Here is a 60,757-nt window from a genome sequence, read left to right on the forward strand (position 1 = left end):
CTAACCCAAGAACAAACAAGGTACAAATTACAAGTGCAAGCATAATCTCATGAACAGCAAGAAAATAAGGTGAAGATTTTACTGAAATAAACAAATCACTAATACATCATTGGAAAAGAAAAACATACAACACAAAACAATCCATTTTAACTTCTGAGTGGGGTCCAATTAAAAAACAATTTGACAAGAGTGTCTAAAGTAATACAGCGTTCCTAGATTTTACTACTTTCATTGAATCTAAATAAAAAGACAGTTCTTTCAAAAAAAAACTGTGAAATGTTACATTTGTGTAAAAATATTTTTGCAAGAACTATCAAGTCGGTGTATAAAAATTCCAACTTTCTGGCCTCAATTAGAAAACCTAATCTAACATTAACACCATACCGGCCTTGTGCTCAAAATATTATGCCATATCCAATTGACCCTTAGCTAAGCCACACCCCGAATACGCAGCTGGCCAATCCCAACACAGTATAGGACTCGCTCTAACTGAGGTCCGAGACTTTCATGGCTGCTCTCCATTGACTCTAATGCAAAATGCGTAATTTTCTAGCTTTTTTGGCTGTATTTTTCCAAGATATGGTCAAACACTGTTCCTGGGGCACTTAATAATAATTATAATAATTACAATCGCAACCCAGAGAGGTTGAAAACATAAGTATGATTTATTCCCTTTCCAAAACCTGAAACAAATCCAGAAAAATGTAGGCTGTGGATTATTCCTGATGTAATGTTAGTTAGATAATGTTACCTAACTTAAAATCAGACTTTACTAAATTTCATAGAGCACTACCCCAATAATTTGTCTTTCTAACAAGAAATATATTAGCATATCATCCAATACAACCACAATTGGGCCCACTATCAAAGAACAAGGAATCTTAGTTCTGGATTTTAAATAAAATGCACTAATCACTTTATTAGAAATTGTTTCACTGAATACCTTTACCCTGAAAGGCAAAATAAAAATGGCATCCTACATTGATAAAGACTCAATTAGTAAACTAAGAACAATGTATCTAACACTTCCTACCTTAAGCAAAAGATGTCTTCATTCCCAACCTGTGTCTCATAACATTTGGTTTGATATTGCAAAGTAAGGATAATGAACTCTGTGGTAACACAATTGTATGTCTAGCTAAATTTTTCATTCACAAATTGAATTGTGAAATCATCTACCAAATTTGCTGTTTTTTAAAATGAATGAATAAATCATTCAAAAATCTAAAAGGTCCTAAAGAAAAAAAAAATCTGAATAGCTGAACAACACCTGAATTCTTACCTTTTGGCTGTTTATTTATTTTATTTATTTATTTATTTGAATGTTTCTTTTTTTTTAATTCATCCTTATTGTTGTTACTGACACTACATACATTTCCTATTTTTATATTAAGAGCTGCTCCTTCTGGCTATATTTTCTCCGTATCTTTATTTTGAAGAAACTGATTATATGCAGCCATGTCTGTCTGTAAATTTTGCATTTTCAATAAAAAAAACAACAACATCTGGAACCTCCACGGCAGGCAGTACTTGGGTACCTACAGGTGTTACCAGGGGAAACCCGGAAGTGAGAGAAAAATCAGGCAAATCCGCCTTATAAGAGAAAAAGAATAGTAAATAAACAAGCATGGAAACCAACACTGATGTTAAAATTGTAAGACCAAAATATATTTTAGATCATAGATTTTAGATGTTACATAGAACACATGGAGTCAGAGGAATGCTATCACCTTACTCCACACTTTGCCTAATAGGCCTGCTGCTGTTTTGACATACAAGAGTGCATTGACATTGACAAATTTAGATTGACAATTAGGCTACCTCTCATCCACTCTGTAGGGCGAGATTCTGAAAGATGTATAAACCAGGCAGTTGGAAAGTAATAAAACGAAAAATAAAAAGTGCACCATGTGTCAGAATTGTAAGCTAACATATAATATCACAAAGTGCTGTCCCGTTCCTGTTCACAGCATTTTGAGCTTCGCCGAAGCCGCATAGTCAATGCTTGTGAGTCCACCATACGCGGCCGCAGCGCGTCCCAGAAGCGGCTTTCCGCTCCGCTCCGCAGAGAATAGGTAGCAGGTCTATATTTGCCGCTAGCCGCGTCATGGGCCTTTCAGACAGACTGCGACGATAGCACTTCTGCGCTGTGAAACCCATTAATTTCAGAGGCTTGTTCGTCGAGCAAAGCGCAAGCGCAGCACAGCGCACTGCTCGGCGACCTCGCGCGCACGCCGCAGTCAAAGTTCAAAATAGTCTCACTTTTACGGTTTTGCGCTGAGCCCCAGTAAGCGCAGCGCAAATCGCTTCGTATCTGAAAGGGCCATCAAGCAGCACAGAACAGATCGAACCAGGCAGGAAGTCATTCACAGAAAGGCATAGAGAATCCGGTCAATTTTCAAAATAAACCACCCTGTGGAGACTCCCGATCATAAAACAATAATGAACACGGTTAAAAGGGACACAAAAAGAAATTATTTAACTATGTACATCTACACAAATGCAAACACTGATTACCAAGTCAACAAAATCTAAACATGTCAGCAAAATCAGACAAAACGCTCTGATTCTGAAATTGTCTGTGGGAAATGGAGCCTGAATAATAACAAGTAAATGACGTGGGGCAGGCTGCACGCTCCGCTTCTGAAATGCTTCTGAGATGCTTCCAATGGACTTTGATGCGGGGCTGTGGATGAAGTAACGAAGTCTTCTTCAGAGTTGTTGCCCAAATATGTGTTTGAGATTTCTGTTGCACATATGTTTCGCAGGATAAGCGGCTGACGATGGATGGATGGATATTTTGTGTGCCTGTTTTAGTATCATATCTAAGTAGAGATCCTCTCTTGGGTACACAACTTTTTCGCCCCTGTAATATTATTTCTTATGATGACAAAACGGCCTAACATCTAAAATACAGGCGACAATGGTCTTATTTTGAAACGCATGAACAGGAAGAAGGTGTCAATTCCAGCAAACTTGACACTTCCTTTTTTTTTTTACACAGTATCATTAGCTAGCTAGCTGTGCGATAATCTCTTATTGAATTACTGCTGTTTTATCATTCCTGTAGTTGTAGCCGTTATTTAAATATGAATACGGTTCTGTCGAGAGCCAACTCTTTGTTCGCCTTCTCTCTGAGCGTCATGGCGGCCTTAACTTTCGGCTGTTTCATCACGACAGCGTTCAAAGACAGAAGAGTTCCTGTGGACATCCACGTCTCCAAAGTCATGCTGTAAGATTCATTGTCGAGCGTCATGTGTAACAGCTGTTAGCATGTGCAGCCTATATACTGTATTATTGCTATGTAATATTTATTAATGATGCTTGATGTTATGCTGCACACGGGAAATGAGTAAACGGAACACTAATGTTAAGGTAACTTACTCGTGTATAAAGACCCAGCCTGCAGGCCTGCTGGTGGGGTTTGGTCAAACTTAACAGTTTGATATATTTACCCGAAACACTGCGGTTGTAAGACTCGGAATTGCATATCTGGCACAGTTTTAACGCGGTGTACCGGCTTAGTACCCGGAAAAGCTCTACTGAACGTCTCCCAGCTGCTAATGAATGAATGAAACGGAAGTCATTTTTTAAAGCGTTACATTTAGGCCAAAACAGTAATTTGACCAAAAACTGGTTAAATCATGTTGGCACCTGTATATGTGTGTATATACCATATGTGTATATACCAGCCTGAACTAATGTCACAGACCTCAACAAACACGTCTTCACCTACAGCCACATGTGTTCCAAAGGAGCCACCTGCTGTGTTTTAACTTTCCTTCATCTTTTCTCCTCCTTCACCTCCCTTCTCTCTCGCTGTGTAACAGGAAGAACGTTGATGACTTCACAGGACCCAGAGAGCGCAGTGATCTGGGTTTCATCACCTTTGACCTCTCAGCTGATATCCTTTAAACATCATCATTTCTGATGTGCAAGCGGCCAGACATTCACTGAGATAGCAGACTAAAGGGGCTGCAGAACATCTCTGAGATGTGTTAGGTTTTCTTCACTATCACAGTAATCCAGTGATAGGGTCGGCTGTGGCTCAGCAGGTACAGCGGGTTGCCTGTTAATCGGAAGGTCAGTCCCCGACTCCTCCAGGCTGCATGTCAATTGTGAATGTAATTGTGAATTTGTGGTGAGAGGTGAGCTCAGCCAACTCTGCTTCCCTCTGTTCTTTTGTTGTTCCTGAACTTTTCCTACATTTGCAGCCGATTTTTGACTGGAATGTTAAACAGTTGTTTCTCTATCTATCAGCTGAATACTCCACAAAGAGCAATGTAAGTCATAGTCGCCACACACACACACACACACACACACACACACACACACACACACACACCAGGGTCTGACGTTAGGAAGTGGTCCGATTTGTTAACCTGTGTTTGGTTATATACAACGTGTTCTTCAGATCAGCATGTGTTCCGCTGACTGCAGTCATGCTCTGTCGCCATACTGCAGAAAATAAATCCAGCTCTGAAAACAGGTCCTGCTTCGTTTAGAGGGAGACAGAAAACCCCTTCAGCTTCACAGGGGACCTTTAATTGGTGTTTTTGGTGCTGTGTTGGATAGGTGGGTCTCCCACCAATAGAAAAAACGGCTGCGTTGCGGATTCTGGAGCTCTGCCGGTGCAGCTGTGAATTTGCCACACGCTTCGGACGCTGCACAAAGGTGTTAATCATCACTTTGTGTCTCCTTTGTGGCGCTGCAGAGCACTTGGCGCTACGAGTACAGGTGGATATTGGCGTGTATATGTGTTGTAAATCATCCAAAATTACCATAACTTTCAAAATGGCCAACTTCCTGTTGAGTTTAGAGCATCACTCCAAGAGGCTTTTTGGTACGTCTCAATATGACACACGTGTCACAGAAATTTCATATATGTAGGTGAAACGTGCCGTGGGGGCTGCTTCGTTAGAGGTCAATTCCTGTTGGCAGCAGGTGGCGCTATGACTTTAAGTGAATATTGGCATGTGGATGTCTTTAGGGTGGGACTCTTTTATGAATCCCAAATTTGGTGAGCATGTAGACTGATGTTACAACAACTTCCTGTTTTATGGAGTACCCAAGTTCCTGGCTCCAGGTGAGGGAGAGAAGCCATGGGTACAAAGGGCAGCTGTGAAGGCAATGTCGCTGGCGCACATGGGGAAAAATGTATTGCTTCACCAAAACATTTTTGTATGTTATGTAAGTTTTGTATGTATATGTATACAGCACCAGCACTCTGTGAGTTGTTGATGCCATCAAGGAAGAAAACAGGCTTGGCCCAGGGCTTTGGCCACCGCTCTGGCCTCCTGTGTATGAAAAACTCTAACCTATTTACTTAACATACCAACAATTACAAGACAGTATTTCATTTATTCACCTGTTAGTTCAATCCACTGTAAGATCACGCCTGGACGTGTGGGAAAGACCCACACACAGCATGAGATTTTGAGTTGGTCTGTAGTTGTTTTGCTCCACAATCTCTCTGAGATGGTTCTGGCTAGATAGTAAACCGGTCTCGCCGTTTCTGAATGAGTCTTAACCTTGGAGCTCACAGTGTCCAATGACACAGACAGTTTACCTTCCATTTCTGACCCTGAACAGCTGCTAATTCTTGCATCGAAGCAGTTTCAACCTCATACTTTAAGATTTTAGTGTAAACCCTTGTTAATCCTCCATCCGTACCGTAGGCAATTTCAAACAGTTAAAAGCATTAAAATTGTTATTGAAGAATGCTATTAGAATCTGTAAGTTGAGTAATTCAGCCTATATTCAGCCTCCCCCGTTTTGGTCCACGTGGTCTCTTGGGACACACATGGGCAACTTTCTGGACCATGTTTTGAAAGCACAACATCTGAAACAATAACATTCAACAACATGGAATGAGCTGGCATCATCAATTCTGGCTTCTCCTGTGAATCTGTTAGTGTGTGTGACATTTTATCATTGAAATGGCAGCAAATGGGTGCAGACAGACAACAATCCAGTTCAGTATAACATGAGCAACAGAAACAATGAACACAGGACAACAAAGCACCAGGCTGCTGGTTTCAAGATGTTGTGTCAGAACAGGTCAGGTAACTGTCTTCTGGTCAACCACCAAAGTAAGGGTCAAAGGTAGTCCCCAAGTATGGCGGACTGTGGACAGCCTTTTCAGTCAGTGAGGCTCTGTCATCTCAGTTTCAAGTCAGTCAAGTGCACTGTCACCATGAATCATGGGAGAGAGATTCATCTCTCTTTTAACCTTTGGTAATAATTAGGAACCTTTGTCTACAAAATCATCATCACCTCTTTATGGTGACAGGTTTTGGAATAGATGGAAAAGGGTTCTACACAGTGGGAGGGAGAGATGTACTCTCACTGTGATCACATGTCCCAGGTTTATCCTGTCTGTTCCAATTGCAATTGAGACAGACTAGCCTTGTGTGTGGCCATTGTCAGTTAACCACTTTAGCCAACAATGGTCATCCCAGCATGCTTCTTGTGATGGACAGCAAAACTAACCCGATCTGCCAAGTGGTTAATGTAAAATTTTAAACCAGGCCTTTGCCGATTCACCAACAGAGAAATGTGTGGCATTTGCTGTGATCAATAACGGGTTTGTTTGAAAATTTGAGACCTAGTGCTCGCGGATGCACTGCTGCATTTACTGCTAATTGGTCTATAATACTCTACCGCTCTGTGCTCTGTTGGTTTGCTTTCCCCACCGGTTTTCCTTTAATAGAAAGTCACACTGTCAGACAGCTGTTGTAATGCACTGCATTATACTGAGAGGTGTTCCTAATGTTCTCTCACATATTTGTAAAGGGTGGGTAACTGTTGTGCATTCTATTTTACTTCATTAAGTGGCCACTGACTTCACATCGGGACTGACTAAAACAATAAGTAACAGATATTCATTTAACAAATACATAAATGTGTGTGTGTTTTAGTCTCTGAACCAGGTGGTGCTGTGGGATAAGATCGTCCTTCGAGGTGAAAACACCAAACTGAACCTCAGAGACATGAAGTCCAAATACTTCTTCTTTGATGATGGGAACGGACTCAGGTTGGACACCCACACAATGCACAGCTTTCACTGAACATTTCATGACAACCTGCCCTTTTGGTTGGTTTTGGGATAAGCAGAAATTAAGTAGTTAAAAGTACCATTTTGAGGTACTTGTATGTTACTATATTTTAGAGAGAAATATTGTACTACTTACTTGACACTTTTTAATTTAATTTGCAGATGAACATTTGACACATTTTACACACTACATGTGTATAAAATAAATGGTCCTCAAATCGAGCAGTAATCTAGACGGATTCCATTCATGTACATATGTGGCTCCATCCCCAGCATGGATGGTGCTCTGGCTTTCAGCTGAACCAGGAGAGGTTACATCAAATTTTTAGAGCCAACCGCGCAGTCACACAAACTGGAAGGCACAAGGATGTTCGCACAGAGCCTACTATGGCAAGCCATTAGTGTGACAAAACATCACAATTGTAGCATGTTTTTATAAAAAAAAAGTGGTTTTATAACGCTAAGACCTGCTTTTTACACCACTCGGTGTCACCAAAGACGGCATCGTAAAAAGCGGCGTCTTAAATGATTATGATCTCCTTGAAGCAGGGATGTGCAGTTAATTGAAATTTAATCAAGGTTTCGATTTTGGCTTCCAACGATTATAAAAACAAGTTAATTAAAATATAACGATTATTGTGCCACATGCCATTTCGCAATGACACTAGTTTTGTCTTGTTATAAATCAAGTGCAGCCTTTCCTTTACAGCGGCGCCCCCGCCCCTTCCTAAAAGCCCAAATGCCATCTCAGCCAGGCTGTTTCATGTGTAGAGCCAACATGAGGGCGTTATAACAACTACAACTTTCTATTCACATGCAAGACACATGCCTCTGGTGTGACAGATCCGGGTTCTACTCCCCGCTGTGACATTGATGTTTCCCAAGTCAATCAGTAATTGTGTTAATAGCCAAAATAATCCTTAATATGATTTTTGCCATAATAGAGCAGCCCGACCTTGAAGTGATTTAGAAGGATATCGCAGTGGCAGTGTCATTCATACAGCAGATCCAGGGTTTGAGTTCTGATGGGGATGTTTTACAGGAGACACACCACTTTAAGAATCCTCAATACAACTCTATAGGGAAAGCCTGTAATGCCAAAGGTGGCCCCTCCAGCCAGAAAGCCAATCATCTGCTTCAACAGCCGTGGTGGGAAACATATTTCAGCCAGTCATGTGGTTCCACTGACCTAACCGTAGCAGTAGAAGTGGGGGAAAACGCTTTTTTATTTTGGGGCAAAGTCATCAAGTTTTTCAGCAATTTTTATTAGATTTTAGAGCGGATACTATTCATGTAGTTTTTATGTCCCGGTGACCAGTAAAATTGCAGGTCTGGCTTCAATCAGATAGGAGCCTGGTCTTGTTAGTCCAAAGTAGCTGCCCGGAGGCGTTGCCAAGATGGCTGCCGAGTGGCAGGACTTGCCTTAAAGGACTTTAGGAAGGGGACTCAGGTTTTTGCTGCAAATTTACCCATTCTGGTTGGTAGAGTAGCCAAAAACTGTAGTCAAGTAAAAGTACTGTTACTTTGCAAAAACAAGTACTCAAGTAGAAGTAAAAGTGGTCATCAAAATAAGTAGCTACTTGAGTAAGAGTACAAAAGTTAAATCACTTGAGTAGCGATTAATTTAAGAAATAAAACAATAGTTAATAATCTTTTTTGTCTTCTATAATAAATTACACTTACACTCTCGGATTACTTTTTTTTTTTTTGCAACGGGCTTCGAGGTATGTTTTCTCCTGTTTGGTGGGCGTGTCTCATGTGTTACCCAATCAGCTGCAACAAGTTTGTAAACACAACGGTGTTAAAAGGGCAGGAAAATTCAGTTCGCTTGTGTACATGGCAGGGTGTTCAGGGAACCACCGTTCGTTTTGCTACGTTTTGTCTGCGCTGAACTCAGCCCTGAAGTGTTCATCTTTTTTTGTTATGTAATGGGATTGGCTGTCTGTCTCATCTCCAGAGCCAATAAGAACATCACTCTGACGCTGTCGTGGAATGTTGTTCCCAATGCTGGAATCCTGCCGCTGGTGGTTGGAAGTGGACACATCAGCCTCCCTTTCCCAGACACATACGAGACCACCAGGAGCTATTAGACAGACGGGAACACACACATCCTGTACACTGGTGTTTCTTCATGGATGTAAAGTCATTTTGGTTTATAATAAAAGTTGAGATTGGAACATCTGTGTCTTTGTAAGGTTTTTTAAATGACAATAATTAGCAAACTGTTGATCCACATCCTGTACCCTGCACGCAGACGTTGTTGACAAAGCATGTCCCGTTGTGAAGTGCAGTGAACAGCTCCTGCACACTCACGTAAACACACAATTCATTTCCAGTGAACAGGACAAAGAAGCTCTAATTTCCAAGTTGAAATATCTGACTTCCAACCTCAAAGCGTTCCAGGAGCATGGTGGTGCATGATGCTGAAAGTGAACGAAAACCATGGCTGACTGTGACAAAGTGTACACACACTTGCACCCCTAGCAGTGCCCTTGGTATTAATTAAAAGGATGGCAATGCAACAACTGCCTCTACGTTACTCGTTAGCTGTGTACCCGTCTAGCTACATCAGTTGGTGATCCTCAAGTCAGTCAGTGTTGTAGGTTACACTTTCTAATGTTTTGGCATTTTTAACAATAACTTTTATGCAGATGTGGTGGGGAAAGATTCCCCAAGTGCAGGTTAAGGTGTGGTGGGGTTGAATACAGCCCGGACTTAACTCCTCCCCTGGCCAACCTCCTTATTAGGCTTAGGCTATATAAGCCACCTGTGCTCCCTTGCTCTCTCTGCTTACTGTTTTGTTTGCCCTGTTGCTGTTTTGCTTTAGTTTAGTAGTATGTGAGTAGTTGCACGGGGGCACTATATAGACTACACCATTTTTGCTTTGAATAATGTGTTGAGGTTTGTAGTACTGCACTTAAGGTGGGTAGCGGTAGCACTCCTCAGCGTAGTCTGCCTCTCATGTGATCTCTGCTTAGTTTTGATTAAAGTTATTTTGGGGCGCTGGAGTTATATTCTTTCTTTATTTGAACTTGTATTAAAGCTGTTTTTAACTCTTGATTGTAATAAAGAAGTTGTTTTATCTACCTTTTTTTATTGTAGTTTTACATTTATTTTCCTTTCAGCAGTCCTACTCCCCAATTGTTTGTTTGTTTTTGTTTTTTTATTTGGTGTATTGAATCACGTCTATCTCCTCAGTATCGTTCCTGTTTGCTTTCTCTTTATTCTCCTTTCAGTTAATAGAGGTTGGCGTAGTTGGTTTTCATTTAATTCCCCCTTCCTGGTCCACCGTGCCGCACAGAAGATGACTTTCTGTACTGTAACCAGCTATCAGTGTACATGCAGAACAGGTTTTACTATATGATCACATGTATTATTTTAAATAAGGGTGTCACTTTGTGTTGAAAAGTGGTAGGGACATTTCAGGGCTCAGATTAGGGGTGTGACCAAACACAGATTTTGAGCATTAAACTGATAATTTCCTGCATTCTAGAGACATTTGAAATGTCTGTCTATATGATGGGAAACAAGTCATTTGGCCGGTGACAATTCAGACTATAAAAATATTGAATATAATGCAGTAATCAGCAGCTTTTTTTTTTTTAAATCCCAAATTACTTTGGGAGATCTGTTTTGTGTATCTTTACATTGCATTTCATGTTTTCCTATTGTGGAAGGTAACCTTTCTCATAGAATTTTTAACATTTCTTGTTGCAAGCTAATTTTCTGAAAACCTTTAGCAAGTGCTTTCAAAAAGCGGTGGGGACATGTCCCCAGTGTAAATGACACCTATGATTTTAATTTAAATACATGCAAATATACTTTTGTTGTCTCTCTCTCTCTCTCCCCCTCCCACAAGTAGGAAATCCAATTTCAAGTGACGTGTAGTAGTGATTTGCGATACTACTTAATTCCTATATGATCCAATACCAAGGCTGGTATTGCCGATATAGTATTTCGCTGTCTTTGCACACACATCACACACAGCGTCATTATTACCTTCACAGCTAAAACACAGCCAGGCGTGACTGTTTTTACAGTCAGCCAGAGTCAGTATTTAATCATGGGAAAAGGGGCTACAGCGGCTCACTTCAAAGAAGCTCCATCACAGAGCCGTAGTGCAAGCATGACTTTGACAGGTGGAAGGAAAAGTAGTTCCTATCAACCGAGTAGTTAGACCATCCTGGTAACAGTGATACTAAAACACACACTCACTCCAAATGACTGAGTTTAGATATTGATCCTTTTGAGTATCGATCGTAACGTTGGTATCAGAAATATCGATACTTTAGGATCGATCCACATATCACTACCCTGTAGTAGTATTTTATTGGTTCAAAACTGGCGTCACTGCTCTCCATTCAAATCAGCGGGGTGGCTTGGTCCACTAATATACTGTACTGTCTATGGTTCCACAGGTCTTTTTCTATCTGAAGGTCGAAATTTAAAACCCTGCCATAACTCAGGGTGGGCAGCCATCTGCCTACACGGGTTGGAGGTGAGGGAGAGGAGCCTACACAATATACACACAGAGGTACAGACAGTAAAGGTGATGTTAATGTATGGACTGAATGAATAATGGTACAGGTATTTACAGTAGTGTTAATGATAATCATAATGATTATAATAATAACAATAGGACTAGTAACAATAGTTGTTGTAGCAGAGGGTGTCGAGCAGGAACACGGGGGCAGCAGGTGACCCGCAGCCACAGATCCAGACTCCACAGCTCTAGAGCCAGAAAACCTGCAGGAAGTGATAGGAGAGAGGAGAGAGACGAGAAAGCACAAGACTACCAGAAAGGGGAGAAGTTGTGTTAGTAACATGCAATAATGGGATGAGGTTGCATACAGAGGGAGAGAAAGTAGAGGAGAGAGGAGCTCAGTGCATCATGGGAAATCCCCTGGCAGTCTAGGCCTATAGCAGCATAACTAAGGGATGGTTCAGGACTCACCTGAGCCAGCCCTAACTATAAGCTTTATCAAAGAGGAAAGTCTTAAGCCTACTCTTAAATGTGGAGATGGTGTCTGCCTCCTGAACCCAAACTGGAACCTGGTTCCACAGGAGAGGAGCTTGATAGCTGAACGCTCTGGCTCCTAGTCTACTTTTGGAGACTCTAGGAACCACAAGTTACCCTGCATTCTGGGAGCGCAGTGCTCTGGTGGGGTAGTAAGGTACCTTAGGGAGGATTGGTCCGAGCACAGATCCTTATGGAACTCCATGACTAACTTTGGCGTGCATGGAGGACTCATCATTAACATGTACAAACTGAAATCGATCTGATAAATAGGACTTAATCCAGCTTAGAGCGGTTCCTTTAATGCCAATGAAGTGTTCCAGTCTCTCCAATAGGATCTGATGGTCAATGGTATCAAATGCACTAAGCACTAAGATCTAATAAAACCAGTACAGAGACAAGACCTTTGTCTGATAGAATTAGGAGGTCTTTAGTAATTTTCAATTTGGGGCGGCTGTGGCTGGCGGTTCAATTCCCAGCTCCTCCAGGCTGCATGTCGAAGTATCCTTGGGCAAGATACTGAATCCTGAATTGCCTCTGGTTTTGCTGTTCCACCAGTGTGTGAATGTTAGTTTCTGTTTGAGCACTTAGGCTCAGTGTATGAGTGTGTGTGAATGGTGAATGCAGATGTAGTGTAAAAGCGCTTTGAGTGGTCGAAAAGACTAGAAAGGCGCTATACAACTATGGAGCATTTACATTCACCAGTGCTGCCTCTGTGCAATGATGAACTGTAAATCCTGACTGAAAATCCTCAAATAAACTATTGCTCTGTAGAAAGCCACACAGCTGTTTAGCAACTGCTTTCTCCAGAACCTTAAAGAGAAATGGAAGGTTAGATATAGGTCTATAGTTGGCTAAAACATCCGGATCAAGTTTGGGCTTTTTCAGAAGAGGTTTAATTACAGCTACTTTAAAGTACTGTGGTACATAGCCTGTTGATAAAGATAGATTGATCATATCTAGTATAGAGGTGCTGACTAAGGGTAAAACATCTTTAAGCAACCTAGTCGGGATGGAGTCTAAGAGGCAGGTTGATGGTTTAGATGAAGAAATTATTGTTAGTTGGTAAAGATTGAGGGAAGCAAAACAGTCTAAACATGCATCTGGTTCTACAGCTGTTTCTAAGGTTCCTGAGTTAAGAGATAAGTTGGTGCCAGTTGAGGGCAGGTCTTGGTGAATTTTGTCTCTAATAGCTAGAATTTTATCATTAAAGAAGCTCATGAAGTTGTAACTACTGAGAGCTATGGGAATACTTGGCTCAATAGAGCTGTGACTCTCTGTCAGCCTGGCTACAGTGCTGAAAAGAAACCTGGGGTTGTTCCTATTTTCCTCTATTAATGACGAGTAGTACACTGCTCTGGCATTACGGAGGGCCTTCCTATAAGTTTTAAGACTATCTTGCCAAAGTAAACGAGAATTTTCCAGTTTGGTGGAACGCCAATTCCTCTCAAGTTTCCGCGACATTTGCTTTAATTTGCGAGTTTCAGTATTATACCATTTTATTGCTTATTTTATTACGTTTTTAGAGGGGCTACAGAGGTGAGTGTCATTCGCAGCGAGCCTGCAGCACTATCAACAAGATGATCGATTTGGGAGGGACTGAAACTAGCATAGGAGTCCTCCATTACTGTGTGACTTGATAATGAATTTAGAGCTGATGGAATCACATCCTTAAATTTAGCTACAGCACTATCAGACAGACATCAAATTTTTGCCCAATGGCGTGTAGTTCAGCAATACAAACTCAAAAGTTATCAAACAGTGGTCAGATAAAGAGGGATTCTGTGGGAACACTATTAAATGTTCAATTTCAAACAAAACACCAAAACAAGGTCGAGGGTGTGGTTAAAACAGCAAGCATGGAACCCTCCATGCAGGCTTCTGAGTTTCACCTGTGGCTTCCCCCTTGATCAGAGTCCGTGTTGAAGGTGAAGTCTGACGCTGTCTGACAGCTGTGCTTCACAGCAGTGCCCTCTGTTGAGCATCAAAGTAAAGTGAAAAGGCCACCATTAAGTTTCACATACACACTTTTTCGAGTAATCTTTTTAAACATTACAGTTGAATTACAGTTTGTGTCCTGCTATGAGGACAACAGCAGGCCACAAAGTTTATATTATAGCCTACTAGAGTATATTTTATTTTAACATGGAAAACAGACTGAGACCTGGATCTCTTTTTAGGCTGTGCCCTGTGTACACGTTATGATGCACAGTAGAGAATCTATAAAATGAATTAAAACATTCAAAACCAAGAAGTACAGTTCAATTGCATGACAACATATTGATTTTCAATAACATTTGTAAACTGGGTGAGTGACACCAGAGTGCATTACTTGAGTTTGGTGATAGCAGTCCTACAAGTCTGTGGAGACTTCTGTCGTCTCTAACGTAATCCATGTCTGTGATTAGGTATTTTGTTAGTCTTTGAATATAAACAAGACAGCATTTTGCTCACGCCTCATGTAGATATAGAATACAGTGATGCGTTCTGCAACTATCACAGTGATAAACGTAATTGGCTTTAATGTGGAAGCTGAAGCATGCATATAGATCAATTCACCAGTCTAAGATCGACAAAAAGCTAGTAAGTACATGTGTTTCTAATTGACAGTCAAAAAAACATAACCATAGTTTTCTTAGCATGTTAAGACATGTGGTTAAAAGAACACTATTAGTATTGCACAAACTTGATGCTGGTAGAAATGGTGGAGTCTCTGTACTCTTTGTATTATTAAGTGTAGACCTCGCCTGCATAACAAAATGCAATGAGATAACTTCTGTTAAGAGTCAGTGCTATGCAAATAAAATGTCATTGAATAGCGTATGAATTTGTAACTGCTGACTAAGAATTTTGCCAGGCAAGGGAGCCTAGAGTTAGGTTGATAATCCAGGTCACAATCATCACCTCCCTTATGCAATGACAGACTGTTAGCTGCAGTATTTAGCTGAAGATACCTCATACGTGGAACTGTCAGGCTTCCGCAACTGAACAAAAGCTACAAATACAAAGCTGTACAAATTGACATTTTATTAAGTTTTCACACTGTGTACAATGTCCGTTGTCTGAGTGGAGTGCATCTTAACCTGGAAGAAACAAAAAAACAAACACATATATACACACACACACACACATATATTGAATTCACTGTACATGTCAGAACACTCACGAGCGCCTACTTTGTTCAAGTTCAGTCAACAAATGTAGGTTCAGTTTTCCATTTCCCATATTTTTACTGTCCGCTCTGTGTCCGTCTGTATACAACACAAGGTGGTCTCATGTTCCACCAGACGTCTGGTTAAACATGTACCTTCCACACATCATGAGAAGACTAATCAGCCTAGCTTAACACATAGACAAGAGGCAAGGGCAAACAGCTAGCCTAGCTCCATCGACAGTGAAAAACAGACCTTCCCACGACTCCAAAGGATTCTTTTATTTACATGTATCAGAAAACAATGTGATTTTAGTTTCCTTTGGGTTCCGTTGTTGTGTTAGTCCATGCGCTGGATGAGCTTCTCCTCCATCATACAGTAGAGGGCGGTGTGGGACAGGTCAGAGATGAAGGTGTCACAGGCTCGTCTGCTGATGCCCTTACAGCCTCGGAGGTCCAACAGAGTCAGAGAGGAGAGACGCTTCAGGCAGGACAGACAGCCATCTGTCAGCTCACTACAACCTGGACAGACAAAGACAGTAACTGCTCTCATTCACTTCGTCAGGGTAACGTGCTCTGCAGTTTTTGGTTTACGAGCTAAGAGAAGAATCACTCTCTACAGTTACACTCTAACTGTACAATGGCAAAACATCACTTCACATCAATTTCAGGAGCTGCATTCTCCAATTCATCTTTCATTCCTATCAGACCGTCACATCCCATTTCATAGACTGCAACATTTCACTGGCATTAAAGGAACTGTGTTAACATGTTAACGATGAATCCTCCATGCATGCCAAAGTTAGTCATAGAGTTCCACAAGGATCTGTACTTCACTGACCTGTTCACTTTATATATGCTTCCTTTAGGCAATATTATCAGGAAATATTCCATAAGCTTTCATTGTTATGCAGATGATACTCAGTTATATCTATTGATCAAGCCAGATGAAACTCATCAGTTAGCTAAACTTCAAATGTGCCTTCAGGATGTTAAAACCTGGATGAACTGTAATTTTCTAATGTTAAACTCAGATAAAACTGAAGTTATTGTTCTGGGGCCCAGGCACCTCCGTGACGCATTATCTAAAGATATAGTTTCCCTTGATGGGATCGCCCTGGCCTCCAGCACCACTGTGAGGAATCTTGGAGTTATCTTTGATCAGGACATGTCGTTTAAGTCTCACATTAAGCAAATTTCAAGGACCGCCTGTGGAACCAGGAGAGGAGCCAGAGAGTTCCAGTTTGGGTTCAGGAGGCAGACACCGTCTCTACATTTAAGAGCAGGCAAGATGTAAGATGTAAATGCTCCGTACTACTTTCTTTTCGACCACTCAAAGCGCTTTTACACTACATCTGCATTGACCATTCACTCACATTCACACACTGAGCCTAAGTGCTCAAACAGAAACTAACATTCACACACCACATTCATTGCAATTCGGGGTTCAGTATCTTGCCCAAGGACACTTTGACATGCAGCCTGTTGGAGCTGGGATTGAACCGCCGCCCTTCCAATTAATGGGCAACCCGCTCTACCTCCTGAGCCACAGCCGCCCCATTAAGACTTTCCTCTTTGATAAAGCTTATAGTTATGGCTGGCTCATGTGAGTCCTGAACCATCCCTTAAGCTTGATTTAAACTCCTGTGTAGGGTCTACATGCATAGCGATGCATTTATACTTGTGCGTTGGTGTTTCCGTCATTCTACAAAGACACCTCCAAACGCTAGTCGGCGGTAGTGCTACAGCGTCCACTGTGTTGACTTTTGCTTTTTTCTGTGTTGAATTTCCGGTTTAGCGCTCTGCTAACGTAAATGGTGGGTAAAATTGTATCTGTGCGGCTGTTATAGCCTTTTCAAATGTTATCAACCAAATAGATCACATTCAGATAGTGAAACGAGTCATTTTGCTTGGGTTGTGACAGTCAAATATATTGATCCACCGTGTTACAGCCGCTGGTTTGGCCGCTAGTAAAAGTTACTTTAATGCACGGGGCACTTCCTGTCGGCTTGGCAGCATTGCAAGGCTACCTAGCAGACCAATCACAGTTCTTACGGTCCACGCTGACTCCACGTGTAGGTACGTTTTTGAGGAGGTGCATGTCAGGCTACGTTGTAGGCAACAGCGTAGGGTAGGGGGCTACACAGAGGCTACGCCATTGATTTGACGCAGAAGTATAAATTGCACTTTAGTTATACTGCTATAGGCCTAGACTGCTGGGGGACTTCCCATGATGCACTGAGTTTCTCTCTCCTCCTCTCTCCTCCTCTCTCTCTCCCTCTGTATGCATTCTTATCCCATCCCACCCTTTAAGGACTTTTTTTTTTTGTTTGTTTTTTTTAAATCGGGACCTTCAGTATGTGTATCAAGTAGCTCACGAAAAATATGGTGGTCCAAAGTCAGCAGGTTCTATTTCAAAGTGCTAGATCTCGTCTGCTGCTGTGTAAATACCAGTGAGGGAGCAGACTCGGGATGGAAGAAAGGCTGTGTGCTTAAACACCCACCTGCCAGCGTGAGTTCAGTGAGGTTGTTGCGGGTGGGAGTTCCGGCTGCTGCCAACAGGGCGATGGACGAGTCAGTTATGTCCTTACAGTGAGCCAGGTCCAGCCTCTCCAGCTGGGGCATGTGGCGCTGCAGCAACCTCAGAGTGGACTCACTAACGTCCAGACCAGACAGACGCAGCGTCACCATGTTCCTCAGTCTGCTGCGAGACAACTCTGCCACATAAACAGGATTATTAATACAGCACTTCTCTGGAAACATGACTATAGCAGTTCTTACACTTTTTTTTTTTCCCCCTCTCCATCAAGGACCACTAAAGTGACACAAATTAGACCCTTTACACCTTTTAACATGACTTTGTCCCAGGGTCACCCCTCATTTTTGCTTTTAGAGGTTTATTACAGAAAGTGTGACCAAAAGAGTCATACACTCTGACTATGTGTTACTTATGGACTGAATTAGAGTGAAAATAAATTAGCAGTAGTAGTGATTGTTTTATAAAAAGGCATGTGTTTCACCCACAGACTTCACTCAGTAAAAAACTTTCAGGGCTCCAGACTAACTTTTTAACCAGGAGCACTGTGGCCCCTAACTGACAATTTTAGGAACACAGGCAGAAAATTTAGGGCTGCACGCCTTAAATCGACCTGCAACGCAGTTGTTCACATTTTCCCCATTTGAACTGTATTACTGATAAATGCTTTCGTAATTAATAGAGAAACTACAATGTGCTGTTCCATTTTAGTTCGGTCACATTTTAATTGAATGGTGCTTAAACAAATGAAAATACTGGAAGTAGTGATGCTGTTTCATTTCTGTAGCGACAAATTTCATGTTTGAAGCTGCTGTTGTGCTTCATTAAGGTGTCATGTTGAAACTGTGGACACATACACACACACACGCTGAACACAGCCTACAATAGACCTACCAAAAAGCACTCCTATAGCCTACAAAAACAATGAATTATGTTCACTCACTGGTGTCCATAAAATAAACACATCTATCTTTCATCATTTTTAGAAGATATATTTTAATGTTTTCTAAAGCCTATAAAGTAAATACGGCAGCGGCAAAGATTCAGCAGCCGTTGCCAGGGTTACCACCCACAGAGCGGTCTGTTCACAAGCGCGGCGCAGAGAGACTCGGCGGATCTAAGCGAGTACACAGGTGGAGTGCTCCCCTTCTGTAAAAAAGTCTGTTGTTTAAAACAAAAACACGGGGTCAGGAGCATTTTTAAACTTCTCCGTTTTAGTCTGGACAGGAGGTGCAAACGTGGCAGAAGGTCTCTGTTTTAAAACAAAAACGCAGCAGTGTGGACAGGGCCTGAGAGACACACACACACACACACGGCCAGCTGTGTGGAAGTTCTTAACACCTACTTATTAACGGTTAATGATTAATTTGGTTGCAGTCTGAAGCCCTGACGTTACAAGTCGCAGACACGGTGGATACAAGCACAGACCAGGTAAAGCAGCCGTGAACACACTGGGTGCAGTTGCTGGTTTGGTTGTTTGACTACGTCATTAATAGGCCGACATGCGGCTCTCCTGCTGCAGTGATAACAGATCGCAGGTGGAAAACTCCACAAAAAAGATTCTGTGTCTTTTGGGCGAGTCTGTAAAACATACTGCTGATGGAGAAAGTAAGAGGAGCAGAGAGAGAGGCAGGCCAAGCTGCTGGGTTTGCAGTCAGTGACCAGATGCTGTTTGAGACAGACTGAACAGAAGCTTGGACGGTAAAAGAATGACATCGGTACAGCCCCACAAGACTGCAGTACTGGACAGGCGTCATCACACCCTTCATGAAGTCATCTGTGATGCTACTGACCAGGGGGGGGTGATGATCTCTTTAATCTGGGCGTCTTTAAGGCCTTCACACCAGCGCAGGTCCAGCAGCCGCAGGTAGGGCAGAACGGGAGAGACCAGCGCAGACAGACAGGACCAGGATAGACCAGCCACCCTCAACTCCCTCAGACCTGGACACATAGAGAAGGACACATAGAGAAGGACGGGGGTGGGGGGTGGGATGTAATGACACCTGCAGGACAGGGCTATCTGTGTGTGTTTTCTGATACATACAGTGAGACAAAAAATGCTGCTGTCAAAATCCAGCACACATTCCGATGTAAACGAGGTGACAATCAATGCAAACTTAAAAAAAATAAATACATAAATTAATAATAAAACCAAACATCAAGGGCAGGGGTGACTCTCTGCTCTGGTGACAGACAGGACTTGGCTTTGCCATTTCTAATGGAAGAATCCCCATGACACATCAACCTGCCACAATGACAGGGCAACAAAATCCTTGGTGCAGTTGTCTCCCCAGGTCCTTGAGCAAAATCTGTTTGAGAAATCGTGATGGGCGGTAGTGAAATATTCTCACTTTTGTCTCAGAGGCCAAGGTGACGCATTCAAATTGCTCATTATATCTCACCAACAGTCCAAAATATGCTTTTTAATTTACCATCAGATATGTAAATGCTCCGTATACAGTGAGGAAAATAAGTATTTGAACAGCCTGCTATTTCGCAAGTTCTCCCACTTAGAAATCATGGAGGGGTCTGAAATTGTCATCGTAGGTGCATGTCCACTGTGAGAGACATAATCTAAAAAAAAAGAAAAACCAGAAATCACAATGTATGATTTTTTAACTATTTATTTGTATGACACAGCTGCAAATAAGTATTTGAACACCTGTCTATCAGCTAGAATTCTGACTCTCAAAGACCTGTTAGTCTGCCTTCAAAATGTCCACCTCCACTCCATTTATTATCCTAAATTAGATGCACCTGTTTGAGGTCGTTAGCTGCATAAAGACACCTGTCCACCCCATACAATCAGTAAGAATCCAACTACTAACATGGCCAAGACCAAAGAGCTGTCCAAAGACACTAGAGACAAAATTGTACACCTCCACAAGGCTGGAAAGGGCTACGGGGAAATTGCCAAGCAGCTTGGTGAAAAAAGCTCCACTGTTGGAGCAATCATTAGAAAATGGAAGAAGCTAAACATGACTGTCAGTCTCCCTCGGACTGGGGCTCCATGCAAGATCTCACCTCGTGGGGTCTCAATGATCCTAAGAAAGGTGAGAAATCAGCCCAGAACTACACGGGAGGAGCTGGTCAATGACCTGAAAAGAGCTGGGACCACCGTTTCCAAGGTTACTGTTGGTAATACACTAAGACGTCATGGTTTGAAATCACGCATGGCACGGAAGGTTCCCCTGCTTAAACCAGCACATGTCAAGGCCCGTCTTAAGTTTGCCAATGACCATTTGGATGATCCAGAGGAGTCATGGGAGAAAGTCATGTGGTCAGATGAGACCAAAATGGAACTTTTTGGTCATAATTCCACTAACCGTGTTTGGAGGAAGAAGAATGATGAGTACCATCCCAAGAACACCATCCCTACTGTGAAGCATGGGGGTGGTAGCATCATGCTTTGGGGGTGTTTTTCTGCACATGGGACAGGGCGACTGCACTGTATTAAGGAGAGGATGACAGGGGCCATGTATTGCGAGATTTTGGGGAACAACCTCCTTCCCTCAGTTAGAGCATTGAAGATGGGTCGAGGCCGGGTCTTCCAACATGACAATGACCCGAAGCACACAGCCAGGATAACCAAAGAGTGGCTCTGTAAGAAGCATATCAAGGTTCTGGCGTGGCCTAGCCAGTCTCCAGACCTAAACCCAATAGAGAATCTTTGGAGGGAGCTCAAACACCGTGTTTCTAAGCAACAGCCCAGAAACCTGACTGATCTAGAGAAGATCTGTGTGGAGGAGTGGGCCAAAATCCCTCCTACAGTGTGTGCAAACCTGGTGAAAAACTACAGGAAACGTTTGACCTCTGTAATTGCAAACAAAGGCTACTGTACCAAATATTAACATTGATTTTCTCAGGTGTTCAAATACTTATTTGCAGCTGTATCCTACAAATAAATAAACAAATCATATTGTGATTTCTGGATTTTTTTTTTTTTTTTTTTTACATTATGTCTCTCACAGTGGACATGCACCTATGATGACAATTTCAGACCCCTCCATGATTTCTAAGTGGGAGAACTTGCAAAATAGCAGGGTGTTCAAATACTTATTTTCCTCACTGTATCAATTTGGTTTTAATACTCATTCTCCACAGTGTCCTGACAGCAAGCTGACACACACGCTGCTGCACATAGCCCCGCCTCCTGTCACTCAGTGTGCAACGACTTGTCTCGATCGCTCCGGTTGAATCGCATTCATTTTTTCCTGCCAGTTTTGACAAGTCGCACCCTACTGTGCTGTGATTAGCTAGTACTCAGCACTTGTGATTGGATGCTGGCAAATGCAATAAGCAAGCCCACATGCAAGATGGTACAGAATAGTGGAGCCAGACCTGATGCTGTTCTGCTTAAAACACAGTACTATTAACTTTACTGACTAAGATAGTTGAGAAGATAATTTAGAAAGTACCTTCAGTCCTTTAATCCATGTTGTGTCAGTTTTCCCCCTGGTATCAAAAACTGATATTTTCCAAGGTACTGAATCAAAGTACAGATTATACTAAAAAGGTGCAGCTCCCCGACACCCAGAGAGTCAGCACCGTTTTATTATTTCATTGTTTGTTAAGAAGGCACAAATGAGCTGCAGGCCCGGCTGGTTCGAACGGATGGCACCCTATACAGTCTGTCTGATGGCAACAGCTCATACTGGCCAAACAGGGGATGTGATACATCTCTAATACTCGCCTGCCCCTTGTGAGTGTGTTAGTACCTGGGAGCCTGGTGAGCAGACAGTTGAGCTGTCTCTTGGCCAGGGGGGTCCAGGACAGGTCCAGAGAGGTGGGCTGGCGTTTGATGATGCCTGCCAGGGCCTGGTTTGTGAGCGGGCTGCAGCGACTCACATCCACGTGGCTCCACAGACGCTTGTCACAGCTCCTGTACAGGACATAGAGGCACAGCTCTTTACTCACAAGCTGTGTGACTCTGCTTCTCTGTGTTGGTAGAAGAGCAGTGTGACGTACCACTTGTACCAGGCCTTACAGACGCTCATGCAGGCCAGAAGTTCGGCTCTGTTCAAGTATCTGAACACAGACACCCACACCTCCTTCTCCCCTCCTCTCTCGTTGCCCACGTCTTTAAAGGACGGCAGAGACAACAGAGACGGAGGGGACAGGGAGGAGGGTGCAGCAGCAGCTTCCTCTTCCTCTGAAGAAGATGCAGAGCGATCTCTAGTGCCTCTGTCGCCATGGTTACCCTGCAGACGTGGCCTACAAGATCAAAGATATAAAATGTTTGGGTTAACGGCGTCACATTCACAGAAGAACAGCGAGGGGATGAGGTTCCTCTGCAGCAGCAGTTACGGAACGTGGTCTTATAAAAGGCATGTGCGTAAACTTCACTCGTTCCAAGTCGTGGACACACGGTGCATTTTTTAATTCATTTTGTTAGAATACTCACATTCATATTCAATACACAATAGCTTTTTGGGGTGTTTGTACTCAAAAAAACAAAAATACTAAATAATTGTGCAGTATGAGTTGTTACAAGTAGTTACACCTCGGCTAGATAAGGTAATGTAATATAAGCCACTGTAAATGCCAATTGCTTCAGTGATTATTCATCCTGTTCTTTTTTTGCATCTAAAGGCTGCTTGATAGTATTAGCTTTAAAGCACGGATAGGGAGTTGGGCTCCAGTTTGTTGTTTCCTCGTCCTAGTGATCAGCGCATGTGGGTGATGTAGGTTTAATGTGGGTCAGCATTTCGGATGTTTCCATTCACATAACGTTGGCCTACGCTGACAAACCGCCACGGTCCTGGTCTGATACACACCTGTCTCTCTGTTGCTGTTGTACCATTCACTGAGCAGGAACCTGCAGGCGGGTCTTCCAGCTCCGCTGTTTCATTAGCGCTCGGCAGTGTGACTGACTCTCACACCAATCCACTAGTTGTGCTAACCTCAGCGCCACTGCCCTCAGACTCGTCCGCCAACTTGTTTGCATCTCTGGCCTTCTGAACTTCAGACACTTTGCCATTCTGAGGTTAGCTTGTTAGTAGCACGTCACAGACGTTTTGTTTCCTAACAACTGACTGATTCACGCTAGAGCTCGTGCACCGCGAACCCTCCACAGTCAAGAGCGTAAAGCTAAACACTGACGTAAACAGTAACGTTACCTGTACTGCCGTATAACATCCAAGTTGCACCAAACGGAGTACATTTTAAAGTCACACACACAAAAAGTGTTTATTTATGACGTTACAGCATTTATTTAATGCTATGAAAAAATTGAAGACCTTCGTAAATGAAATTTAACATTTTTAAGGCCTTCTTTTTAGAATATCAAATATACCCTGATTGCACTGACCTGCCAGGTCCTCTTGGGGCTGCACTGTCAGCCGTGGCCTCGGCGCTCCTGAGTCGTGAAGGTTTGGACAGAGCTGTCTTTCTGTGGATGAAGCCCTGCGGACCACCAGAACCCCCTGCAGTGGTCCTCGGAGCCATGGCTGCTTCCAGCTTTGGAACGATGGAACCTGAGCAGAGACAGTGGCGTTACGGAACATGAATACAGACTCAGAGGGAAGCTGACTGCACTGTAGAGCATCTACCTGGGTGCCTCTTGGTCTTGTGGGGGCGCTGTAGAGTGACGGTCAGGTAGGAGCCGCTCAGCAGGTCATCATTCAGATCAGACACCAGGAGGACCGGGGGTTCTGGGTCTGAATCCCAGCGCCCTTCATCTTCCTCTTCCTCCTCCTCCTCTTCCAGCGTGTCCATTTCCTCCTCTTCAGGGTCAAACTCCTGACCCTCACTGTCCTCATCTTCATCATCGTCGTCGTCGTCATCATCATCAGTCCTACGCCTCCTTCTACGTCGATGATGTCTTTCTTTGTCTCCGTCTTCACTGTCCTCCTCCTCCTCCTCCTCCTCCTCCTCTTCCTCCTCGTCGTCGTCGTCGTCGTCCGACTCCTCGGATTCGTCGCCTCTTCGCTGCATTCTGGAGCCCCCCCGCAGCCTCACCCCCCGTCCCCTCCGTGCGGCCTCCCTCATGCCCATCCCTCGCTTTAGCTTGAGGACGGAGGAAGAGCCGGGAGTCACAAGCCCTCCTCTGTTTCCTCTGTGGGCGGAACCTCCTCTCGGCAGGCCTCTCGCGTTGGCACCAAACCCCCTCCTGGAAGAGCGGCTCCCTCCTCGGGCATGGAGTGCCATCTTTCTCCTCTGAGAGGCTGCATGGACAGGCAGACGATCAGCTTAGAATAAAGTTTTTTCTTTATTGAGAAACATTCCTTGAATGTTTTTGTGATGAATCAGGAAGTGAAAAAGTGGATCTTTAACACGGACGAACCTTCATCATCGTCATCACTGGCGGAGTCGTCTCCATCGCGGCTGTGTCTCTGTCGTCGGTAGATCTTAGCCATACGAGCGTCGAGCAGAGAGGAAGATTTCCGCTTCTGGACAAGAAGGGAAAGAAGGAAAAGGAGGAAAGAATAATAATGAACATATGAGTGGAGGCACCGCATGAAAAATACAGAAATAAAAAGGTAGGGCTGGACGATATGAGCAAAAATGTTCTCACAATAAAAAGATTCATATCTTTCGATACTGATGAAAATCACGCTAAGTATCAAATCTTTCGAGTTTAAGGGCTGATTTTTGCTCCTGAGTGAAAGCCGAAGAAACCTGATGGTTGATTCTAGTTTAAACTCTTCTTTATGGTAAAAAAAAATCTAACATTTATTGAATGTTTATTAAACATTTGTTATATTGTTATTGAAAAAAAATTATCTCACGATAATTAGTTATTGTTTTATTGTCCAGCCCTAGATGAAGGTTAGAGAGAGCACTCACCACTGCAAGGCCTTCCCCTCGGTCTCCTTTACACTGCTGGAGGAAGAGCAGACTTGTCATTACAGCATTAATAAAACACCTGAAGGCTGACAACATTTTGTGGACAGAAGCTGCCATTATGTTGTGCTGATGTTCAATAGTAGCCAATTCTGATCATTTCCAAAGCTTCAATCAATCCGTGTTCTCTTTTCTCTGCTGCTGAATGGAGAGGCCTCTGTCAACTGGCCATGGCCAATGCCTGGGACCAGCTGGACTCACTATATCACCTTTACCTAGATGTTCCGTCAACATCACACTCATTCCGATTGGCCTCAGAATCATGGTTCCAAGCAGCCACATATTGAAGCACTTCTGAAGCTAACTGACATGGTAAACATAGAACAGAATGAGGTGAACATTCCTGTCATTTCTGTGATGACACAAGTCTGGCAGTGATGAGTGTGAAACAAGCGTTTGGTACAATATTACTGAGGTCACGGTTGTATTTTTGGGACTTTTTGCTTGTTTGTATTTCGGAAGGAAGCCTCTAATATCCCTATGTGAATATTTAGTAGGGACTGTTAAACCCAAGGAGCCCTTTCCTCCACTTTGCCTTAAGAACAGCAGGCCATCAGAATGATTAGCACAATGACAACACCAGCCACACAGAGTCACTTAGAAACCCACTGAACAAGCTGAATGCTATCAGCATATCTAACATCCTTTCTGAGACTGCTGTGTTCAGTAGTGCACTGACAACATGGCTGCACAATGCAAGGAAAATCTGCCATAACACTGGGCAGTACGGAGGTGATATGACTGGCAAAAAGTAAATATTGTTTTCATTTACTTGTTTGTAATAACTGACTATTAAGCTGAGCTAGCGCCGTGCTTGTGTGAAACACAGCAGCAGATTAAAATATTGCTTTCTAAATGTTGATGCTTATTTATCAAATGTATTGATGAAGTACTGGCTTTTTACGCGCAAAAGGAAGAGAGAAAAGAGCGAGGGGTGCAGAGAAGCAACAGAAAGCGTCTTTCTTATTCATCGTGTTTCAGGGAATCTTTAGCGATGTCTTTCAGGCATGTTCATATCAGAATGACAATGAAAATACAATTCATCAGTCTCCACAGATAGTACTGATAACATTTATCTTATATAAAGCCAACAAACTGACTGCAACAGTCTGCTCAAAGCATTACAGCATTAAGCGTGTCCACAGTCACATGACCTCTGTCAGTTTTTTCAGCAAATCTGAGTGCACCCCAAATCTGGAGAAAAGGCCGGTTTTGTCAAACAGTTAATGTCTCATCTTGTTTCAACCAGGCTACACACTAAGACGAGCCATGAGAAAAATCAGGAGAAAGCAGCACAGAAACCAAAGGTAGCCAGAGGCAGCACCAAACTGAAACCCAGCTGAGAGGAGAGGCACGACTCCTGTGTTCACTACAGCAGCAGTGTTTCCATAGTGACATCTACACCAAGAGCTGTGTCTGTCCTCTTGAAAAAGATGAAGGAGAAAAGGGGTGGGGTGCACGCGACAGACGGGTGATGTATGCAGAGTAGGCGGCACCTCTCACCAGTCTCGAGCTGATTGGCTGAGAAGGCAGAGGGGCCGCCACCAATAGAAGTGACGCTGAGGAGGAGGAAGAGCAGGAAGGAAGAAGAGGAGGAGGAGGGAAGAAACCACAGCGGACCACCTCCCCATCCTGCTGGGAGCCCACAGGACCCCCTATGGTAGCAGAGGGGCCGGGGCCCAGCCTGAGGACCAGGGGGCCGTGGGGACGGATGTGCTGCTGGTGGCCGGCAGCCAACGATTCATCGCTGCCTGATGACTGACGGAGGTAAATTAAAATAAAGCAACCAAAACAAAACAATAAGTAAACAAATTATGAAAAACAAAAACAGACAGGAGACACATACCCATTAGCTTTGACACACTGCAACCAAGTGTGTGTGAACGCCAAGTTAATAGAGTGCAGGAAACCCCCAACACACACTGTGTGTGTGTGTGTGTGTGTGTGTGTGTGTGTGTGTGTGTGTGTGTGTGTGTGTGTGTGTGTGTGTGCGCGCATAAGAAGTTATGTACCTCTGGGTCAGTGATCCCTTGGACACACTTTGGACATTCCCAACAGCTGGGCAGGTCTTTATTCACTACTCCTTCACCCTGAACCTGTTAGAAAATGGATGGATGAAATAGAGGAAAAAGGAAAGGACAAATAAACAAGGCTAAAACTTTGTTTGTACCTTACTTTATCCATGTAATGACATGTATGATCACTAAGCAATACACTTGTTTAGTACTGCACTGTAATAACAGCAGGACGGTCCAGTGTGGAGCAGTACAGAGAAATGTTACACTCAGAAATCGGCCTGAAATGATTCCTCGAGTTACTAGGGAACTAAAAATCTAAAAACTTTGTTTAATCCACAGTACTATATACACAGCACACTGTCTTTCGCACAGATAAGTTTAACAACGTGCTCACGCTCTGTGTGTCAAGTGGGAAGCTTCCGGTCAGCGGACTGATGCGAACGCGGAAGTCCCTGTTGGGACCAGGACAGTCTAGCAGAACAAAGGCTGGGCCTCCTGGCAGCCTAATGGCCTGTCCTCAGCCTGTTGAATCTCCAAAGCCAGAGTAAGAGTTAGTTTCGCTTGTAATCCTGCAGGTCGCCCTGGTAACGCCCCAGGGATTTTAAGAGATTTCAGCCGTCTGATAAAGGATATTTAGCGATCACTTTCACAGGCCGAGCCTGTGCTAGTGAACGCTCCGGGCACTAGCGGGTCTCGTCTCGACACTATTACACAGCCTGAATTTCTGCTTGTGATACTGCTGTGTTTTATTTTCACGTGTGTACACAATTGCTAGGCTCTGCCCAAAGCAAAGCTAGCATCCGCCCATTGAGGATAACTCACTATGTATGCTATGTGGCAGGATGTAGATACGTTTTAATTCACCATGATAATTAAACCCACAGACGTTATCTGGTAGGATCTCACTGTTTTCCCTGCTTTCCTAGAACTAATCATTGCATACACTCACTCGCCAAGTGTCCGGCATGCCGCCATTTTTGTAGTTTTGCATAGAGAACGGCTGCCATTTTGGGCCTGGTGTTGGGCACCCCGTGGGCATCCTTAGCAGAAGCCCGAACCTCCTCAACTGGCTACGTTCAACGCAAAGGAGCAGCGGCTCACAGATGACTTGGCTTCTCACCCCATCTCTAAGGGAGACGCCAGCCACCCTCTTGAGAAAAGCCATTTCAGCTGCTTGTACCCATAATCTCTTTCTTTCGGTCATGACCCAGCCTTCATGGCCATAGGTGAGGGTAGGAACAAAAAGTCACCATCAGATGGAGAGCTTTGCCTTTAGGCCCTTTTCAACACAACAGTGGGGTACAGTGAATGCAATACCGCCCCCGCTGCTCCGATTCTCCGGCCAACCTCCCGCTCCATTGTCCCCTCACTCATGAACAAGACCCCAAGGTACAAGATCCCCAGCCCACCGAACCACAACGCCCATGCACCCCAACTACGCTTCAATATTCTGGCCATGAATATCACAAACAGGATTAGTGACAAAGCACAGCCCTGCCAGAGGCCAACCCCTACTTGAAAGATTAGATGAGCATACTCCCAAGACCCCCCCCCCCGATCCTTGCGAGAGTGAAGAGCTGGTCTGTTGCTCCATGACCAGGACGGACTCCACATTGTTCCTCTTCAATCCAAGGTTCAACTATAGACCCTCCTATCCAGAACTTTAGAGTAGACTATATTATTTTTCTAAAAGGTAACCCATTTTAAGAGAACTGTCTAATTTTTGCTTTTGCATATTTACTATTGCTCTTTAATAAAGTCAAGAGGCAAATAAAATAGGCGTAAATATAGTTCACTGTGTAGTAAACGGGGACTTATTTCAGACACATCCCGAGTGAGAGAGTGAGTGAGTGAGTGAGTGAGTTACCGTGAGGCAGGCAGGATGGACTATCTGTGCACAGTTGGAACATTCCATCAGGGTGAGGGAGGGGTCTCCAGTTTCCTCTTGATTGGGCTCCTTGCAGATCTCACACACTGCAGACAAAGGAAGGCCCGGCTGTGGGGTGGGGTTGGGGGGGGAGTTACAGAACAAACATATCCAACATACAATACACACTGTAAATAAGGAGTTACTTACAGAGAGACACTGTCGTAGCACACAGGTCTGCTTGAGCTTCCCTGGTCCTCCGAACTTCTTCATGTCTCTGCAGAAGTTACAGTCTCCACACTCTGGTCTCATACAGGCTTCACAGCGTTTACACCTGCATAGAAAGAAGACACGACAGCAAATGGATGATCACCATAGACAGCTGAAGCATACACCCGCATCATGACATGAATTAGTCAAGGCTTAAAATAGGGCTGGGCAATATGGTCAAAAAAGTTCACAATAAATAAATTTCATATCATTCGATATCAATAATTATCAGGTTAACTGTCGTATTTCTTTGAAGTTTAAAGGCTGACTTTTGCTCCAGAGTGAAAGTTGAAGAAACCAGATCGTTCATTGTGGTTTTAAACTTTTTATTGTGGTCAGAACAAACACTTGATGCCAAACTTAACAAATCTGAGGCAGAACATTCTAAACTATTATGATAAAAATCTTTTTTCAACAGATATGCATTAGTAAAACCTTTTTTTTTTTTACTCCCTTTTCCTCAACAAAACAAATATCTTAATAGAAAAATGAAGTGCTGATTCGTCCATGATTGAAATGAATTAAATCTTTATTATTTATTGAACATGTTATATTGTTATTGAGGAAAGTTATTTAGCGATAATTATTATTATTGTTTTATCGCCCAGCCTTAGCTTAAAATGGTATAAAGTTGGTGTTTGTTCCAAACAACTGGTATTTGCTGAGCTAAGGTCTAACACAACCCGAACTGACACCCAGTTAGAGACTAAAACAACAGTCAATCTTCCAAAATGGATCTCTCTCTCTCTCTCTCTCACACACACACACACACACAGTTACCTGACCCTGCGCCGTCTCAGCACAGACATGGAGGAGGCTGGTTTCTGTGGTCGTGGGATAATGGGAGTGGAGGCCAATTTAGGACGAGGAGGTGGTGGTGGTGGAGGAGGCTGGTACCACGACGGCTGGTGGAGAGGAGCAGAAACAATGGCCCAGGTAACAGGAAAAATATAATACAACAAAAGTACAACATATTTGTTTCCAACATTGGCTCCAAATAAGTAGTGTATCTGATAAATGACAGAACATGTATTTTCCATATGGCAGGGGTTTTCAAAGTGTAAGACCATCTCCCCTCAAACAACGCTTGGGAAAAGGTGCCCTCTCACTCGCCCTTAGTTTACTTGCTTTGTTTTGCTCAATTCCTGGATGCCTATGGGGTTATAATGACGTTTTTAGCCACGATAACCCAAAATACGGCTTGATAGAACTTCACACTATACCCAATACATAAAAGGTCTGTCCTAAGGCATTTATTAGTTTCTGACTGTAAGTGGCAAAACCAGTTCCCCAAAACTACTCTATTTTTGAACTCTCCCTCTAACTGAATCACAGACTTTTCTATTTGATCTCATTTTGATAACTAATGTAATATTGTTTCACCTTCATTCACTGAACCCCCCTTGGAAGGCCAGTCTCACACTGAAAACCACTACCATAGGGTATTTGCTGATAATACAGTACAGCCTGTTCCTCATGAGCACACTCATTCCTTTTACCTTCAAAAAGAAAGAAGAAAATCTTTTGTTTCTGATCCAAAAAAAAACAACATTTGACAATTGACCCTTCACTAAGCCATGCCCCGAATACACAGCTGGCCGTTTTCTAGCTTTTTTTGGCTGTATTTTTCCAAGATATGAACACTGTTCCTGGGGCACTTGTAATATTTACAGTCGCTACCCAGAGAAGTTGAAAGGAGAAGTACGATTTATTCGCTTTCCAAAACAAATCCAGAAGAATGTCGGCTGTGGATTGTTCCTAATGTAACGTTAGTTAGACAACGCTAGCTCCTACCCAGCTTTACAGGAACAGAGTTGATCCAGAGTCTTTAATTTTTTTTCACATCCATGAAGCCTGAATACAACCTTCAAATGTATAATGCAACTGCAAAACTGTCTGCTTCTTTCTGAGATCGCTTTTCCCAACAAATTTGACAATATTTCTCCAGGGAGTGCAGTAATAGACCGTGTCAATGCCAACAGTTTGTCAGACTTAGCAACAGTAACGGGCGAGGGTGGGCTTAGTGAAGGGTCAATTGTGCTACTCATGCTCTCTCTGCTTACTCTCTTTGGCCACTTGACGATGGGTTTTCCTGTGTAGGACAGTTTGGGATCGTCATTGGCATGTTCCTCCAGTAGTGCCTGCAGGACAGCAGAAACGAGAGAGGTAAGAGAGAAAGCAGGGGACAGCATTTAATAAGAACAACAAAATTTCTCTCTCTCACACTCACACACACACACACACACACCTTGATATGTGCAATGAGGGCCGGGGCGTTGTGTATCCCTGATGGCACACACTTCTTGTTGGAGGGCAGAGCCTCCAGTTTCCCTAGCAGGTTCCCCAATCCCTCCAGCTCGAGAGAAGTCAGATGAACTTGAACTGCAGGCTTATCAGACTGCTGCTCTGGAGCCTCTTTATCACTGCCACTAGCATCCTCCTCCTCCTCCTCAACCTGTTCACTGGCTGAACTGGATGGCTTCTTCAGACCTGACACAAGGAATTAGTTCCACATTCTATTTCCAACACATCTACACAAAAAATATCATCATGAAAATCATACATCTACCCTCTTTGTTTGACTGTGTTCATACCAATGCCCAGCGAGTGTTTCTGAAATTCTGGTGTAAGGTAGGAGGTCTTGGTCATGCTGAAGACATAGCGCTCTAACACGTACCAGCACATCTCATAGTAGAAGGGGTAACGAAACTTCAGTGGAACCTGCGGTGGAGGATAAAAGACCATAAAAGCAATCCTTCCTGTCTTTTGCAGCTTATAGCAGAGTGTGTTTGCACCTACCCGCGTTCTGTCTTCTATATTACAGATGTTAAGTTGCATAGGGATGTTGAAACTGTGCAGGAAGTTTCCTCCAAACACCATAGAGTCCACAGGGGTGTAGACCGCATGAATCCAACCTGAGTGTAACACATTCATATTCTATTTGTTGCGTCACTGAAGTCCTTCAGCATATTTGTGAGAGCTAAATTTATACCTGAGGGTATGATAAAGGTGCAGCCCTGCTTCAGTTCAATCCTCTGGCAGTCAGATGCTCGGTCTCCCAGGAAAACATCTCCCTGTTTACCAGACAGTACCCAGTTCTCATACAGCTCCAGATTCTGATGGGTGGGAGGGATCAGCCAGAACACCTGAATACAAAAACAAAAGTTCTACATCATATAAGAACAGCATGCATGTTTTAGTTAAAGGCCTGAATCAGAAACTATGAAGCTGTAACAGACTGTTTCCATGACAGGAGGAGGCCCCACCTTGCTTCCTCTCAGTATGTGGTACCACACTGACGTCCCTCCAAAGTCAATGTGAAAGTCTGTGTAGCAGCCCTCGACACTCATCAGACAGTACCTGCAGAGTAACGCGATCATCATCAACATTTACATTCTAATGTCGTTTATTAATTTTCAGATCAATTAATTCGACAAAATAAAGTAATTGCCCCAGCCATATCTTAGCTTTGACTTCAGAGGCACGTGAACATGAGGGACTTACTTCTGTACTTTGGGGTACTGCATGTCATTGATGGAGTTGGTTGAGTCTCTCTGTCTCTCTTTCAGGTGGCGAGGCCACATGTTGTCCACCCAGTCTATTAGATCTACCTACAAACACACACAAGCTTCAAGCTTTACGGTTTCTCTGAAGCAGCACAACCCTTTCAGTTCCACATAGTAAGCACAGAGGAACAGATTCACTGTGGCAGCTGTGTGCATAGCTTTATGTAGAAAATGTCTAACACACAACATGAGCCCTTCATGAAGTGTGTGTACGTACTGTGGCAGGCCTCCTAACCAAGTTCTCCAGCTTGGTGTGGCTAAACTCCAGGCTGATGACATTATAGAGTTTCTCTCTTTGAGATGGAGGGGTCTCGTAGTAGCGTGTCCACTGGGCCATTGACATCTCTGTTCCCTTCTGAGTGCTCACGTCCATCACATCTATCATGCGTCTGCTGCCTGAGACAGAGTTAAAGATCACAGTTCATACATCAGCACTGATCTGAGAACAGCATCAATACATAAAATAAACTTCATTTTGAATAAAAAAGGGAAGTACATTTAAAAAAAAACAAACAAAAAAAACAAACAAAAAAAAACAACATTGTTTGAGCTCCTAAATTACAAAAGGTGGACAGTTTAGTCCAATCAGTACTTTGTTACTATTCATTTTGTATTGTTAAGCACCATTATTCATAATAATGATTAGTCTCTCTGCTCTCATAAATGTCTTACTGAAGGACATCAAGCTGCCAGGACTGAAAACTGGACCCAAATTACAACAGAATCCAGAATGCCAAGAACCAGGTACCCATTCAAAAATCTGAATTTCTGCATTTCAATTCCTAAATACAATAATACTTTATTATTGCCAACAAAGGCTACATATCTGTAAGGACCCTCTATGCGATGTGTTTGGATACGAACACATGTGGCTAATATCCCAACAGTAGTTGAGGCAGTTGAAACATTTAAGGTAACCCCACAACACTTAAAAATATTAATAACATTTCACCTCCTTTCTTCTCCATATTGAAATTGAAAGTGAGAATTGAATGCTGTATCAAACCTTTCCCTAAACTGGAAAAACGGTAGGGATGGGGATCATTATTGTTATCACAATTGTTTTTCCTTTTTCCTCTGCAAAGTAAACTCAAACTTTGCCCATAATTCAGGCGGGTCGAGAAATTTAGCCAAACATGACCACAGCGATTAAAATGTAGGTTAATTATCCAGCGCATCTGGCCCGTTTTAAACACTCATGCAGTTACAGATTCATTCCGTTGTCATCCTAGTTTGACAGACCTGCTCGCCAATAACAAGCGTCATGCACCTCCAGTTACGGTCCTACTCACCAATCAGAGCGGGCACAGGGTGTGTACATTTTACAACAACAAACAAAACTAGAGGAAAACGTGATAATGGCGCAACCCTTTTGTCCGGCATCAACTCACACTGAAGTGTTTCAGCAGTGGAGCGTTTAGCCTACACACTGTTAACATGTTTCACATGTGTGTTTCAACTACGGAGAACAGCTCTCTGTGAGCCCGTTCCGCTCTCTGCAAGCTAACGTTACATATCCACACGGAGCATTTCAGAATAAGAGCGTTTTGCCCGTCTGATTTTGTTGATTCAGATTTTTTCTTATTTATTCAGTTGTCAGTTGTCCTGCTACGTAGTTACACGGTTTCCTTTTTGTCTGTTTTATCTATATGTTTTATCCAAGAATGCATTTTGAAAAGTAGTGTATTTGTATTTGTATTTGGTAAGGCAATACCCCATGGCAGCCGGATTTGGCAGTGTTCCAACTCGTAGACAGTCTAAGGAACTGCATTTTTCCCTTAACTGATGTTCTTTCATGTTGTGTTACCCCCCAAACAAGAAAATAATCTGGAACATAAATGGAATTTCACTTCCTCCTTAACTTGGCCTTTAGTAACATTAAGCTAAGCCATTTAATTGCTTTAAACATTCAGCCATTACCAGCAAACAACCAAGTGATCAAAATGAAATGATGCTAACAATGGCGTGAGGTAGGCCTGCACGATATGAGGAAAATCTGATGTACACATTAACATTGTTATCTATCGAGATGACGATATAACTTGCAATAAATAAACACACAATGAAGTGTGTATACTGGCTGCCTGGTTGTTGTTAAATTCATTACAGGATTAGAACTGAACATTTTAAATATGACCACATCGCAATACTGACTGGCATTTAGGAACTCCTCCTCTGGCAGAGTTTACAACAATGTGCCAAATTTTAAGCTATGTATCGAACTAAGCTGAACAGTTATTAAGACTAGCTTTCATTCTGCTTGTTTGTAACTTGGCTAATTGGCAAGCTAACATTAGCTGTTAGCTAACCCGGACACTTGTAGTAGCATCAAATGAAACGAAACTTAATGTCTTAAGTCTTACCGACAAACATCTTGACGTCATTGACAGTGAAGTTAGCATCGGGCATCCTACAGAACAACAAGACGTTACTCAGCATATTACAAGTCTCATGTACATATCAAATCATGTCAGTGTTTTCCTCCAATGTAGAAGAAAGAGGGACAAATAAAGAGGATGCCTACTTCATTCCCAGTCCATCAGGCTTCTCAAAGATGATTGGGTCCCTGAGGCCGCCTCTCTGGATGAACTCAAACGTAAATTCTAAGGAATACCAAAAACACAGTCATGAACAACATGTGAACGAGAAAGGTTCCAAAGTTTTTTCACCCGTTTTATTTTTGGTTTTCTATCATTTACTAGTGAAACTATTAACTTTCACTCAGGAGCAAAAATCAGCCTTTAAACTTAAAAAAAACATTTGACATTTATCCTGATAATTACTGATATTGAATCATTAAATTTTTTCTCGTGATAACATTTTTGACCATATCGCCCAGCCCTACTCTTATTCTACTCACAGTGGATCACAGGATTCACTGTGTAAACTCACACGCTTAAAAACATTGGTGAGGACAAAAAATGATTTAATGCAGGAAACCTGAGAGGTATTCATTATTTATTTAGGGATTTTAGCCTTTATTGGATAGAAGAGAGAGAAGTAGGAAATTAGGGAGAGAAAGGGGAGGACATGCTGCAAAGGGCCCCAGACTGGAATCAAACCCGGGGTCACAGCTATAAGAACTGTACACAGCATCTAGTCAATATCAGGCATGCAAACTGGTCAGGGGTAAAAGTGAGAAGGATACGCAATCCGAGAAACACACAGAAACGGTGTCAGAGGGGTCTGTTTAAGCTTGCATAACTTGCAATTGTGTACTGCAACAAGAGAAAGATACCAAAGAGCAAAGGCGTCACTTTGTGTTGAAAAGCGGTGGGGACATAATTCAGATTAGGGGTATGACGATACACTGAGCTCACGAGAGGAGAGGATACACGAGAATGAGATGTGACAATATTTTAACACTACTTTATAGAAAATAATTATTGTTGAAATATGAGTTGGGGAGGTCTGGTGGGCCTCAGCAATCAGCAACATTACTGTGTCTGACAGGACAGTTAATAATGCTAGCATACTTATGGCTTACATCAGGCTTGCTGTCCAGCAGGTCGGCAGTCTTTCAACATGTTCAGTTGTCAGACTCTGCATACTCTGCCTCTGATTGGCTGTCAGGTTTAGCCATTGGGAATGATTAGGCAAATGCAGCTGTAAATTTGCAAAGCTCATGCTAGAGTGGACTCGACCGACCGACCCCCCCCCCCCTGCACAAATCCCATAAGAGACCCTTTTTGGTCTCAAAACGCAGAAATTTGCCGAAAGGTGAGGAGTTTGCATGCCTGCACTATCGACTGCACGCTGTTACGCTTTCATTCTGTGGGAAACACTGACTGCACATGTGCAAAGTGGAGTGGTCGTCTTATAAAGGCATGTGTTTCACACATAGACATTAGTGTTCTCAAAGGGGGCGGTACCGCCCTCCAGGGGGCGTTCAGAAGATGATGGGGGGCACTGGAAACAATATTTTGTAAGCTACTACACTAAGCTACTTTTGGGGGATGTTTGTTGAGGTGAAAGTTTGAAGGCGAATTTACACCAAAGATTTACAACAATACGAGTTTAAACTTTCAACTAGCCTACTTGCAAAACAATGGTCTGCAACATTAACCTCTTAACATTCCTGTAAAATTCATGCAAAACAGCTATTCAAGGCATATCCAAAATAAATTGAATGTAGTTCTTGAATCATTTGGAGTATATGCATGGTTTTGGACTTCTCTGAAGGATAACACTCTGGAGAGTCTAACCTAAAAGTCAGAATGATTGAATGACAGTGATTGAATTGATTAATATAAGTTTAAACACATTAAAACTAATTTCTTTTTCATTTCCGCTTGAAAATGCTTGCTAACAAATGCATGCAGACAACTACAGCTGGAAAACACTGTAGGACCACGGCATAAAGCCTTACCTAGCCCAAGTTTAAATGTCATACCAATACCATGAAAATTATATTTTTCACACAGGTTTTTCTGAGTGTATGTCTATTTTTCCTAAAACAGCACCGCCCCTTGGCGGCAGGTGGCTGCATCACTCCGTAGCCGGTAGCTCGACACAGACGTGTTTTTTTGGTGATAGATCAAGAACTTCCTACTTAAAGCTGGATATCGTTATTGTCAGAATTTTATTGGCTACACAAAGTGCCAGTCATCGGCACAATTACTTGCAATTGGCTCGGCCTACCTACGAAATAACTTAACAATAACGAAATCCTTACAGTGCAGGCTCTCGTTGGCTATTGAAGGCTGTGAAAGGGACATGTGAGCTCCTATTGGGTCGGATTTGGTGTCACTCGAACGGTTAGAGTTCAGTGGCTAATTTGAATACAAGCTATCGTAGTTGTTTACATTCAAACCGGAGTTATTACGGTTATAATGACATACGAGCCACGTCTGCCGGCAAATATGAAACGACGCGGCAGCAGTCCCTGGGGATTTATTGATGGAATAATGTGTTTTGGACTTATCATCTGGACCTTTGACAACGTAACAAGACCAGTTTTGTTGGAATATAATCTATCGGTGGATTACTATGAGGCTTCATAGGTGAGTTTTGCTTGTACTGGTTGGTCTGACAGAAGCGCTGATTGTACCCACTGTGGTGATTGCATCTTGAAATTGTTTGCATTAGTCGAATCACAAGGATTTTAGCTTTCAAATGGTGTATCATATGAGTATGAAGTTAACATAGCAGCTGGGTGCACATACCGAAAGCTGCCGCCAGGACCTGACGGCCCGTGGGCAGGCCGTTGGAATGTTAGAATGAAACCTGCCAGTTTATGCCACTGCGACTGGAGAACAGGGTGTTGAATCATAACTACTCTTCTCTTTCATTGTTTCTGTCAGCTTCTTGTGGCACGCAGCTCCTGCTGCCTTCCTTAGAACGGTAAGTCAGAGTTGCCAATCATCTGTAAAATTTCACCAACTTGGCGTTTACTGTGTAAAATCTGGAAAATGGAGCTTTCTTTCTTGAGATTACCGTGGAAAATGTCTCTCTCTTAAAAGCTTTAATTTCTCTGAGGAATACACCATGAACACCTTTCTATCGCCATGTTTACACATTCACAAGGGGATATTCAGCTCTCGGACTTCCCCTGAAAGCAACTAAGCATCCAGCACCTGATGCGACACCAGCGAGCAGTTACTTCCAAAATGTAATACATTATAATATTGTGATACTTAACACTACTTTTGCGTTACTTTGAGTTACTTTCACTGCTGTTTAATTGGCGCATTACTCTGATTTTCAGTAAGATGTGCTGCATAAGTGAGTTCTAGCGATGTGCAGAGTCGTATCTGTGGATTGAGTGGGTCTTTGTCATAAAAATTAACCATCTGATTAATAGTAGGGGTGGGACCGGGTGGATGATGGAATCGTCTCCCCATTAAGAAAGACGCTGTGCACATTTATGCACGAGGTACAGCAGCATAACATCATTGATTATTTGAATCTCCCAACACTCAAGACGAAAAAACAAAACAAACAAAACACTTAATTTCGGCTCTCACTGCCAGCGAGTGCCGTGAGATTAATTAATGAAGTGGACCCACCTCGTGTTGTGAATTTTATCGAGTCTGTGCCCAAGAGGTAATGTGACATGGACAGTTTCAATAAAAAAAAAAAAATTTACGTTAAAAACTGAAGCCCTGACTTTCTCTGTTTGGGACTGTGAGCTGTACTTTATCCAGCCGCTGACGGATTTGTGGAGAGATCTTTGCCTGATCGCAACTATTTACTTTCTATCCACAGTTATCCCCAGACCCCTCCCCAATTATTAAGTACACCAAAGTGTTACAAAACGTTTGAGAGGAACAGTCACTTCTTAATAAAATATAATTACTATTGACATGGCTTTTTTTTTTTAAACTTTAGCTAACATTAGCTCAATTTATATAAATGGGTAGCTGTATTTTATTACTGCCTACTACTAATGTTGCGACGCAACCAGGGGGAGCCAGGGATTGAACCGCCCACCTTTCGATTAACAGCCAACCTGCTCTACCTCCTGAGCCGCAGCCGTTAGGAAGGCTAATTAGTGTTGCAAACTAGTCCTTTTAAGCTAATGAGGAGATGTTTCTTTTGGGATTTTAATGTGCAAATAAAATGCACCTCAGAAGATGGACAACATGAGAAAACAACTATTTTTTATACTACAGATAAATGTCTGAAGCTGTAAAATGCAAACGTGAACAGTCGTATCTATAATGATTGAAGTCAAATTAACAGGGTTTTAGGGGGTGATGCCCAAAACATGCTGTGCCATTAATGTCTGTGTCACTGTGTGAGAGCAACAGAACCAACCAAACTACTTTCCCCAAATCTAAAGGTTGTTGTTTCTCCAGTAGACTGATCTTTGGGTGTTGGTTTATTATCTGCTCAAGCTTTTCAAAATATTTGTTCAGAGGTATGGTGAAAATAATGGCCCAATATGATGTGAAATTACATATTTTTCATTGGAAAACTAATAAACTTTTCTTGTGGGGGGACCCCAAAGCCCCCTGACCATGACTACTACGACTACCACCAAAACATCTAAAGCTCACATAAACTATGGGACAACACACAAAATGTAAGCTATTCTAAGGTGCATCGCGGGCTCATAACTGCTGAGACATGCTGTGTTGGAGTTCTATATTCATAAATACATTTTGTCTGGCTTTAGGCTCAAAACACCTCGCTAACACATTCATCTCACTTCGTAGTATACCCCTCAGGTTTCCACATACAAGCAATGTAAAGCTTACAGACTGTGCTCGCTTACCTCTTCCCTCCATCCGAACGACCCGTTCAGAGCCGAACCTCTGACCGTTGACTTTCTCGTCCAGATCAAACGTCCTTCTTCCATCAATCTCCTCATCAGAGATGCCGTCATCGTGATAACGTCGACGGGTACCGGCCCGCTAGGGAGACGGAAGGAAGGGTGGATGGGTGATAATATAAGCAGCATTGTAAAAACAGGTGACAAATGGTCAAGAGACAACAAAGCCAGGACCGGCAACAAATCTGTTCCTTAAACCGATCCGTATTCCCAACACCAGTCTTTACAATGAAGAGGGTGAAGGTGGATTTTGCACCAAACTGGACATTCTTCCTTACCAGGTGTACCTCAAAACATTTAGCCAGCATTCATTTCAAAATATTCACTGTATATTATATACTATAGGACTGTGCAAAAGTTGCAAAGAGCCTCAAAGGAGACAAAAGCAGAACACAAAGACTGATGGAACACACAGATCATAGAGTATGCTTCTTCCTTTACACAAATAGCCTGTATATTAACATTGCTTTCAAACACTGGCACCAACTTACAGGGGGACATCGCGGGGGTTTCGGGTAATGACAGGTGACACAGGGATAATCCCATGCTGAGCCCCCAATCCCCTGCTCCATTATCTCTCCCACCTCTTTACTGGTGTCTGCATTGGTTTTTCTTAATTAAGCGTTTTCTTATTCCCTTGTGTTCTTCAGTGCCAACAAACTGTAATTACCAAAGCATTTCAGTAAGTACAGTTCAAATGTGAACAGTTGCGTTGCAGCTCGATTTAAGGCATGCACGCACAGACACACTTATAAAAATGTTAAACTGAAATAAACTATAGTGGAGCAGTGCTGTGGATGAATTTGAGCTCAAGAGTCCGATACATAGGGCCCAATATACTAACATCCCGAATAAAGAGTACTAAATTGCGTGTACATTCTAAAAAGTACCTGTTATGGAGAATTTATTAAGAATTATTGCGTAGATGACAACAGAAGCAAACACAATGGAGGTTGCAGTATTTAAATAAGGGAGTTGCGTGTTTTAATGGTTTCCGCCATGGAGAGTCGGGAGGGAAAACAGAGCCACTGCGTAAAAACGGCTGTAGACAATGCAAAACAAAATTTGCAGCCACGAGGTACTAAACACTGAGACAGAAAACACTGAGACGCAAAAAATAAGTTCCACTCAACAATCTAAGTTCAAGCATTTATTACACTTCAACACATAAAAGTACAACTGGCACTGCAGTTACTAAGTCATAAAAATTGCTATGCGAGTGTGAAAGTGCGTGAGTGCGCAGGTGCGGTCAACAGAGAGTGTTCGCTCCCAGGCTCACCCCCTCTCTCTATCAAAGCCCAAAAAACACAGGTGAACAGGTGCAAACAAATCGACCACTATCACTTCCGCACACAACCCTGGTGGACACGCCCACCACCTACAATCCGAGTGCAGTGAATAATATGAACGAGACCATAAACATAGAACACATGGGAGACTTACAGGTGGCTCCTACACTTGGTTTGTTTCATTCAGTGCATCCTGAGTATGTGGAAATCGTCTGTACCTGACCATCCTGCCTGAGATTGCACTAAGTACTTGGGACAACACCCCTGAAAAACTACTTTGGGAAACCCCAGCAGAAACAGCTACAGCATGCTGGAATGACCCGGACGCGAGGAAATGCCAGCAGATCGAGCTTCATCCAGCCAGAGGAAACTATCACCGACCATCTGCATCGTGCCCGGTCGCTCCACGATCTCCTGTTCCTGTACGCCCCAACGCCCCATTTCTTCTTCAATACCTACAATGGCTTGAGTCGCTATTACGACAGATGCGCTGTGAACAGCTGGCGATCGTTCAGCTGGCAACAATAACAGAAGCCATCTCTGCACAACGGTTTGCACTTTCCTTTCAAACGTATTAAATACAGAGGCTGTTGCACTCACATGAAATTGCGTTTAGGCTCGGTAGATTACATTGCGTGTAGTAAATAAATATATTTGCATGTTACGCCCCAAATTGCATATTCATTGAGGCAAAAGTACTAAATGAACAACAACAGGTTCTATCTTGCACTTTTGGAAGACGTCTTTCTGCATGCACACCGTTAGTAGATCAGCTTATGTGCCAATTTGCTGGTGATATCAACTTTGCACACGTTTTTACTCACACAAACCTTTAATAAATCAGGCCCATAGTGTAGGAGCCATTACACATTTCAATGTTTTGTCCCCCCCACTTTTCTCACTTTTCCAGACTTGGCTCATAGCCGAGGCAGTTTACTATGAGTGACTAGTCAATCAGTCTCCACATCAGACATAAATAAACGTTTTAAAAAAATCATGTAGGCCTTTAGAAAAAAAAAAGTGACACAATGCAGAGGTGGTGCTGAAAAGTTAAGGGAAAAAAACTAGAAACAAAATAGTTTGCTGGAGGCAGATGCAGCAAAGTGTCTCAAAATTGGGCTACAGACTTTTCTTTTGTGCTGCTGTTACTTATAGCCTACCTGAAGACAGCAGTGAGGATGCCTATATACTTATTTCGCGACATTTTCCATTCATACCTTCACATCTTAACCAGTATGTAACTGCATTAGGCTTCATTAACTGAAATGAGATGTCAGCCAGGCTGTCTGCAGTTACGCAGATCAGTGCTGGTATCGGGTGCTTATCACAGTCACAGAAATGGGCAGATGCAAACATTTAGAAAATCAGCCACAATTTCAGTTTACAGATATATTGTTCTACTAAAACAACTGAAATCCAGTGAGGGCGCACCACGGCACTGAGGGATGATGGAAAGAAGCCTGTGTCACTCTTTAACACCGGAAGTAAATACATTCACTTTCCATTAGAGACGCATTTAACACTTATTTAGTCTTTGCAGAGCAAATGTAGACTTCACACTGTAACATCCAAGTCTGATGATCACTGGGTGGATTCTGATATATTAACAGTATTCTGTTGTTGAAAAGAGCATCCCTTTCTTTTGTTCTTTCACTTTGGTTACTATTTGTTTTATAGCGCTGTAAGAAGGGGAGTCGATAAACCGAATGTCACCGCTGAAAGTAATCTTGGCTTTCGCTCAGTGGCTACCAACTCTTGTTTATTCAGGAAACAATCATTTCTGAGATGCACAGAGAGAGAATAAATGTGTGTGGATAGCACAGTCCTGTTGAGCTTTACGCACACTCATTTATTATTATTTATTTATTACCATTATTATTATTAATAATTTATTATTTTATTCATTTATTGATTGTTTTGCCACTTTTCCATACTGATAAACAGCAGATTAACCAATATAAAGTTAATGGTAAATAGTCTTCCGACCACTCAAAATATCACATTCACCCAGTCACACACATTCATACACTGAACCTACATGCTCAAACGGAAACTGACATTCACACACCAATGAAACAGCCATCTGGGGCAATTTGGGGTTCAGTATCTTGCCCAAGGACATGCAGCCTGGAGAAGCCAGGCAACCCGCTCTACCTCCTAAGCGACAGAGGCCCATTCATTCATTTAAACTTTTAGCTCAAAGCTTTACTTCCATTCTGTTCACTACTGCAGCAGGTAGAACGCTCTACCTGCAATAGTGATCCGTTTGCTACAGGCCTGATGGCGCTGAACAGCCTCCTGCAGACGAACCTATGTCACAACATCCTCGCTTTAAGTTTAGAGGTGGAAAACGTCTGACAGCGCCACACGCACACATAAGACTTGTCATTTACATTTGACTTGCTGCACTTCAGAACGCCAACAATCCAAGTTATAGAAACACGAATATGAATATGTAAAATATATCATGTAATAATTTCTTCATCTGTCATCCAACCAGTGCATTACGCTGGTGGCGTAATGCCTGTGCGACAAGTTAATCAAAATCACATTTCACTTTAACACCACTAGTCATATCTTAAGCTTACATTCTCCTTTTTCTGTAACATGATATATACACGCACAGGGGGCCCACTGGGTCCTCACAGGACACCATGTAAATACAAACCACAGCTTCAAAATGAAAAGTTAAACCCACAGACACCTTGCCAGGTGCTGAACTTTGTGGGAAATTATTTTTTTCCCTCATTACACCAAGCTTTATCTTTGTTAGTGCGCACAGCACCCATTTCTTGTATATGACATTATCATGGTTGCTGAAATAACATAACCAATGAAACCAGTATTGCTAGTGAAAAACTAAAGACCCATGTGGCCAATCCAAACTTACCAGCCTTTTGCTGTATCGAGGCTTGGATTCATCCATTTCCACTGGAAAGCCGAGCTTTGTCCAACCAAATGCAGGTATATAACGGCGCACAGTTTAAAGCCATTTGAGAAGCACCGGCAGCTGGAACATTACCGTGGCACCCCTTGGCTCCACAGCCGGACGGCGCGTGTTAACAACGGGAGCTTTACCTGTCAGCTAACTTAGATTAAATTCAACAAAAAAAGTGACTAACATACGAGTCTCCCGGCTAACGTTAGCTAAGTTAACTGAGATTTTGATGATATTTGTTGTCTTTGAAGATCTCCAAAACAACTAAACAGTTAACATTATCTCCCTGACTTCACACCGGTTTGGTGAACTAACGTAGGCTAGAAATGGGAAGCTTAATGTGGAACCCAATTCATTTAAAAAGAGGCTACTAGTACATACAACATAAAACTATGATTATCGTAAAATCAATAATGTCTCAATACTCGAGCTTTGTTCACTGCATTCACCATACCAAATCAGGTCCAGTTAGCCTTAATGTTAGCGTTTTGAAGGAGTCCTGCTAGTACCGACAGAAAACTCACATGACCTAAAGTCATATTAAAGCAACAACATTCTAATACACTGCAATAATAGGACGTACATGGCTGAATCTGTTACTAATACTTGTATGTTCTAAAGTTAATACGGTCTCCCAACAGCCGCCATTTTCCGTCCCATCACAAAACATCGTCATATCCCGCCCACAAACGCAGACTGGACCAATCGCTGAGATGGCGACGAAGCATTCATTGGACCATAGCACTGCCATTCACGTGAAAGATTTGTAAACTGCGATTGGACAAGAATAACCAATAGACATATTATGAAGCTGGCAAGCCACCAATAACAGAACAATTCGAAACCGACCTTATGTTTCATTGGTTAATATCCCAAACTATCATTAACTAGTGGGCAACACGCAATCAGTCAAGAGATGTGGCCAGTCACGCGATGATACAACCACTAACGACCACCCCATTACCCAATTCAACTAGTCATCACACACAGAACCCGAAATAACGCAAAAATAACGCGTTTCCAATGCTTACCCCCATGTTCACACAGGTCCGTCCACAACCTAACGCCGACAGTAATCCGAGATCTGTGACGTCCTCTGTGTCTTGTTTCCCCTTCCAACGGCTCGCATCGGAGGGACACGTTTTGTAGCCTCCACCTCAACAAGGAAGTGCTTGCAGGTCATTAATGGAAGCGTACGCTGTGCAAACTACTGTGGATTGGCTAGAAAATGTTGCATGGCTCTTGTGATTGGTGGCAGTGGCTTGTCTATCAAAACACGTGCAGCTGGAATACGGCGAGCGAGAGGAACGTGCCAAACTGTGACGTGCAAAACGGATGAAACAAAATGTAAATAATCCCTTATAAGCAAAAGAAATAACAGTTTGATTTTATTTTCTTCAACATGGCGACACAACTACAAAAGACGTATGATCACTACAATGACGTTCCTTATAAATTGCTACAAAGTAACTGACCTTATAATGTAAACAGGAAAGGAAGAGCACAAAATCACACTACATTATATCAAAGTGTTAGACAAGCTAATAATAATTCAGGTGACTGAGCCATGGTTGACCATTAGTCTTGCCTAATTTCCAACCTGCCACCTTGAATCCACACTTAAGACCCAGGATTTAGTTTTATTATAAGATTACACGATTAAAGCTGGGTTAGGTAAGAGAGAGATAGATAGTATTCCTTCAGACCTCCCTCCAAAGCTACTCTCCCAAAACATTATGTTCATGTGCAGTCCACACTGATGAAATGACTGGATCAAGAGTAGGCTGACACTGCAAGAGTGGGCTGCAGTGACGCTGTCAGTGATCACTGTAGCTGATGGCATTTGTGGATCTAGAGCAAAGAGGAAGGATGCAAATGTCCAAGACCAACCAAAGTCAAACCATGGCATGAAACAAGAACAACCTCTTTGGAAATACGACTGTAGTCCTTTAAAAAAGAAGGGGGAAAACATAAACATATGAAAAATGAAAGCCATCTTTGAAATAAATACACAAACAACAAAGACCCAAAGCAGTAAAAGACCCCCAAGGCAGTGTCAGTAATTAAATAAAGGAGGGCTGTTTATTTCCTTTTCTATTCTAACACCTTCAGAACTGACTTCTATTCTTAGATCATACATCATTTACAATCAGTCATCTTTTAATCAGTTCAACATCAAAAATTTCTAGATGTGATTTCTTTAAGGAAAGTCATTTTCTTCCTTCATTAAATTGAAATATGAAATTTTGCATAAAGACCCACTATGGAGTCCTAGCAGGAAGAGCCAATTGCAGTCGATAGCGTAAGTATCGGCACAGTAGTATGGTTTCCACATCCAAACACAAATTGTACAAAAACACAGATAGTTGTACAAAGAATAACAACTGCTGTGTCGATACTTAGGATAGTGACTGCACAGCTATGCATCATGATGATGGGCAGTGTGGTATTCATGCAGTCACACTACAGGATGATCTGCCTGAGCCCCTTTCACTTTCACTTCATTCAAATGTTTACAGCCACTGCTATGCTATGCATTCTTATTCATTTATAAATCATTTTCAGTTGTTTCTTGGCTATGACAACATTCCCATCGCATTGGTTCTTTACAGTTTCAATGTATTTGTAAAGGCAGATCCTGACAACTCACCAGTGTCTTTCAGTTATTTGAATCATCTGAGGCAGCAGTTTATGGGGCAGTACAACTCTTGAAGCTCCCTTAAGAAATTATTCAGGTCTGACAGCTATGTAAAGAATCTTTCCTTTCAGTAAGCTACACATGGTCTACAAATGAACACATTTTTTTTTCATATGTAAAAAGTGGACAGGCTAGCTGCCAGATTGACACCATATTTGCTGTGGTTATTTCTGGCTCCTAGACTATGAATTGTAAATATTTTGGTGAGCCTTTGTATTGGACTGGATTGAAAGTGTCTCTAATATTCTAACATTTGGTTTAAATCTTTTTTAACCCTAACATCATGTGGTTCTCCATGACTTCCACAGCTGTCCATGAATGCTGGTGGAAATCTGTGTGCAGCAGACCTTTCAGAACAGGAGGGTAGATATTCTTCAAATCTCCATTTGGATATAACTTTAACTATCCAGACTATGCATTGGAGCTGCATTTAAATGCCGATCACCCTGAGGAGGTTAAGAAAGTTCTTCAGAAATAACCGAGAATGAATGCAATTGCATACAGCCTTTGTTTCTATTTGGGTTAGTTGAAATGACAGTAAACTGAGCCCAGGCTCTATTTGGTGACCATCTAAGAGCAGTTCTGCACTGCCTCATCCTGACCTGTGTGGACTTAGCTGGTGGGAGGCCTCATTCAGGTTTTCTATTTAATGAAGCTGTAGAGAAATGAACCAAGGATCAAGACCAAAATCACACAGCAGCAGAAGATCATCATTTGTTTCTGGAGAAGAGGAGGGAAAAGGATACAGAGACAGAAAGTTATTACCTTCCCCTACAGAGCTAAGATCACTAAAGACATATCTACGATGGTGCACAATCAAACTTCAAATTTCACAGCCAACACTAAGTTTGAGCTAGGATTTAACCAGCGCTCAGGGAATATTCTGTATGGTGTTATTTATGTCACTCTGGATGGAAACATGTGAGAGGAGATCACCAGAGCTTGGTCTATTCTGAAGGAGAAGGCAGACTGGAAATTGGCATGTGATTTCAGAAATACAACTGCACTGAACTACAAGAGAGTATCCTCTTCTTTAAAATCATATCATATCTAATATAACATTTCTGATGGAAATACTTGCATAATATTATTATTTAATTCCACACATCCACAATGATTATGCTTGCAACTCCTGGCTTGACCATGCATGGTTCAAATTACAGGGGGAGGGGGAGGTCTGACCCCCCAGCCCCCCATTAAGGCTTGGACGCCTCTAAAAGAGGCAAAATCAACAGTTCAGGAGGTGTTTCTTATTCGTCATTGTAAATATTACAATAAACAATCTTGAAATACGATTTCAGACACTCTTAAAATGAAGCATACCATTTCCTAACCTTGAACGTCTTGTCTGCCAGCATCACTCAAAGCTGCTCAGAGCATCACACAACAAGCTAATGGAGACACTGTAGGTAATACACTTACCTTTTCTACTTTCAGAGTTTCATAATAAGATTGTGTCAAGTGTCTATGGATGTTGGCTAGTTTCTAACTTTTGCCCTGAGTTAAGGTTAGCTAACTATTGTTAGCTAAAGTTGGCTTGGCACTTAAATGTCATATTTTATCTAATTGTTAGCTAACACTGGTGCTTAGGCATAAGCATTGAGGATTAGTTTTTGTAGAAAAACATTTTGACATCAATATAGACTTTATTTTTTCATTTTAAGTCTTATGTGAGTCTTTTTGGAATAACCATGGCATTTGGTTTCACTCTGAAATTGGGAGTTTAACCTGGCTAAGTAACTGAAAATCGAAATTAAAATCCAGATGTTTTCTGATGTTTTGAAAAAATCAGAATTAGGAATTAGAGATGATAATGCAGCCTGGATTTTATGATAGTGTCTTTGATTCTGGTTCAGCATTGTGTGGGTCTGTATTTGAGCGGAAATGACGGTCTGCTGTTGTGTGCGGTTCTGACTTGTTGGCAGTTTTGCTCTAGAATACTTGGTGACCACTGACTACAAAAGTTGTTGCATGATATGGGGCACCTATTAATTGGTGTAATTAATTAGATTTATCATCATCTACTGACTGCAGACATTACATTACACAAACAAGCCTATTGTAAACATTAAATTAGAAAAATGTAGTTTACTGAAATACGCGCGTAGGTTGTACTGGGTTTTTCTTGTACCCCCCAGTTGTGAATGTATAATTGGTCACTCTGTGACCTTGGGTTTGTGGTAGTCATTGGTTAAATGGAACTAACTGCAGTGCATGATTCAGGAAATGCAGTTGTGTTAGTTATGAAAAGAGCGAGCAGAGGAAACAGAGGACTGCACATAACAGTTACTGGTCATTTCGTCCGTGTTAGTGCAGAAACAGGGCTCAACATACCCTGCGCGCCTCCTGCTGATATTTGGCTGCCTTTTTGGTGTCGGCTACCGCCCTCTCTACGAAGCCCACTGACTGGTCCATGTTGCTCTCAATTCTGTCAATCATGCCACCCTAGAGGACGGAAGAGAATGCAAAAGACAGACAGATAACATAACGGGTGGTACCCATATGTTTGTGATATTGACCTAATACATTTCAGCAACAAGGAAGTGCTTCAACTCCTTTGTTTTGTCTTTTAACTTCCTGTGTTCACAGGAAGTTTGAATGTGTTGTGTAGGTGGACAAATGCTGCTTGTGATCACCTTTACCTACATTTTATCAAATATCTGAGCAAATTAATAATCTAAGGACTGATAGATCAGTTCTCCTGCACAGCTCTGGGTTCGGCTACTGTTGGACATTTGGAAAGCCCATACTTTTGGAATTTCAAAACTGCAAATTGTGTGTCGTTGTTGTGTATGTGTACCTGGTTCTCAACCAGCATAGCGATATCGACAAACATGTCATGGAGCTCTTTGATGCTGCTTTCCAGCCTCATGATGTCCTTGTGTCGAGCCTCAATCTCATTCAGGGCCTGCTGGTTGATCTTAGAGTCCATGATCTGGGGAGGGAGGGGTGTGTGGTGAAAAGAAGGACACAAACAGAGACAGACCAGGACAGGAGAATAAGAATGCCTTAAAAAAACTATGAGAAGCAGATTATCAGAGAACAATGTACGCAAACAGGCAGAAAGTAAGTGTTGAGAAAAACTGTAACAACAATTTGGGCCACATTTCACAAATTTATGGCAAAGTCAGCACTGGCCAATCAAGGTGTGAGCCTAATGTGGCCCACATTTGACTTTGCATTTGTGGCCCTAATATGATAAAACAGATATGGGTCAGACGAAGGTCAGGCACAGAAAAACTGTAACCAGTGGTAAACTGGTTACAGTTTTTCTCGATTGCTTAAACACATTTCTTGAAATTATGCCTCTTTTTCTCGAATCTCTTAACACAAATCCACAACTTCTCACCCAATTCCCCAAACATCCTATTTTCAGGTCAAAATGAAGCTCTCCACTCAAAACCATTCAATCTTGCTGAAAAACCAAACTTTGCCCACAAGCACTGAAAAATACACACTACAACACAGTCTGACACACTGGTGAGATCAATTCAAATAATACTACAAAAACTAGTTATTAGTAATGTTGCTTGTGGTTCTCCCCCTCAGAAACCTTTTCACATGATGAACACAAAAGAAATAACAAATGTAAACATTTACAGACATGTTTTATTCCTTAGTGTGCTGTACAGTTCAACACACCAAACAAGTAATTATTCTGACCCAGCATCCCGTCTTTGGTCTGGGACAGACCAGAGATTGTTATTCTCCACTTCTTCCTCTCCCTACTCCTCCTCCCTCTACCTCCTCCACCTTCTTCTCCACCTCCTCCTTCCTCCTTCATCCGCCTTCCTCCTGCTCTGCCTCCTCCGCCTCCTCGTACTCCTCATCTTACTCCTATTCCATCTCCTACTCCAACTCCTACTGTTCCTCTTCCTTCACCTCTTGCTCCTCTCCATACTGCTCTTCCTCCTCCTCCTCTCTGGTGTCCTCTACCTCTTCCTTCAGACTTGTCTGGATCCATTGTTCCAAAACTGAATGAACTGACTCTGGCCCACATTTGCTACGTCACATGTGGGCCACCTTAGGGTGGTATCCATTTTGTCAGGGCCACAAGAAGGCAAGGAGTGCCATCATTGCCTGAAGTGGCCAACAATCATATGTTGTTTGGGTTTGGTCTATAAATTGTCAGAAAACTGTCAGAAATGTCCATCACAATTTCTGAGAGTCAAGGGTGATGTCTTGTTTTATCTGTCCAACAGTCCTAAAGCCAGAGTTATTCAGTTTACTTTCATGTAAGACAAGGAAAAGAAGGTCTGGTTTTGTTATTCTTACCCTGTGCATGTATTTACATATAGAGATCTACACACTGTAAGTCTTACCCCAGCAGTGAAGACAGCTGAGTTGCCTCCCTCCAGCATCTCTTCCAGTTCCTCATCAGTTGTTGTTTTCCCCGCTGTGAACCGAAAGGACGGTTATACAAATATTTCGAATCAATAATGGCTGACAGGCGTGGTTAAATACAGAATGTATATAGGAAGGTAATCAGAAAATCAGGGAGTAGTAACACATACAGCCATACAGTATTGCTGTGGCATGTGGAAAGTAGTGATAAAATCAAAATGTGTTCATGTAACTCGGCGCCACAAAATGTGTCCATATCAAGTTTTTACTGTGTCATATCATCATTTTGTCTGATTGCAGCTGGAACTCACTGATCTCCAGCTGTCGGGCGATTCGTCCTTTGCTCTTATCTCTGAAGTCAACTTGAGCCTCGTTGTATTTTGTCATCACCTCAACAAACTTCTTGGCCAGGATAGCATGCTGGGGGAAATTAAATGCCCTGGTAAATTACTTTAAAAAGTGAGCAAATGTTTAATGGCAGTCAAATGAAACCCATCATAATGTGGACAGGAGTTTCCCCTGAATGTCATTTAAAAACATTGTTGAACATTTTTTTGAGCTTACAGTGGGCTAATACAATGCTTCTAGTTTTGCTTTAAGGAGTCGGAGGGACAATGTTGTGCACTGGTATTCCAAACAATTGTAAGTGTTTCCCTTCATATTTGTATTCTTGTCAAGGTGTAAGAGCCTCTGCAACAATACTGAAACCATCACGGATCCTAAAACTCTCCACTGAAACAATGATAATCAATTAATCATTTGTTCTTTTGTGTAATTCACAAAGAAAATTATTACCAGTGAAGATTAAATCTTCACATGGACAACATCTTTGCACTGATGCGTGGGATCAGTCAGATTGGTTTGGATCAAAGGGGGACCTCCTGGCCGAACCGGACCCAGCTGTTTTACTCTGTTTCCCTAAAAATGACTGATCTTATAAAAGAATCATTATGTCAGCTGTCCGTGGTGCTGAAAATCCACAGATGAACAGATGGATGAACATGTACACTGTCAGTCAGAGCTTCCAGTCCCAGTTCCATTAAATATATCTCCAAGGAGGGTCAAAAAAAGGACTTGGGCTGGACTAGGTTAAAGATACTTGAAGATGTTCTGCCTGGCAGGGAGTCCTAGCTATTTAATCTCTGTGTGTGTGTCATTATCAAGGTGATGGATAGCGCTGGTTCGTTAGTGCTCCTGGCTGCTGCATGTACAGTCATTATGGTCCTCACAATTCAATTCAATTCAATTTTATTTATATAGTGCCAAATCACAACAACAGTTATCTCACAGCGCTTTTCATTTAGGGGCGGCTGTGGCTCAGGTGGTAGAGCAGGTTCAATTCCGGCTCTCCCAGGCTGCATGTCGAAGTGTCCTTGGGCAAGATACTGAACCCCGAATTGCCCCTGGCGGCTATTCCGCCAGTGTATGAATGTGTGTGAATGTTAGTTTCTGTTTGAGCACTTAGGCTCAGTGAATGAATGTGTGTGACTGGTGAATGCAGATGTAGTGTAAAAGCGCTTTGAGTGGTCGAAAAGACTAGAAAGGTGCTATACAAGTACGGAGCATTTACATTCATAAAAGAGCAGGTCTAGACCGTACTCTGTGATGTTATTTACAGAAACCCAACAGTTCCCACCAAGAGCAAGCACTAGGCGACAGAGGCAAAGAAAAACTTCCACCCCACCCTGAACCATGGCTCAGGGTGGGCGGCCATCTGCCTCGACCGGTTGGGGTGAAGGTCATTGTTATTTTAGGTTCTTTTGAAGAAAAAGCCTCCAGCTCCAGTTCTGCACACTGGAAGCTTGATCAAGTAAACCTCCATTAATGTTGTTATTTAATATGGTCTGACCTGTGATTTGCGTATCCTGAGGTCAGCTGAGGCCCTCTCATCTGTGTTTGACTCAAGCTGGCGCTCAATACCTGATGTGCACACACACACACACACACACACACAAGAAAGGGAAAAACCAATACTGTGAGCCTTTCCACAGATAATGAAAATGAGATGGCTATAATTATAGTCAAGTACATATGTATATGTATGTATATTTTGTTAGCATTAAAGTGTCACTTCACAAAATGATTTTCCCACTTAAAAGTTCCCATTTTTTTCAACTGCTAACATGTATCGCTCAGAACTGAAGCCACTTTTTCAAAACTCTTTATACAGTCTGCATTACCAACATGCATCTCAGCCAAACAGTTAATCGCACCTCTTAAAGTCACTCAAACCAACCAAACAATTCATACAAGTCTCACAATAAACTCGTTCAACCAAAACACTGGCAACAATTTTCACTCAGCATCCATTTTGAAGCTTCTGATTGGTGTGTTATCAATTTTGACTGTTTGTGTTTCCACCTGGGGTGCGTTTCCCAAAAAACTGTGGCGGTAACGAAGTTGGTAACTTACATGGTACGAACCATCGTTAAGCGACGCGGGTGTTCCTCGAAACCATAGTTCCGACGAACGTTCGCACCAACTGTCGTTGTAACTATTGCATAGTTGGAACTACAGCTCCTGACCTGTGGTTAGAAGCTCAGTTCACAGTGACTACATCACAGATAGCAGAAAATGCAGTGTTAGGAGATGGATGTAATTTGTATTAAGCCGGGAATGTTAGATAATCCTGCTGTGCAAACATATTTAAGGTGAAGATATTTTTAAATGTACTTGTAGAAGTACTTAAATGTATTTGTTGGGTGATGGGTAGGGTTGCATTATTTCATTTTTATATCACAGTGGATTCAAATCCACGTCTCTCACACTAAAGGCATGTGTCTTATCCACTGCACCATGTAGAGATTAGGAATATGGGTGTTCTTTTTGGAAACTGGAGTTATGGTTTTGAAATTGAATAGCCTGGTAATAGTGTTTAAGCAATGGAGAAGAACTGTAATCTCACCTCCAAAACTCGCTCAAACCACCAAACATTAAGTCCATGTCTCAAAATAAACTCATTCAACCAAACACTGGCAACAATTCTCATTCGAAATATACATACATTATCACTCATAACACATGGACCTAAAAAACACACACAAAAAAAAACAATAGGGAGAGTTACATGAATGTTGAACTTTTATCTTTGAAGTTTAAATGATTTTTCACATAAATTAGTATTTCATTCCAGACTAAAAATAAATAATACTTCACTTTATTGACTGTACTAACGCATATGTAACAAGAATTAATCAGAAACTCAGAAATTTGCTTCAGTTTCCTTCATTTTTTCTTTATAACTGCATATAGTAATTTACTTACTGAAAAAAAAAAATCTGAAATTTCAGTGCTGCAATACAGTTTTTCTGATTTGTACTGAGACACAATGAACACAACCTGTAACTCATGGTGGCTGTGGCTCAGGAGGTAGAGTGGGACACGCATATACAGTATGTGCAGGTGGTGAAATAGTAATGAGGAAAGAATTCAGGGATTTTGGAGAAAGTGGTCATGGAATGAATTTTGTGTGAAAGATAGAGTTGATTTATCACTAATTCACTTTAATAAAGACATGCTTTTCTTGTCATCACCAACACTTTAACTCAAAGATCAGAAAAAGAAACGTTCTTAGTCCTACTCCATCTTTGTCACAGACCTTTTAAATCTTCCATCCAATGTTTAGACCCACTGTATCCTGTTTTGGTTTGTTCTTTTTCTTATTTGGCATTTGGCTTTATTTTGACAGTACAGTAGAAAGAGACATGAAAAGCAGAGCAAGGGAAATGACATGCAGCGAAGGGCCCCAGGCCAGACTCGAGCCAGGGCTTGACACGTGGTGCAAGTGAGATACTGGGGCATCATTGGACAAAAAAACAAACAAAAACATAAGCAAGCTTAAAAAGAAAGTAAAAGTAACCAATACTGACCCTTAAGTTTGTTTCTTGCGTTGTTGGCTGACTTCTTGATCTCATTGGTGAGGGCTTCAACGTCATCTTGTGTTTCTGAAAGAGAGAGTGAGAGAAGAAGGAGAGAACCAACAGAAAGAAAAAGACTTTTTAGAAATATTTAATATATACAAGTGTGACATAGATAAGAAATATGTTTTTAAATATCATCAACTCAGAAGTTTCATCAAAGGGAGTCAAAATAGTCTTACAATTAAACCAGAGGACATCCAATTTTGAAAAAAATGATGTCTAGGACAGTTTAAGTAAAGGAGCTATATCAGAGCTGTATGAATTATTAATGGCCAATTCACCAGAAAATTCAGTCAATGAAAATGGAGTAAGGACCTGGTGAGCGATATGTACGAAAGCTCACTCTCAAACAGCCAACACAAGATTTAGATTGCTACAGTATAAATGGACAATGACAACATATATCACACCAGCTAAATTAAATAAATGTTATAGTGGCATTCCCAATTTATGTATAAAATGTATGAAAGAAAAAGGGACACTGTTTCACTGTGTATGGCAATGCAGTAAGGTCAAAGCTTTTTGGGAAGAAATTAAAAAACTATAGTATTATATATACAATATATAGTATATACTATACTATATATAGTATATATATGTATTTGTATGTTAGGACTTTACACCAAAAATCACAAGTACATCAAAAGTGAACGGATAATGATAGAGATGTGTCTCTTGCACGTAAAAAAATTGATTGCATTATTCTGGAAAGACCAAAGTACCATGTATTACATTTTGGGTTTGGCAAATGTTGATAACCTTTCCTCTGGAAAAAATAACATATATAAATAGAGGGAAGCCGGACTTTTTTCATAAGGTTTGGGGGCCGTTTAATATGTTCGTGAAAGGCATAGGGCTAACAGAGGAAGGGAAGGGTTGAGTACTGACTAATGCAAGTCTCATAATATGACTAGTGACAGTTCAACCTATACATTATACAATTTGCTGTATCATTTTTGGAAGGTATGTTAAGGAAGATGTTTGTCTTAGAGATGGTTGTTGTTCTGTAATTTTATTTATTTACTTTTTTTTTTTACTTTTAACATATGTTTGCTGTCCCAGCTTTTTTCTGAATAGAATCTTTGTTTTATAAACTGCAGTGTAGAGACAGGAGGTTGTATACCTTAGTAATTTGGAAGGATATACATATGTGTTTCATCTTGGAAAATGTTAATAAAGATATTGTTTAAAAAAAGAGAAATATATTATATATGTGTGTGTGTTTGTGTCAGACACAGTTACTCTGGTCAGGTGTGGGGGCCGACAAGATGATCGAGTACAGTTTCTTTATCTCTGTGACGCTCTCATCAATCTTGTCAATGTTGGTACGGATATCTTCAATCTGGAAGACACGCACACACAGATCAATCAGCAAGAAATACATTTCTTTCTTAAATGTGAGGAATCAACAGACAAACACAAATACCTGAGCAAAGAAATCATCCATAAAAGCCTCGTTGTCCACGGGAACCTCAATGTCGTCGCCTCCGGCATCACTCTTCTGTCAAACACACAAACAAACAAATTCAAATACTAAAATGAATAACTAAGTTTTTGTTGTTGACAGTTTTTGCAGTCCCATTGAAAATGATCCAAAATAATAATAATACACTTGATTTATAGAGCACACACACAGTGCTTCACAGAGACGATGAGTTCATTGAAAGAAAGCTACACATGTCTCCAGTTCATCTGGCTCTGCGCATGCCACTGTCAGTGTGACCAACTGCAGGTTAGATCATGGCGTACCCTGCCCTCCTTAAGTGAGGGCCCTGCACACTCAGTCCCCTTTGTCCCCCCAGGCCTACGCTCCTGTATAGGCCTCCCTCTTTTGAAATATTTATATTTAAATCATATTCATAAAATTTTGTACAATAAGCCTATACTTTAATAAATGCTCTTGTCTACAGTTTGTGTCAAATCTACTCCTTCGTATATTTAAAATATTCAGATAAAACATATATTCATAAGAACATTTGAGTGCAGTTTTCATATCTGTTGTAATATGCTATTGTTTGGTGATATAAATGTGGAATGGTAGCAAGCTGTCATTAGAAACTTTCAACTTATCCAGACTGAGCCACTGTGCCTCCACACATTTGGGTACAGCAGTCTGCTAGTAGTAAATGCATATTACAGCCAAGTAGCAGGTACAATAGGGCCTGTGCTAGCAACATTTGCTCCACAGGTAAATATCACTAACAGAATTCTGCCTACCTCCTTCAGCTGCGCCAGTCGGTCCTTCATCTTCACAAGTTTGTGGTCCAAATAAAGAATTGAATAAATAAATAAAGATAGATAAAAAAAAAGACAACCTCCCAGGTCTTAGACAACAATGCTTTCTCTAGCCTACAACAGTTATTAAAATGGCCTCCAAATTAGCACAGTTGGAATGATTAACTCCTTTAATTAATCCAGGAGATTTGACTGGAAGAGAAATTTCAGAGCCAGAGAAAGAGCTGCAGACACGGGGATGAGTTAGTGAGGAAAAAGTCAAAAGTCTACATGAACAGAAAGTATGTGTTGTTTGGATGTCTCTCTCTGAGGCAATATCTGCGGTCAACCTAACCTGAGGTCCCACTAAGCCTCTATCCTCTAAGAACGGATTAGGACAGCAGTCAGGACGATAAACCTCTCACCCCCTCACCCCTCCCACTTCCAGTGTAAAACACTGAACATGGCCTTTAGGTTTTACTATTAGTCTATAACAAATGGACAATGAGTAACCCAATATATTTCTCGCTGTTTTTGTAAGTTTTTGTTTGTTTAAGTAAAGCAATTTAAATGGGGATGGCTTTAACATGTTAAAGCCATATATTTATACACAGTATACTTAATAGTATTTCCAGCATACTACAAAATCCACAGTAAAAGTATTCACCATGTTGTGCAATAGAAACAAAACAGGCATGTAAAAAAGATCAGTAAATGTCTGAGTTGAAATTTCAACAAAAATAATTATTATGCCATTAATAGAGTGAAGTGCAGGAACAGCAGTAGGGTAAACTTGTGTTCTCCTCTCCAAGTCTGATGCAGATCACACTTAGCCTAATGTGCAGCTGCAGTGAGTCTCTGTCTGTCTGTCCTGCTAACCAGCTGAGCAGTGCAGTCTGTGGTGTCTTGGTTTCTTGCCAGACTGAACAATGTTGAGTGAAATACAACTCTTTATTACGTTTGATAAACGCAGACGAGCCACGGTGTTTATAGACTGCAGCACGGAAAGATGACGTGTTCCGTGTGAAAATGCGTTCATATGCGCGTCCAAGAAATTAAACTCATGCATTCGAGCAAGAGACATCTGTGGGACCAGTGAGGGCACTCCTCATACATCGTTTTAAAACAAGGCAGTGAAGTTTATTTACAACTCTGGACTAATGCAAGATGTGAAGCAGTGGATTCACATTGACTATGAAAATGCTGATTAGCTGGACAGACTGAGCAATATGGATGCACATCTAAGTAAATAATAAGCATCACATATTCAGCCCAGTCATTTTATAAATAGGATATTTGAAAATGTATTGAAGGAAACCTGGAGGAGCCAGTTTGAATGGGCCTGATGCAGCTGATAACATTAATATAGAAAATATCTCCAGGGTCTGTGCTAGAGTGTCGTGTAAATTAAATTCCTGGAGTGATTAAGCAAATAATTGAGTAAAAACCAACCATTGTCTTTGAAGTATTTATTAATAAAAGAGAATAAACAGAGACGTACTACAACTCATATACTGCTGGTCCACAGACCTGCCGCCTAGGGTAGCTTTGGGCGTGTGGCCAAAGCTCTACCCTAAACTAAAATAAGGAGTATAGAAGAAGGAAAGGTTAAGAATAAAAATATATTTATAAGATATAACAATAATAGAAAAAGAACATACATAAAAGATTAAATGTAAGAGGAAACAATTTTTTCCCATAACAATAGAGTAGATGAGGGATCATCAGCCAGTACATGCACAGCTGATCCACAGCTTATCTACATCCAGCCTTAGCCAGTACCAGCACAGACCCAGTCCAGACGTCTTTGGCAGGTCCCCCACGGGGCAGCCTCAGCCAGTACGAGCACAGCCACAGAAATACAGCCAGCATCAGATCCGAGTAGCTCAGACCCTAAAGGAACAGTTGCTGGTCCACCAAATGACCCAGCAGATTGCCCCCCAAGTCTTATCAAACTTCATGAGGTCTGAGTTAGTGTGCAGAGGTCTGTTCAAACCAGCACTGGATTTTTCTAGAAGAGGTTTCCATTCTTCTTACAGATTGTAGTGAGAGCATTGTGGTGTCATGTGTGACTGACTGAAGCCTACCTTGGTCTGGTTGGGACTGTGAGCTGCACTTTATGAGAGGTGCTGAAGTTAACATGTGGGGTTTTTGGTGAGATTGTGAATTGAGAAGTGTTTCAGTTAGTTTTGGTTTCCGCCTCCTTGTCTCATTCTTAAAGTCCCAAACTGGGTTCTGTGTCTGTCAGACAGTCTGAAGGGGATACTACCACATCAGCAGAGCAAAAACACAGATTTAAGGTCTTTTCACACGGGAAGCGACACTCTGCCTGCGTAGTCGCCTGGCCCCGCAGGGTCGCTCTGCTCTTCTCATGTGAACAGACACGGAGACAAGCGCTCCGCGGGTAAACGGAAGGCGCTCTTTAGATAGTAACCACACCAACGGCTTCATATGCTACTGTATTCCTTCATAGCCTAGCTTAAAGTATAACTAGCCTAACGTTAGTTGATTGGCTATATTATATATATTATTCAAGTTCATATAGCTGATAAATCTAGTCCTGCAAATGCCCTCCTGTTAATGTCCCGATAACTGTTCGGTGAACAGTGATTTCAGGGAAGTCGCATAGAGAAAGTTCAAGTCAATTCAACTTTGACAGGGGTGGGCGTGTGCGTGAGATGATCCCAACCGCGACAGTTTCACGGGAACACGCCCACTTAATTGAGAACTTCTTCCACCACTGGTTATGTC

At 42.0% G+C, this 60,757-nt stretch overlaps 3 protein-coding genes across 7 annotated transcripts; 1 reads left to right on the forward strand and 2 right to left on the reverse strand.

Moving 5' to 3' along the window:
* The first annotated feature begins 2,980 nt into the window (after positions 1-2,980).
* On the forward strand, positions 2,981-9,234 carry spcs3 (signal peptidase complex subunit 3). The gene is made up of 5 exons (XM_038733307.1): positions 2,981-3,232; positions 3,831-3,904; positions 4,207-4,283; positions 6,921-7,036; positions 9,015-9,234. The coding sequence occupies exons 1-5, from the start codon at positions 3,090-3,092 to the stop codon at positions 9,145-9,147; spliced, it is 543 nt and encodes a 180-aa protein (XP_038589235.1). The 5' UTR covers positions 2,981-3,089; the 3' UTR covers positions 9,148-9,234.
* Positions 9,235-15,086: 5,852 nt separating this feature from the next.
* Positions 15,087-46,018, reverse strand: kdm2aa (lysine (K)-specific demethylase 2Aa). 5 transcript variants are annotated; one of them, XM_038733353.1, is made up of 26 exons: positions 44,783-45,489; positions 40,547-40,685; positions 35,852-35,930; positions 35,691-35,737; positions 33,545-33,723; positions 33,266-33,372; positions 33,028-33,121; positions 32,754-32,907; positions 32,561-32,676; positions 32,356-32,482; positions 32,010-32,251; positions 31,825-31,902; positions 30,542-30,666; positions 29,702-29,825; positions 29,492-29,620; positions 27,619-27,702; positions 27,110-27,364; positions 25,550-25,585; positions 25,047-25,152; positions 24,313-24,927; positions 24,072-24,237; positions 22,730-22,975; positions 22,480-22,643; positions 19,548-19,702; positions 17,730-17,940; positions 15,087-15,747 (listed from the first exon to the last, which is right to left on the reverse strand). In XM_038733353.1, exons 1-26 carry the CDS (start codon positions 44,816-44,818, stop codon positions 15,566-15,568), a joined length of 3,996 nt encoding a protein of 1,331 aa, XP_038589281.1. In that variant the 5' UTR covers positions 44,819-45,489; the 3' UTR covers positions 15,087-15,565. The 5 variants fall into 5 exon arrangements, with proteins under 5 accessions (XP_038589281.1, XP_038589255.1, XP_038589247.1 ...); XM_038733327.1 differs by lacking the exons at positions 15,087-15,747; positions 44,783-45,489 and adding an exon at positions 45,862-46,018 and having other exon boundaries at positions 17,806-17,942; positions 19,555-19,702; XM_038733319.1 differs by lacking the exon at positions 15,087-15,747 and having other exon boundaries at positions 17,806-17,942; positions 19,555-19,702.
* A 1,005-nt stretch (positions 46,019-47,023) lies between these two features.
* Positions 47,024-58,039, reverse strand: zgc:165520 (uncharacterized protein LOC571872 homolog). Its single transcript, XM_038733365.1, has 10 exons — positions 58,010-58,039; positions 57,219-57,293; positions 57,035-57,134; positions 55,742-55,816; positions 53,722-53,792; positions 52,184-52,292; positions 51,851-51,924; positions 50,329-50,463; positions 49,863-49,973; positions 47,024-48,248 (listed from the first exon to the last, which is right to left on the reverse strand). Exons 1-10 carry the CDS (start codon positions 58,037-58,039, stop codon positions 48,171-48,173), a joined length of 858 nt encoding a protein of 285 aa, XP_038589293.1. The 3' UTR covers positions 47,024-48,170.
* Positions 58,040-60,757: the final 2,718 nt, after the last annotated feature.

Source organism: Micropterus salmoides, unplaced genomic scaffold, assembly GCF_014851395.1.
Source record: "Micropterus salmoides isolate LMB-PRFRI ecotype aquatic unplaced genomic scaffold, ASM1485139v1 Ms_hic_scaffold_1, whole genome shotgun sequence".
NCBI lineage: Eukaryota > Metazoa > Chordata > Actinopteri > Centrarchiformes > Centrarchidae > Micropterus > Micropterus salmoides.

Excerpts from the sequence above, each read along its gene's own strand:
- spcs3 (XM_038733307.1), top strand. The coding sequence starts at position 3,090 with ATGAATACGGTTCTGTCGAGAGCCAACTCTTTGTTCGCCTTCTCTCTG. Across the intron at positions 3,233-3,830 it reads CACGTCTCCAAAGTCATGCT|GAAGAACGTTGATGACTTCA; the intron begins GTAAGATTCATT and ends GCTGTGTAACAG. Across the intron at positions 7,037-9,014 it reads GATGATGGGAACGGACTCAG|AGCCAATAAGAACATCACTC; the intron begins GTTGGACACCCA and ends TCTCATCTCCAG.
- zgc:165520 (XM_038733365.1), bottom strand. The coding sequence starts at position 58,039 with ATGAAGGACCGACTGGCGCAGCTGAAGGAG. Across the intron at positions 57,294-58,009 it reads GACTGGCGCAGCTGAAGGAG|AAGAGTGATGCCGGAGGCGA; the intron begins GTAGGCAGAATT and ends TGTGTTTGACAG. Across the intron at positions 52,293-53,721 it reads TCAGGATACGCAAATCACAG|CATGCTATCCTGGCCAAGAA; the intron begins GTCAGACCATAT and ends AATTTCCCCCAG.
- kdm2aa (XM_038733353.1), bottom strand. The coding sequence starts at position 44,818 with ATGGATGAATCCAAGCCTCGATACAGCAAAAGGCTG. Across the intron at positions 33,724-35,690 it reads TGACGTCAAGATGTTTGTCG|GCAGCAGACGCATGATAGAT; the intron begins GTAAGACTTAAG and ends ACTCTGTCTCAG. Across the intron at positions 32,677-32,753 it reads CACCTTTATCATACCCTCAG|GTTGGATTCATGCGGTCTAC; the intron begins GTATAAATTTAG and ends TGTTACACTCAG.